Source organism: Rhinoraja longicauda, chromosome 12, assembly GCF_053455715.1.
Source record: "Rhinoraja longicauda isolate Sanriku21f chromosome 12, sRhiLon1.1, whole genome shotgun sequence".
In the NCBI taxonomy this organism is placed as follows: domain Eukaryota; kingdom Metazoa; phylum Chordata; class Chondrichthyes; order Rajiformes; family Arhynchobatidae; genus Rhinoraja; species Rhinoraja longicauda.
Genome location: NC_135964.1, coordinates 50,366,259 through 50,433,377, shown reverse-complemented (window position 1 = coordinate 50,433,377; position 67,119 = coordinate 50,366,259). Strand labels below are relative to the sequence as shown.

At 49.5% G+C, this 67,119-nt stretch overlaps 1 protein-coding gene across 1 annotated transcript; it reads left to right on the top strand.

Moving 5' to 3' along the window:
* The first annotated feature begins 7,913 nt into the window (after nt 1-7,913).
* On the top strand, nt 7,914-48,071 carry adamts5 (ADAM metallopeptidase with thrombospondin type 1 motif, 5 (aggrecanase-2)). The gene is made up of 7 exons (XM_078409731.1): nt 7,914-8,042; nt 10,124-10,291; nt 16,344-16,627; nt 17,520-17,703; nt 26,360-26,535; nt 35,597-35,772; nt 47,420-48,071. The coding sequence occupies exons 1-7, from the start codon at nt 7,946-7,948 to the stop codon at nt 47,979-47,981; spliced, it is 1,647 nt and encodes a 548-aa protein (XP_078265857.1). The 5' UTR covers nt 7,914-7,945; the 3' UTR covers nt 47,982-48,071.
* The last annotated feature ends 19,048 nt before the right edge of the window (nt 48,072-67,119 follow it).

Here is a 67,119-nt window from a genome sequence, read left to right as displayed (position 1 = left end):
ACACAAGGCTTGAGGGGTCTTTAATAAAGGCTGCAGGGAGAAATAGTCACTCACCCCCCCCCCCCCCCCCACATTAGAAACACACAATCACTGACTGGGTCAGGGAAGATGCAGGAGAGATCATACTCCATCCTTGAATAGAGAGAGAGAGAGAGAGAGAGAGAGAGAGAGAGAGAGAGAGAGAGAGAGAGAGAGAGAGAGAGAGAGAGAGAGAGGAGAGAGAGAGAGAGAGGAGAGGAGAGAGAGAGAGAGAGAGAGAGAGAGAGAGAGAGAGAGAGAGAGAGAGAGATTGAGAGAGAGATTGAGAGAGAGAGAGAGAGAGAGAGAGAGGAGAGAGAGAGAGAGAGAGAGAGAGAGAGAGAGAGAGAGAGAGAGAGAGAGAGAGAAGAGAGAGAGAGAGAGAGAGAGAGAGAGAGAGGAGAGAGAGAGAGAGAGAGAAGAGAGTGATAGGGGGTAGAGAGATAGGGGGGTAGGAGAGAGGGGAGGATCGGGGAGGGGGGAGGTAGAGAGAGAGAGAGAGGGGAGGGAGAGATAGACATGAACATCAGTCTGAAGAAGGGCCCCAACCTGAAACATCACCAATCCATATTCTTCGGAGATACTGCCTGACCCACTGAGTTACTCCAGCACTTTGTGTCTTTTTTTTTTACCCACAGATGCCCTCCACTATTTTGTATTTTTTGCAGGGGGGGTGTTGCCTTAGATTGGAGGGCGTTATTTATGTGGAGAGATTGGAAGATCATTGGTGCAAGTTCATAGGCTCAAAAGCGATCGGAGCAGAATTAGGCCATTCAGCCCATCGAGCCTACTCTCCATTCAATCGTGGCTGATCTATCTATCCCTCCCCCCAACCCCACTCTCCTGCCTTCTCCCCGTAACCCCTGCCACCCGCACTAATCAGGAATCTGCCAATCTCCCCTTTAAAAATGCCCAATGATCTGGTCTCTACCACAACGACCTTAATAACAATGCAGCAATCCCACCTGCTATACAGTAACTCCACCGACAACTCCGCTCGACTGACACGGGGTGAAAGAATGGGTCGACCGGGCTTGTATTCGCTGGAATTCAGAAGGATGCGAGGGGATCTTATAGAAACATAAAATTCTTAAGGCATTGGGCCAGGCTAGATGCAGGAAAAATGTTCCCGAAGTTGGGGGAGTCCAGAACCAGGGGTCAGAGTTTAAAGAATAAGGGGTAGCGCATTTAGGATTGGGGAAGAAGAGGAGAGGGGATGGAAGAGAGAGAGGGGAGGAGGAGAGAGAGGGGGAGGTAGAGAGAGAGGGTAGAGAGATGGGGAGGTAGAGAGGGGGAGGTAGAGAGTGGATGGGAGGTAGAGGGGAGGAGGGGGGAGGTAGAGAGAGAGGGTAGAGAGATGGGGAGGTAGAGAGGGGGGGAGGGAGAGAGATAGGGGGGTAGATAGAGAGGGGGGGATAGAGAGAGGGGAGGTAGAGGGGAAGAGGGAGGTAGAGGGGAGGGGGAGGGAGAGATAGACATGAACATCAGTCTGAAGAAGGGCCCCCACCTGAAACAATAGGATTTCACGCAGAGAGTTGTGAAACTGTGTAATCCTCTGCCACAGAAGGCAGTGGAGGCCAATCCACTGGATGTTTTCAAGGGAGAGTTCGATTTAGCTCTTGGGGCTAACGGAATCAAGGGATATGGGGAGAAAGCAGGAACGGGGTATTGTTTTTGGATGATCAGCCATGATCATATCACTTTTTCAGTCTGGGAGTTGTAAATCTGTGGAATTCTCTGCCTCGGAAAGGCAGTGGAGGCCAATTCTCTGGATACTTTCAAGAGAGAGCTGGATAGAGCTCTTAAAGATAGCGGAGTCAGGGGGTATGGGGAGAAGGCAGGAACGGGGTACTGATTGAGAATGATCAGCCATGATCACATTGAATGGCGGTGCTGGCTCGAAGGGCCGAATGGCCTACTCCTGCACCTATTGTCTATTGTCAATTGAATGGCAGTGCTGGCTCAAATGGCTGAATGGCCTACTCCTGCACCTATTGTCTATTGTCAATTGAATGGCAGTGCTGGCTCAAATGGCTGAATGGCCTACTCCTGCACCTATTTTCTATTTTTCTACGTTTCTGTTGCCAATGCTTGAACCGAAATTCTATGGCTTTTACACAGCTGGTTGTTTTTAGATGCGCTGGGCAAAGTTGCCTTGTGGTCAAGAGTTCTGTTTATAAACTCAAGCCTAAGTGTCTCGTTGGACCTTTCATCAGGCTTTAGTGTGCCTTTCATTGAAGCAACCTTCCCATGTTATTTAATATATATTACAGGGGGAAATGGCCATTAATTACTTATCTACAATATCTGCCCACCAAGTGATACTTTATTGCTGGTACTTTTTGTAAGAAAAGTCATTTTAAATGGCGATCCTGTTTTAGAGAGGCTGCGTGGATTCAGAGAACAGAGAGAACCTCTTTGGTTGAGTTAAAGGGTTAGGAAGTACAGAGTCCTATAACATGGAAACAGGCCCTTCAGCCCAACATGTCCGTGCTGAACTAGATGCCCCATCAACCACCTGCCTGCATTTGGCCCAGATCCCTCTAAGCATTTCCTCTCCATATGGGGTAGTTTCGAGATAGCATGGAAACAGGCCCTTCGGCCCACCCTGTCTGTCCATACTGACCATCTATCACCCGTTCCCAGTCATTGGTTCTATGTTTTCCCACCTTCTCATCCACTCCCAACTCACTAGACACAATTTACAGGGGGCCAATTAACCTATGAAACTCACAGCGCCTTTGAGGATGTGGGAGGAAACCGGAGCACCCGGAGGAAACCCACGCAGTCACAGGGCAGACGTGGAAACTCCACACAGACAGCAGCCGAGGTCAGGATCGAACCTGGTTCTCTGGTGCTGTGAGGCAGTGGCTCTACCAGCTGTGCCACCTGCCCAAATGTCCTTCAAAGGCTATAGTACCTACCTGAACTGCCTCCCGTGGTAGCTCAGCGGGTCAGGCAGCATCTCTGGAGAAAGGGAATAGCTGATGACTAGGCTTGTATACACTGGCATTTAGAAGGATGAGAGGAGATCTTAGCGAAACGTATAAGACTATTAAGGGGTTGGACACGTTAGAGGCAGGAAACATGTTCCCAATGTTGGGGGAGTCCAGAACAAGGGGCCACAGTTTAAAAATAAGGGGTAGGCCATTTAGAACTGAGACGAGGAAAAACTTTTTCAGTCAGAGAGTTGTGAATCTGTGGAAATCTCTGCCTCAGAAGGCAGTGGAGGCCAATTCTCTGAATGCATTCAAGAGAGAGCTAGATAGAGCTCTTAAAGATAGCGGAGTCAGGGGGTATGGGGAGAAGGCAGGAACGGGGTACTGATTGAGAATGATCAGCCATGATCACATTGAATGGCGGTGCTGGCTCGAAGGGCCGAATGGCCTCCTCCTGCACCTATTGTCTGTTGACCCTTTGAGGTCTGAAGAAGGGTCTCGAACCGAAACATCACCTGATTCCTTTTCTCCAGAGATGTTCCCTGCCCCACCGAGTTACTCCAGCACTTTGTGTCTAACTTCGATGTAAACCCAGCACCTGCAGTTCCTTGCGACACATCTCCTCCGGCAGCTTGTTTCTACCGCCCTCTATGAGGGGAAAAAAGTTTCACCTCGTGTTCCCATTAAATCTCTTCTCTCTCGCCTCAGGGTTCAGTTAAAGAGTGGTCAGAAGCTTGTGTGTGTGTGTGTGTGTGTGTGTGTGTGTGTGTGTGTGTGTGTGTGTGTGTGTGTGTGTGTGTGTGTGTGTGTGTGTGTGTGTGTGTGTGTGTGTGTGTGTGTGTGTGTGTGTGTGTGTCAATAACTGCACTATGAATAGATGGCCTTCCTCTGGGGAAGCTAACTGCTCGACAAACCTTGCCATCAAGTCCCACGTGATCGTGACCAACACTGTACGAGCGGTTTTGGGTCGTGACATTGTGTAAATATTAAACACCAAGGCTGTTTGTTTCCCGTGTGTTTGTCCACATATAATTGTGCACACGTTCCTCATGTGCTGCTGCACACTTTCACAAACATCTGTTTATTTTCCTAAAGATATTCTGTCAGCCAAAAAGAAAATGTCCTGTGAACTTTGTGGGATGTGCCAATGCAAGTATTGGTATTTGCCCAGCACCTGATTCATGGGTTTAGTTTAGTTTAGTGATACAGCATGGAAACATGCCCCTCGGCCCACTGAGTCCGTGCCGACCAGCGATCATCCTATACACTAACACTATCCTACACAAGCTAGGGACGATTTACAATCTGCAGAAGTCAATTAACCTACGCACCTGAGATGGGCACAAAGTGCTGGAGGAACCCAAATGGGCATCTCTGGAGAACGTGGATGGGTGACGTTTCAGGTCGGGACCCTCCCTAAGTCTACTTTCTGCACAACTTGCAAACACGCGCTAGAGTCAGTTTGCAATTTTAGAAGCCAATTGACCTACAAACTTGTGCGTCTTTGGAATATGGGCGGAAACCGGAGCACCTGGATGAAACCCACACGATCACGGGGAGAATGTACTACAAACTCCGTACAGACAACACCCGTGGTCAGGATTGAACCCGGGTCCCTGGTGCTGTAAGGCAGCAACACTCTACCGCAGTGCCGCCATATACTTCAGTGCTTATTTTGTTCTATGTCCATTTAATTGTGCGTTCAGCAGCAACTCTACCACTACGCCTCTGTGCTGACCCTCGTTTCCGGGTCTTGGAACGAATGCCAGCGACTCGCATGAAATCACCAGTCGTTGCTTCCTCGTTCTACCATGTTATTTTTATAATGATCGTTATTTGTTGTTCTCGACAGTGTTGTTTTTTCCCTTCCTCTCCCTTTCCATTGCGCCACTAATGGCCAGTTTGCACAGTCTTCCTCGGTTAGCAGGTAGCCACGGCTGTCATCCACGATGGGAGAATACTTCACAGAGCAACTTGGTTTAGTTCAGAGATACAGCGCGGCCCACCGAATCCGCGCCGACCAGCGATCCCCGCACATTAACACTATCCCACACGCACTGGGGACAATTTACATTCACACCAAGCCAACTAACCTACAAACCTGCACGCCTTTGGAGAGCGGGAGGAAAGGGAAGATCTCGGAGAAAACCCGGGCAGGTCACGGGGAGAACGTACAAACTCCGTACAGACAGCGCCCGTAGTCAGGATCGAACCTGGGACTCTGGCGCTGTTAGGCAGTAGCTCTACCACTGTGCCACTCTGTGACAATTATGATACTTTTGAAAACTAGCCAGTGAAGAACCCAGAAATGCAAACAATTATAAAGATAAAACCAGGAAGGAAACCGATTATCTGTTGCAGAGTTCTTCTGAGATTCAATCTAACATTAGCAAGCAGCTATGATTATCCAAACGTATTTATTTAGAGCACAGCCCAGGGGAGTAGTGACTGGAGCAGTGGATGCACAGACACTTCAGCTTAAAGAGCCAGACCTTAAAGCGATGCTGCAGATTATTAGGACGGCACGGTGGCGCAGCGGTAGAGTTGCTGTCTTGCAGCGCTAGAGACCCGGGTTCGATCCTGACTACGGGTGCTGTCTGCATGGAGTTTGTACCATGTGGGTATGTGTTATCCAGGTCCTCTGGTTTTCTCCCACACTCCAAAGATGTAGAGGTTTGATGGTAAAATGGCTTCGGTAAAATTGTAAATTGTCCCTAGTATGTTGGATAGCGTTAGCGGACGGGTAGATGGTTGGTCGACACGGACTCGTTGGGCCGAACGGCAGGTTTCCGCGCTGTATATACAAGGCCGAAAGACTCAACTTGATCTCGTTTCAGCGACAATCCATATCTGAAGATAGAATCACGTTGGTCTCCTGATGGCTTTACCCCATTCAGATATTGACTCGTGGCCAACATGACTCGTGGCCAACATGACTCGTGGCCAATAAAGGGGTAGGCCATTTAGAACGGAGATGAGGAAAAACTTTTTCAGTCAGAGAGTTGTGAATCTGTGGAATTCTCTGCCTCAGAAGGCAGTGGAGGCCAATTCTCTGAATGCATTCAAGAGACAGCTGGATAGAGCTCTTAAGGATGGCGGAGTCAGGGGGTACGGGGAGAAGGCAGGAACGGGATACTGATTGAGAATGATCAGCCATGATCACATTGAATGGCGGTGCTGGCTCGAAGGGCCGAATGGCCTCCTCCTACACCTATTGTCTATTGTCTATGACATTGGTACTGGTTTATTATTGTCAGGTGGAACGAAATATGGGAGGAAATCTTTGTTGTGTGTGCAGTCCAGGCAATTCTACCATTCCTGAGTGAGTCAGCCAGTGGGAAAACAGAAGGGAAACAGATTGCCGAATATAGCTGAAACAAGGAACCACAGATGTTGGTTAACACAGTAACCCAGCGGGTCAGGCAGCATCTATGGAGAACATGGATAGGTGATTCAAACAGCGGTAATTGCATACGGCACGGTGGTGCAGCGGTAGAGTTGCTGACTTGCAGCGCTTCCAGCGCCAGGGACCCTGGGATCTATCCTGACTACGGGCGCTGTCTGTGCGGAGTTTGTACGTTCTCCCCCGTGACCTGCGTGGGTTTTCTCCAGGATCTCCGGTTTCCTCCCACACTCCAAAGACGTAGAGGTTTGTAGGCTAATTGGCTTGGTGTCATTGTAAAAAATCTCCCGAGTGTGCGTAGGATCGTGTTAATGTGCGGGGATCGTTGGTCAGCGCAGACTCGGTGGGCCGAAGAGCCTGTTTCCGCGCCGTATCTCTAAACTAAAAAGGTGACGCTTCGGGTCTGGGCCCTTCTTCAGGCTGATGTTTCACGTTGGGAATCTACTTCAGTCAGATTTTCCAACACGAGGAATAAAGGTTCTGAATGTCTCGTTTGAATAGAAACATAGAAACATAGAAAATAGGTGCAGGAGGAGGCCATTTGGCCGTTTGAGCCAGCACCGCCATTCATTGCGATCATGGCTGATCATCTACAATCAGTAACCCGTGCCTGCCTTCTCCCCACATCCCTTGATCCCACTAGCCCCTGGAGCTCTATCTAACTCTCTTTTAAATTCATCCAGTGAATTGGCCTCCACTGCCCTCTGTGGCAGAGAATTCCACAAATTCACAACTCTCTGGGTGAAAAGGTTTCTTCTCACCTCATTTTTAAATGGCCTCCCCTTTATTCTTAGACTGTGTGTGGCCCCTGGTTCTGGACTTCCCCCAACATTGGGAACATTTTTTCCTGCATCTAGCTTGTCCAGTCCTTTTTATAATTTTGTACGTCTATAAGATCCCCTCTCATCCTTCGAAACTCCAGTGAATATAAGCCCCAGTCTTTCCAATCTATCCTCGTACGACAGTCCCGCCATCCCGTGGATTAACCCGGTGAACCTACGCAGCACTGCCTCAATAGCAAGGACGTCCTTCCTCAAATTAGGAGACCAAAACTGCACGCAGTACTCCAGATGCGGTCTCACCAGGGCCCTGTACAACTGCAGAAGGACCTCTTTGCTCCTATACTCAACTCCTCTTGTTATGAAGTATAAGAAAATAACTGCAGATGCTGGTACAAATCGATTTATTCACAAAATGCTGGAGTAACTCAGCAGGTCAGGCAGCATCTCGGGAGAGAAGGAATGGGTGACGTTTCGGGTCGAGACCCTTCTTCAGACTGATGTCGGGGGTGGGACAAAGGAAGGATATAGGTGGAGACAGGAAGATAGAGGGAGATCTGGGAATCCTCTTGTTATGAAGGCCAACGTGCCATTGGCTTTCTTCACTGCCTGCTGTACCTGCATGCTTCCTTTCAGTGACTGATGCACTAGGACACCCAGATCTCGTTGTACGTCCCCTGTTCCTAACTTGACACCATTCAGATAATACTCCTATATTAAAACTAATAGTTTTCCGCCTGTTTTTTCTTCTTCCTGCTTCTTCTTCACAGAACCTGTGTGGCCACCATTCCTGTGACACGCTGGGGATGGCAGATGTGGGAACCATCTGTTCCTCTCACCGTAGCTGTGCGATTATTGAAGACGACGGGCTGCACGCCGCTTTTACCGTCGCTCATGAGATCGGTGAGTCGAAGGGAGCAGAGCCGAGCCGCGCGCCCTTGCCCCACCTGAGGAGCCCCCCGGTGGACCACGACAAAAATTCAGCGCGTATCACAGCGGTAGAGATGCTGCCTCACAGCGCCGGAGACCCGGGTTCCGTCCCGACTAAGGGTGCTGCTTGCCTGTACGGAGTTTGTACGTTCTCCCCGTGACAATAGACAATCGGTGCAGGAGTAGGCCATTCGACTCTTCAAGCCAGCACCACCATTCAATGTGATCATGGCTGATCATTCTCAATCAGTAACCCGTTCCTGTCCTCATACCAATAGACAATAGACAATAGACAATAGGTGCAGGAATATGTACCCAATATGTAATTGAAATATAATGGAGCTCCTGAGTACAAAGCAGAATAAAGTGTCGTCAGGATATTTGTATAAAATTGTCTTCCTCCAGACTAGATAGACAATAGACAATAGGTGCAGGTGTAGGCCATTCGGCCCTTCGAGCCAGCACCACCATTCAATGTGATCATGGCTGATCATTCTCAATCAGTATCCCCTTCCTGCCTTCTCCCCATACCCCCTGACTCCGCTATCCTTAAGAGCTCTATCTAGCCCTCTCTTGAATGCATTCAGAGAATTGGCCTCCACTGCCTTCTGAGGCAGAGAATCCCACAGATTTACAACTCTCTGACTGAAAAACATTTTCCTCATCTCCGTTCTAAATGGCCTACCTCTTATTCTTAAACTGTGGCCCCTTGTTTTGGACTCCCCCAACATTGGGAACATGTTTCCTGCCTCTAACGTGTCCAATCCCTTAATAATCTTATATGTTTCGATAAGATCCCCTCTCATCCTTCTTAAATCCAATGTATACAAGCCTAGTCGCTCCAGTCTTTCAACATACGACAGTCACGCCATTCCGGGAATTAACCTAGTAAACCTACGCTGCACGTCCTCAATAGCAAGAATGTCCTTCCTCAAATTTGGAGACCAAAACTGCGCACAGTACTCCAGGTGCGGTCTCACTAGGGCCCTGTACAACTGCAGAAGGACCTCTTTGCTCCTGTACTCAACTCCTCTTGTTGAGTGGGTCCTGCGTCGGTTTTCTCCGGGCGATCCGGTTTCTTCCCACGCTCAGACTTGCTGTGGTCCCATTGCCAAGCGTTCCAAGCAGCTTTACATTTCAATGGAGTAAATACGTGGATACGATAAACCGAGAAGCAGTGTTTGGATAATTCCTGATTCAGCTTTGAAGAGAGATATCACGCTCGATTAGCTCTCACTTTAAACTTGGTTCCACTATTTTAAGGCACCACATCAGACAACTTTGTGTTTGAACGGGGCGGTAGAGTTGCTGCCTTTCAGCGCCAGAGACACAGGTTCGATACTGACCAGGGCTGCTGACTCTACGGAGTTTGCACGTTCTCCCCGTGACCTGAGTGGGTTTTTTCCGGGTGCTCCGGTTTCCTCCCACACTCCAAAGACGTACACGTCAGCAGGCTAATTGGCTTGGTATAATTGTAAATTGTCCCTCGTGTGTGTAGGGTAGTGCTAGTATATGGGATCGCTGCTCGGTGCGGACTTGATGGGCCGAAGGGCCTGTTTCCGCTGCTGTCTCTCTAAACTAAACTAAACTTCATAAGTTTAGGAGCAAGATTGGGCCCATCAAGTCTGCTTCACCATTCAATCGCGGCTGATCCATCTCCCCCTCCTAACCCCATTCTCCTGCCTTCACCTCATAACCCCTGACAGCCCGCACTAATCAAGAACCTATCTATCTCCACCTTAAAAATATCCACTGACTTGGCCTCCGCAGCCGTCTGTGGCAATGAGTTCCACAGATTCACCGCCCTCTGACTTAAGACTAAAAATAAATAACTTGTTGTTTATTCACAGAATGCTGGAGTAACTCAGCAGGTCAGGCAGCATCTCAGGAGAGAAGGAATGGGCGACGTTTCGGGTTGAGATTGGAACCCATTCCTTCTCTCCTGAGATGCTGCCTGACCCGCTGAGTTACTCCAGCATTTTGTGAAATAAATACCTTCGATTTGTACCAGCATCTGCAGTTCTTTTCTTACAATAACTTGTTATTGATCGCAGGGCACCTGCTGGGACTCTCGCACGATGATTCCAAGTTCTGTGAGGAGTCTTATGGCTTGATGGAGGACAAGAGGCTGATGTCCTCCATCCTGACCAGCATCGACTCCTCCAAACCCTGGTCCAAGTGTACCTCCGCCACGATGACAGAGTTCTTTGACGACGGCCATGGTATGTACATTGACAGACGTGGTCTCGATGCACTAAATGTCGTACCTTTTACCCTCTACACGTGCACCGTAGAGGGACAGATTGTATTCATGTAGAGCCTTTTCTTTGAACAAAAACTTTTCACTGTACCTCGATTTCGGTACACGGGACAATAGTAAACTAAACTAAACTTAGTGGCGCAGCGGTAGAGTTGCTGCCTTACAGCGAATGCAGCGTCAGAGACCCGGGTTCGATCCCGACTACGGGTGCTGCTGTCTGCACGGAGTTTGCACGTTCTCCCCGTGACCTGCGTAGGTTTTCTCCCGAGATCTTCAGTTACCTCCCCCACTCCAAAGACGTACAGGTTTGTAGGTTAGTTGGCATGGTAAATGTAAAAATTGTCCTGAGTGTGTTTAGATTTAGATTTAGAGATACAGTGCGGAAACAGGCCCTTCGGCCCACCGAGTCCGCGCCGCCCAGCGATCCCCGCACATTAACACTATCCGACACACACTAGGGACAATTATTACATATTACCCAGTCAATTACCCGGTCACGGGGAGAACGTACAAACTCCGTACAGACGGCGCCCGTAGTCAGGATCGAACCTGAGTCTCCGGTGCTGCATTCGCTGTAAGGCAGCAACTCTACCGCTGCGCCACCGTGCCGAGGTGTGTGTAGGATAGTGTTGGTGTGCGGGGATCGCTGGTCGGCGCGGACCCGGTGGGCCGAAAGGGCCTGTTTCCGTGCTGTATCTCTAAATCCAAACTAAAGTAGGCGTTCGCAGTGATACTAGCTTGGGAAAGAACATTTCTGTTTGGAGTTCTAAATGTATAGGTCAGAATTCTGCCGCACTTCCCCACTTCCCATTAGGAGAATCCTGGATATTTGATGGCTGCTCTTGATCTAGTGCTTAATGCTCCCGTCCTTCCATGCTGTGTTACTGATAGCTGGTAACCCCTACCAACCGAGCACATCCCAAAACCTGAGGAAGGGTCTCCACCCGAAAGGTCACCTATTCCTTTTCCTCCAGAGGCGCTGCCTGACCCGATGAGTTGCTCCAGCACTTTGTGTCTATCTTTGGTGTAAACCAGCCTCTGCAGTTCATATTTATTACAACTCAAATCCTGTTTTAGACAATAGACAATAAGTGCAGGATTAGGCCATTCGGCCCTTCGAGCCAACACCAACATTCAATGTGATCATGGCTGACCATTTTCAATCAGTAACCCGTTCCTGCCCTCTCCCCATACCCCCTGACTCCGCTATCCTTAAGAGCTCTATCTAGCTCTCTCTTGAATGCATTCTGAGAATTGGCCTCCACTGCCTTCTGAGGCAGTGAATTCCACAGATTTACAACTCTCTGACTGAAAGGGTTTTTCCTTATCTCCGTTCTAAATCGCCTACCGCTGTTTTCTTAAACTGTGGCCCCTTGTTCTGGACTTCCCCCAACATTGGGAACATGTTTCTGCCTCTAACGTGTCCAACCCCTTAATAATCTTATATGTTTCGATAAGATCCCCTCTCATCCTTTTAAATTCCAGTGTATACAAGCCTAGTCGCTCCAGTCTTTCAACATATGACAGTCCCGCCATTCCGGGAATTAACCTAGTAAACCTACGCTGCACGCCCTCAATAGCAAGAATATCCTTCCTCAAATTTGGAGACCAAAACTGCACACAGTACTCCAGGTGCGGTCTCACTAGGGCCCTGTACAACTGCAGAAGGACTTCTTTGCTCCTATACTCAACTCCTCTTGTTATGAAGGCCAACATTCCATTGGCTTTCTTCACTGCCTGCTGTACCTGCATGCTTCCTTTCAGTGACTGATGCACTAGGACACCCAGATCTCGTTGTACGTTCCCTTTTCCTAACTTGACACCATTCAGATAATACTCCGCCTTCCTATTCTTTCCACCAAAGTGGATAACCTCGCACTTATCCACATTACCACATTTTATGCGCAAGAGGACAATTTAGGTTTATTAGGTTTAGGTGTGTTATTGTCACATTTGCCGAGTTCAGCGATCTGCCACGCACGACCTCGCGCCAGTATGGATACGCAGATGACTTGGCCCTCCTGCACTCGGACACGAGCTGGTCAAATGTTGAGGATGTGCTCTCGGCGGATATGGAACCTGTCGCGGGCTACCTTAAGACCTGGAGACTAAAACTGAGTGTGGCAAAATCCGCCACAACGGCCTTTCACCTGAACAACAAGGAAGCTCAACGCCAGCTAACCGTCACCCTCAATGGGTCACCCCTACCCTACAACCCATTTCCTACATACCTCGGGGTGAAACTAGATCGGCAGCTGACCTACAAGCAACACCTTGAGGCTCTCCGTGCTAAAGTCTCGGCACAGAACAACCTCCTGCGTTGCTTGGCCTGATCACCATGGGGCGCCAGGACATCTACTCTCCGAACTAGTGCGCTTGCACTCGTGTACAGCGCCGCTGAGTACGCCGCCCCAGCATGGTGGCGCAGCGCTCATACCAGCAAGCTAGACGCCACCCTCAACGACACCATGCGGATCACCACTGGCTGCCTACGCCCTACTCCGACGGATCTCCTGCTGGTGCTCGCAGGTATCGCACCCGCCAAGCTCCGCAGAGAGTTCTTCACTCATAGGCTGGTGTGCAAGGCCCCATCGGACGCCAAACATCCTTTGCACCACCTCGCCCAGGATTCACAGCAACTGGGACCTCAACGCCTGTCATCCGGTCACCCTTTCTCCCGTCATGCAGCGACCCTCTGTGGCTCCGGTTTCAACATACTAGGAGCATGGAGAAAGCAGCTGTGAACAGACATCGCCACCTCCTCAATTCACTGTCGCACCGAACACCACAGCCCCACCCGGCTCGGACATGCCCCCCCGCAAAGAGCGGGTCGCCCTGAACCGGCTCCACTCAGGGGTCGGCCGGTTCGACGCCAACGTGCATCGCTGGGGGTTGCGTCCATCAGCAGCCTGCGTGTGTGGAGCAGACCAGCAAACAGCGCGGCACGGCATTCTCGACTGCACTATCCTCCATCCCCCTGGTGGAGGGGTAGACCTCACGGCCCTCGACAACAGCACATTGCACTGGCTACAGCGCCTGGAAGCCGTTACGTAACTACCGCTGCCTCAAATGCAAGAGGAAGAGGATGTGCCGAGTTACAGCAAAAAGCTTTGTTTTGCTTGCTCTCCAAACAGATCAGTTACGGACACAGCCGTATATCAGTTCAGGTAGAGCAAAGGGGGAAGAGACAGAGTGCAGAATATAGTTCTCAGCATTGTAGCGCACCAGTTCCATAGACAAAGTCCAATGTCCGCAATGGGGCAGAGGTGAATCGGACAGCACCCTAGCTTACGGTTGGAACTTTCAGATACCTTATTATCACATGTGACAAGGCACAGTGAACAGTTTTGTTGACAAGTTCACAAGTTATAGGATAGACAATAGAAAATAGACAATAGACAATAGGTGCAGGAGGAGGCCATTCGGCCCTTCGAGCCAGCACCGCCATTCAATGTGATCATGGCTGATCATTCTCAATCAGTACCCCGTTCCTGCCTTCTCCCCATACCCCCTGACTCCGCTATCCTTAAGAGCTCTATCTAGCTCTCTCTTGAATGCATCCAGAGAATTGGCCTCCACTGCCTTCTGAGGCAGAGAATTCCACAGATTCACAACTCTCTGACTGAAAACGTTTTTCCTCATCTCAGTTCTAAATGGCCTACCCCTTATTCTTAAACCGTGGCCCCTTGTTCTGGAATTCCCCCAACATTGGGAACATGTTTCCTGCCTCTAACGTGTCCAACCCCTTAATAATCTTATATGTTTCAATAAGATCCCCTCTCATCGTTTTAAATTCCAGTGTATTTACTAGTGTCAATGCGCGGGGATCGCTGGTCGGCGCGGACCCGGTGGGCCGAAGGGCCTGTTTCCGCGCTGTACCTCTAAACTAAATAAACTGAATGTGACTCTGAGGAATTCAGCGTGTAAATATCGTGATTCATCACAGGCCAGTACGTTTAAGAGCACTGCACAAGTAACTGAAAGGAAAATCCAAAGACAACATAAGGCGACATTAGTGTAAACAGATTCAGCTGAAATAGCTCGTTTGTTTATTTACTGCGTTTCCATGTGGAAAGCATGAATGACCAAATTTGCCTTTACGTGGTGAATTGGTGCATTTCTCGAGCTGCTGCAGAGCGATTCCCAACAGCGACTGACTTGGTGAAGTGCAGTTAGTTTCAGTTCGGTTTCAGTTTAGTTCATTGTCACGTGTACCGAGGTACAGCGAAAAGCTTTTGTTGCGTGCTAACCAGTCAGCGGAAAGACAATACATGATTGCAATCGAGCCGTTCACAGTGTACATGATAAGGGAACAACGTTTAGTGCAAGGTGAAGCCAGCAATGTCCGATCAAGGATAGCCCGAGGGTCAGAAATTAGGTAGATAGTAGTTCAGCACTGCTCTCTGTTTGTGGTAGGATGGTTCAGTTGCCTGATAACAGCTGGGAAGAAACTGTCCCTGAATCTGGAGGTGTGCGTTTTCACACTTCTGTACCTTTTGCCCGATGGGAGAGGGGAGAAGAGGGAGTGGCCGGGGTGAGACTGGTCCTTGATTATGGTGCTGGCCTTGCCGAGGCAGCGTGAGGAATAAATGGAGTCAGTAGAAGGGAGGTCGGTTTGTGAGATGGTCTGGGCTGGAGCTGTTCCCAAGCCCAAGCTGTGATGATTCCTGCTACTTTGTTACTGCTGTAGCATGGGTTAACATTGCAAGCAGTCTCAGACACATCACGTTCCACCAACAGGATGTAAAATGACTGAACAGTCACAGAGTTATAGAGTCGAGCTGCACGAAAACAGGTCCTTCAGCCCGACTTAGAGTCGTAGGGTCATGCAGCGTCGAAACAGGCCCTTCGGCCCAACTTGCCCATGCCCCATCTACACTAGTCACAGTGGCGGCACAATGGCGCGGTGGTAGAGTTGCTGCCTTACGGCGCCAGAGACCCGGGTTCGATCCCGACCTCGTTTGCTTTCTGTGTGTTTAGGTTAATTGGCTTTGGTAAGAATGGTAAATTGTCCCTTGAGTGTGTAGGACAGTCCTAGTGTATGTTGGCCAACGTGGACTCGGTGGGCTGAAGGGCCTGTTTCCGCGCTGTATCTGTAAGGTAATCTAAACCTAAAAGTCTTCTCTAAAGTTCTCTCTGGACCAAGAGAGGGTCCAGAGGAGGTTCACAAGAATGATCCCAGGAATGAGTGGGTTAACACATGATGAGCGTTTGTTGGCACTGGGCCTGTACTCGCTGGAGTTTAGAAGAATGAGGGGGGTCCTCAGTGAAACGTACCGAATAGTGAAAGGCCTGGATAGAGTGGATGTGGAGAGGATGTTTCCACTAGTGGGAGAGTCTAGGACCGGTGGTCACAGCCTCAGAATTAAAGGACGTTCTTTTAGGAAAGAGATGAGGAGGAATTTCTTTAGTCAGAGGGTGGTGAATCTGTGGAATTCTTTGCCACAGAAGTCTGAGGAGGCCAAGTCAGTGGATATATTAAAGGCAGAGATAGATAGATTCTTGATTAGTGCGGGTGTCAGAGGTTATGGGGAGAAGGGGGTTAGGAGGGAGAGATAGATCAGCCATCATGGAATGGTGGAGAAGACTTGATGGGCCGAATGGGTTAATTCTGCTCCTACCATTAATGATCTTATGACCGTTTGATCTTCTGACCTTATGATGTGGCATGATCTTATGACCTTGTGACCTTTTGAACTTATGTCCTTGTGACCTTAGCTTCTTCTTGCGTATGGCGTGCGCAGCCTAAAGTTGTAGGCCAAGGGTAGACATCCAGGCCAGGGCAGCATCAGTTGCTGGGTGGATGGCCTTGATGCCCGCAGGGAAAAGCCTCAGTGAGCAGCCGTTCACGATGTGTGGGATGGTCCGGTCTGGATATCTGCAGTCGCATAAATTCATAAGCTCATAAGGTTGTCCGTGTGTCCGTGTGTCCGTGTGTCAGCGTGCCTTGCTCCTGGGGCTTGTGCGCAGTGTGTGGGTGGTTCACAGAGTGTGGATTCTCTCCCCCATTCCAGGCGATTGTCTCCTCCGCCCTCCGAAGAAGCCGCTGAAGTCGCCGGAGGAGCTGCCGGGCCAGAGCTACGACGCCGTCCGTCAGTGCAAGCTGGCCTTCGGGCCGGAGTACACGGTGTGCCCCGGCATGGACGTCTGCTCCCGCCTGTGGTGCGCCGTCATCCGCCAGGGTCAGATGGTGTGCATGACCAAGAAGCTGCCCGCGGTGGAGGGCACGCCCTGCGGCAAGGGGAGGATCTGCCTGCACGGCAAATGTGTCGACAAGACCAAGCGGCGGTACTACCTGGTGAGCAGGCACGGTGGGAATACCTGTACTGGTGGCGCTGGGATCCATTGTACAGTAGGCCTGGGGCGCTGGGATCCATTGTAAAGTAGGCCTGGGGCGCTGGGATCCATTGTAAAGTAGGCCCGGGGCACTGGGATCCATTGTAAAGTAGGCCCGGGGCACTAGGATCCATTGTAAAGTAGGCCCGGGGTGCTGGGATCCATTGTAAAGTAGGCCCGGGGCACTGGGATCCATTGTAAAGTAGGCCCGGGGCACTGGGATCCATTGTAAAGTAGGCCCGGGGCACTGGGATCCATTGTAAAGTAGGCCCGGGGCACTGGGATCCATTCTAGAGTTGGCCTGGAGCGCTGGGATCCATTGTAAAGTAGGCCTGGAGCGCTGGGATCCATTGTAAAGTAGGCCCGGGGCACTGGGATCCATTGTAAAGTAGGCCCAAGGAACTGGGATCCATTGTAAAGTAGGCCCGGAGCGCTGGGATCCATTGTAAAGTAGGCCCGGGGCACTGGGATCCATTGTAAAGTAGGCCCGGGGCACTGGGATACACTCTAAACATAGACACAGCCACTGGGATACACTATAACATAGACACAAACATTGGGACCTACTCTAACATAGACACAGCCACAGGGACCCACTCTAATGTAGACATGGGGCACTCTGAAGTAGACAGGTTCTCTGGGATCCACTCTAACAGATACTGGGCACTGGGATCCACTGTAACAGGCACAGCCAGTGGGATCCATTCTAACATAGACATGGGGCTCTGGGATCCACTCTAACGTGGTTCTCTGGGATCCATTGTAATGTGGAACCGGATCTACTCTAATGTCGGCACTTTGAGCTTCCAGTCTTTCCTTTCCTCTGACGATGTGTTTCTCCTCGTGTGTCGCAGGCTTCGGCGAACGGCAATTGGGGTTCATGGGGGTCGTGGGGCCCGTGCTCGCGGACCTGCGGGGGGGGCGTTCAGTTTGCCCGCCGCCACTGCAACAACCCCGCTCCCCGGAACAACGGCAAATACTGCGTGGGCAAGCGTGCAGTCCACCGATCGTGCAACGTGACGCCCTGCCCGCTAACTGGTAGGTGCCTCCAAAAAATATCCCACCCCACCCCCATCCCGTGCAGTTCAGGTCAGTTTAGGAAAGAACTGCAGATGCTGGTTTACATCGAAGGTGGAGACATCGAAAATGCTGGAGTAACTCAGTGGGCCGAGCAGCATTCTTCAGACGGGTCTCGACCCGAAGAAAGCCAATGGAATGTTGGCCTTCATAAGAGGAGTTGAGTATAGGAGCAAAGAGGTCCTTCTGCAGTTGTACAGGGCCCGAGTGAGACCGCACCTGGATTACTGTGTGCAGTTTTGGTCTCCAAATTTGAGGAAGGATGTTCTTGCTATTGAGGGCGTGCAGCGTAGGTTTACTATGTTAATTCCCAGAATTGCGGGACTGTTATATGTTGAAAGACTGGAGCGACTAGGCTTGTATACACTGGAATTTAGAAGGATGAGAGGAGATCTTATCGAAACGTATAAGATTATTAAGGGGTTGGACACGTTAGAGGCAGGAAACATGTTCCCAATGTTGGGGGAGTCCAGAACCAGGGGCCACAGTTTGAGAATAAGGGGTAGGCCATTTAGAACGGAGATGAGGAAAAACTTTTTCAGTCAGAGAGTTGTGAATCTGTGGAATTCTCTGTCTCAGAAGGCAGTGGAGTCCAATTCTCTGAATGCATTCAAGAGAGAGCTGGATAGAGCTCTTAAGGATAGCGGAGTCAGGGGGTATGGGGAGAGGGCAGGAACGGGGTACTGATTGAGAATGATCAGCCATGATCACATTGAATGGCGATGCTGGCTCGAAGGGCCGAATGGCCTCCTCCTGCACCTATTGTCTATTGAAACATCACCCATTCCTTCTCTCCAGAGATGCTGCCTGTCCTGCTGAGTTACTCCGACACTTTGTGTCTACCTTCAGTTCAGTTTAGTTTATTGCCACCTGTACCGAAGTACAGTCAAAAGCTTTTTGCTGTACCTTAGAAACATAGGGCTAGGCCATTCGGCCCTCTGAGCCAGCACCGACATTCAATATGGTCATGGCTGATCATCCAGAATCAGTACCCCATTCCTGCTTTCCTCCCATATCCCTTGATTCTGTTAGCTCTAAGAGCTAAATCTAACTCAGTCTTGGAAATATCCAGTGAATTGGCCTCCACTGCCTTCTGAGGTAGAGAATTCCACAGATTCACAACTCTCTGGGTGAAAAAGTTTTTCCTCATCTCAGTCCTAAATGGCCTACCCCTTATTCTTAAACTGTGACCACTGGTTCTGGACTCCCCCAACGACGGGAACATTTTTTCCTGCATCTAGCCCGTCCAATCCCTTAATAATTTTACATGTTGCTATAAGATCCCCTCTCATCCTTCTAAATTCCAGTGAATTGGTAAACGTGACAATAATCAATGAACTAAAAACTAATGCACAAAAGGACACAAAGTGCTGGAGTAACTCAGCACATCGGGCTGCACCCCTGGAGAACATGGACAGGAGATGTTTCAGGTCGAGGCCCTTCATCGGGCAGTCTGAAGAAGGATCTCGACCTGAAACATCGCCCATCCGTGATCTCGACCTGAAACATCGCCCATCCGTGATCTCCAGAGATGTGGCCTGACCACGCTGAGTTACTCCAGCACTTTGCGCCCTTTTGTGTATTAACCAGGGCGGCACGGTGGCGCAGCGGTAGAGTTGCCGCCTTACAGCGAATGCAGCGCCGGAGACTCGGGTTTGATCCTGACTCTGGGCACCGTCTGTACGGAGTTTGTACGTTCTCCCCGTGACCTGCGTGGCTTTTCTCCGAGATCTTCGGTTTCCTCCCACACTCCAAAGACGTGCAGGTATGTAGGTTAATTGACTGGGTAAATGTCCAAATTTTAAAAAAAAAATTTAAATTGTCCCTAGTGTGTGTAGGATAGTGTTAATGTGCGGGGATCGCTGGGCGGCACGGACTCGGTGGGCCGAAGGGCCTGTTTCCGCGCTGTATCTCTAAATTTAAAAAAAAATTAAACCAGCTTCTACAGTTCCAAGTCAGGCAGGAGGATTTATCATTAGCACAGAATTACATTTTTCATTGTACACTTCATATTTACTGAATGCCTGTTACATTAGCTAATAGTCAATTTTTTTTTATGGCTGATATTGGATGTGGAAAATATATCCTCAGGATCCTGGGCAAGATCTTGTCTGCCTTGGAAGAATCCAAGAATTCTTACTGTTTGCTAGAACACATTGTCTTGCCCTAACCTTGAAGGGAACGACTTTTAACAATGTCAAAGCACCTTCATATTAAATAGTCCCCGTGCCCTGAATCTGTGACCTTCCAGATTCTTCGGCAAACGAGCTAGCATCAGATATTTGCTTCATTGATCAGTTGGGATAAGACACAGAACTGTGTTGTATAACTGTAGCTGTGTTAACGTTCCAACAAACTATTCCAAAAAAACGTTGCCAGAAGTTTTAATGAAAGCAGAGACACAAACGAACCACAGGTGCCGGGATCTGGAGCAAAAATCTAAAGGATCTGTGCTGTTGCAGGGGGGGTCTCGACCCAAAACATCCACCGTTACTTTGCCTCCACAGATGCTGCTTGACCCGCTGAGTTCCCAGATCAGTTTGCTTTTTTGCTCAATGGCGGCACGGTGGCGCAGTGGTGGAGTTGCGCAGTGCCAGAGACCCGGGCTCGACCCTAACTATGGGGTGCTGTCTGTGCGGAGTTTGTATGTTCCACCCGCCAACCGCGTGGGTTTTCACCGGGTGCTCCGGTTTCCTCCCGCACTCCAAAGACGTGAGGGTTTTGCAGGTTAATTGGCCTCGGTAAAAATTGTAAACGGCCCCCTAGTGTGTGTGTAGGGTAATGCTAGTGTGCTACGAGGGATTGCTGGTCGGCGCGGACTCAATAGACAATAGACAATAGGTGCAGGAGGAGGCCATTCAGCCCTTCGAGCCAGCACCACCATTCAATGCGATCATGGCTGATCATTCTCAATCAGTACCCCGTTCCTGCCTTCTCCCCATACCCCCTGACTCCGCTATCCTTAAGAGCTCTATCCAGCTCTCTCTTGAAAGCATCCAACGAACTGGCCTCCACTGCCTTCTGAGGCACAGAATTCCACACCTTCACCACTCTCTGACTGAAAAAGTTCTTCCTCATCTCCGTTCTAAATGGACTCGGTGGGCCGATGGCCGTGTCTCCTCACCGTATCACTAAAACGAAAACTAAACCCAAACGTTTGCGTGCAAGGGAATTCTCTTCTGACATTTTCTGCAATTCTCACCAAAGGGCAGAAAGACCTTTGCTGCAAGTGTCTAGAGGAAACGCAAGGGAAAACAATTGGACTGAAATAAATTTGAATGATTTACCCAACAAGTTTTATGGTCAATCTGCTTGAAACGTCGTCAACCTGTCCAAGCGGTATTTGAGAAGTGTGTCTCTAGATGGAATGCACGGACGCATGCCAGGAAAATCCTCTGGATTCTCCCAGTTGTCGCAGGAAGCCAAATTCTTCACATCACCGTGGCTCTGCAACCGAATCTAAGGAGACAGCGGGAGATTTCATAACACCCCACCTGCAAGTTCGAAACCATGGACACAAAATGCCAGAGTAACTCCGCGGGTCAGGCAAGCATCCCTGGCACCCCCCCCCCCCCCCCCCCCCACCCCCCCACCCCCCCACCCCTCTCCCATCGGGCAAAAGGTAGACAAGTGTGAAAACACACACTTCCAGATTCAGGGACAGTTTCTTCCCAGCTGTTATCAGGCAACTGGATCATCGGTGCTGGGACCGCAGCTATTTACAATACACATTAATGACTTGGATGAAGGGATTAAAAGTGACATTAGCAAATTTGCGGATGACACAAAGCTGGGTGGCAGTGTGAACTGTGAGGAGGATGCTATGAGGATGCAGGGTGACTTGGACAGGTTGTGTGAGTAGGCAGATGCAGTTTAATGTGGATAAATGTGAGGTTATCCACTTTGGCGGAAAGAACAGGAAGGCAGATTATTATCTGAAAGGTGTCAAGTTAGGAAAAGGGGATGTACAAAGAGATCTGAGTGTCCTTGTTCATCGGTCACTTAAAGTTAGCATGCAGGTACAGCAGGCAGTGAAGAAAGCTAATGGCATGTTGGCCTTTATGACAAGAGGAGTTGAGTACAGGAGCAAAGAGGTACTTCTGCAGTTGTACAGGGCCCTGGTGAGACCACACCTGGAGTACTGTGTGTAGTTTTGGTCTCCAAATTTGAGGAAGGATATTCTTGCGATTGAGGGCGTGCAGCGTAGGTTTACTAGGTTGATTCCCAGAATGGCGGGACTGTCGTATATTGAAAGACTGGAGCGATTAGGCTTGTATACACTGGAATTTAGAAGGATGAGAGGGGATCTTATTGAAACATATAAGATTATTAAGGGGTTGGACACGTTAGAGGCGGGAAACATGTTCCCAATGTTGGGGGAGTCCAGAACCAGGGGCCACAGTTTGAGAATAAAGGGTAGGCCATTTAGAACTGAGATGAAGAAAAACTTTTTCAGTCAGAGAGTTGTGAATCTGTGGAATTCTCTACCTCAGAAGGCAGTGGAGGCCAATTCTCTGAACGCATTGAAGAGAGAGCTAGATAGAGCTCTTAAGGATAGCGGAGTCAGGGGGTATGGGGAGAAGGCAGGAACGGGGTACTGATTGAGAATGATCAGCCATGATCACATTGAATGGCGGTGTTGGCTCGAAGGGCTGAATGTTAGAGGCAGGAAACATGTTCCCAATGTTTGGGGAGTCCGGAATCAGGAGTAGACCATTCGGCTCCTCAAATCTCAGTGTTTCAGCGCAGTGTCGCAACTGGTAAAGCTGCTGCCTCACGACGCCAGGGATCCGAGTTCGATCCTGACCTCGGTAGCTGTCTATGTGGAGTTTGCACGTTCTTCCTGTGACTGCGTTGGTTCCCTCCGGTTTCCTCCCACATCCCAAAGATGTGCAGGTTTGTCGGCTGATTGGCGTCCAGATGTAAAATGCATCTCGTGTGTAGGGCGGATGAGAAAGTGGGATAACGTAGAACTAGTGTGGACGGATGATCGATGGTCGGCGTGGACCCGATGGGCCGAAGGGCCTGTTTCCCTGCGGTGTCTTTTTGGTGCTGCTGTTCCAGCTTTCTCCTTGAACTCACAAGCCTTTAGGAAAACATCTAACTCCTTCACAAATATGTTTAATGATTTGGCTTTATGCTTCTGTGGCAGAGAACGCCAAAGGTTCACTGTGAGGATAAATAGAAATACTGTGGAAAAGCAAATTTCTGCTCCAGACACAAAATAACATTCCAATAAAGTTGAAAGTCTTGGGAAATAACATCATATCATATCATATAACATATACCATATAACAACTACAGCATGGAAACGGGCCTGTCCGGCCCTACCAGTCCACGCCGACCATTCTCCCTGACCTAGTCTCATCTACCTGCACTCAGACCATAACCCTCCAATCCCCTCCTATCCATATACCTATCCAATTTACTCTTAAATAATAAAATCGAGCCAGCCTCCACCACTTCCACCGGAAGCCCATTCCATACAGCCACAACCCTCTGAGTAAAGAAGTTCCCCCTCATGTTACCCCTAAACCTTTGTCCCTCAATTCTGAAGCTATGTCCCCTTGTTGGAATCTTCCCCACTCTCAAAGGGAAAAGCCTACCCACGTCAACTCTGTCCGTCCCTCTCAAAATTTTAAAAACCTCTATCAAGTCCCCCCTCAACCTTCTACGCTCCAAAGAATAAAGACCCAACCTGTTCAACCTCTCTCTGTAGCCTAAGTGCTGAAACCCAGGCAACATTCTAGTATATCTCCTCTGTACCCTCTCCATTTTGTCGACATCCTTCCTATAATTTGGCGACCAGAACTGCACACCATACTCCAGATTCGGCCTCACCAATGCCCTGTACAATTTCAACATTACATCCCAACTTCTATACTCGATGCTCTGATTTATAAAGGCAAGCATATCGTATCATAATGCATTTTTCAACCCTGTACGATTGGCCTGTGTCAGCGTGAGAGAGTCTGGGACCAGAGGTCACAGCCTCGGAATTAAAGGACGTCCTTTTAGGAAAGAGACGGGGATAAATTTCTTCAGTCAGAGGGTGGTGAATCTGTGGAACTGCTTGCCACCGAAGGCTGTGGAGGCCAAGTCAGTGGATATTTTTAAGGCAGAGATAGATTCTTGATTAGTACGGGTGTCAGAAGTTATGGGGAGAAGGCAGGAGAATGGGGTTAGGAGGGAGAGATAGATCAGCCATGTTTGAATGGCAGAGTAGACTTGGTTCTTCTCCCATACCTTACGACATGTATTTTTTGTGCACGATGCAATGGAAAATAGTTTGTGTCAAGCCATCGACTTTGTGTTTGGGATTTTTGCCCGGTCTGCCCTGCCTCAAAAGATGAATTTCACATCTGGTTACCTCAACCTCTTCAAAAGAAACCTGACCATTCGATCCTGTTGGGGGCAGCACGATGGCGCAGCGGGTAGAGCTGCTGCCTTACAGCGCCAGAGACCCGGGTTCAATCCCGACTACGGGCGCTGCCTGTACGGAGTTTGCGCCTTCTCCCCGGGACCTGTGTGGGTTTTCTCCGGGTGCTCTGTGTTCCTCCCACACTCCAAAAGGCGTGCAGGTTTGTAAGGTTAATTGGCTTCTGCACGTTGTCTCTAGCGTGTGTAGGACAGTGCTAGTGTTCAGGGATCGCCGGTCGGCGCTGGCTCGGCGGACCGAAGGGGCCCGTTTCCACGCTGTATCTCGAAAGCTAAAGTCGAAAACTAAAATTAAAAGCAATAGCTTTCTCAACACTGCCGCGAAATAATGAATTAAGTAGTGATTAAGCTTGACTTTCCTGAGGGAACGCTCAGTTAGTCTGGACGTTCAGCCTGTGTGTTCTGCAGCGCTAAGTTCAGAGGGGTTGTGAGAGGCGGTCACTTGAAAGACCCAGGGCTTATTTGTACTTTCAAGCATTAGTGGTGGCAAGTGTTTTTCAGTCTGCTGTCAGATCCTGTTGTTCTTGGCTTCCGATGGCTCAGTATCTTGTTGCACCCTGCCAGAAGTGTGAATATTTTCCAGACTACCGCTCGCCCCGGCCGTGCTTTATATTCTGATCATTTGAGTCCAAATTGTGGCTGGATTTCCAAAGCAGAGGAAAGCACTGCAGGATGTTCAGCGCTCCACAGAGCAGTAAGCTAAAGGAATGCTGCACAGAAACTATTTATCAGTGCCACTGAGTTTTCAGTCGGAGAGTTGTGAATCTGTGGAATTCTCTGCCTCAGGAGTGGAGGCCAATTCTCTGAATGCATTCAAGAGAGAGCTGGATAGAGCTCTTAAGGATAGCGGAGTCAGGGGGTGTGGGGAGAAGGCAGGAACGGGGTACTGATTGAGAATGATCAGCCATGATCACATTGAATGGCGGTGCTGGCTCGAAGGGCCGAATGGCCTCCTCCTGCACCTATTGTCTATGTGTGGAATAAGGAATAAGGTTGGTCAGGAGAGGAAGGAAGGGTCCAATAAAATCCGGGAGAAAAGCATTTGTTTTGGTTGGGACTGTGCGGCATTTTTATAGAATTGGAAAATAAATTTACTCGAGAACAGTTACTTGGCGCGGTGGCGCAGCGGTAGAGTTGATGCCTCACAGCCCCAGAGACCCTGGCTCGATCCTGACTACCGGTGCTGTCTGTACGGAGTTTGCACGTTCTCCCCGTGACCTGCGTGGGTTTTCTCCCGGTGCTCCGGGCTTCCTCCCACGCTCCATAGACGTGCAGGTTTGTAGGTTAATTGGCTTCTGTAATTTGTCCCGAGTGTGTAGAATAGAACTAGCCTTAGGGCGATCACTTGTTCATTTGGGCTGAAGGGCCTGTTTCCGCGCTGTATCTCTAAACTAGACCAAACTAAACTACTCACGCCTCTTTTAACCTGATCACCTAGGCAGAGTCATACCGTGCGGAAACAGACCATTCGGCCCAGCTTTCCCATGCCGACCAAGATACTGCATCTACACTAGGCCCACTTTGCCCGCGTTTGGCTCATGTCCGTAGAGCAGGTATATGTTTAAGAGACATTTAGACAGATACATGGTTGGGACAGGTTTAGAGGGATATAATATGGGCCAAACGCAGGCAGGTGGGACGAGTGTAGATGGGGCATATTGGCTGGTGTGGGCAAGTTTGGCCGAAGGGGCTGTTTGACTCTATGACCTTATCCCTGTAAACCTTTCCTTTTTTTAATGACACAGCACGGAAATAGGCCCTTTCGGCCCACCGGGTCCGCGCCGACCAGCACATTAACACTACCCTACACACACACACGCACACACTTGGGACAATTTTTACATTTACCAAGCCAATTCACCTACAAACCTGTACGTCTTTGGAGTGCGTGAGGAAACCGAAGATCTCGGAGAAAGCCCACGCGGGTCACGGGGAGAACGTACAAACTCCGTACAGACAAGCACCGGTGGTCGGGATCGAACCCGGGTCTCCGGCGCTGCATTCGTCGTAAGGCAGCAACTCTACCGCAGCGCCGCCGTGACCGCCCATGTTCCTGTCCAGACGTCTTTTAAATGCCGCTACAGTACCTGCCTGACCGACCCCCTGTGCACAGACCACCGTCGGGCTGAAGCACAGTTCCATGCTGGGTTCCTTAATAAGATGTCTTTTATCCAAATAGGTAAATCATTCCGAGACGAACAATGTGGAGCGAGAAACGGCTATCAGACCGATGCCAAAGGAGTGAAGGCCTTTGTAGAGTGGGTGCCAAAGTACGCTGGAGTCATCCCTGCTGACGTGTGCAAGCTAACCTGTCGGGCCAAGGGAACGGGCTACTATGTGGTCTTTTCCCAGAAGGTAAAAAAAATGAAGCACTCACATCAAAAATCGCACAAAGTTACAATTGAAACACCAAGCATGTTTAGTTTAGAAATACAGCACGGAACCAGGCCTTTCGGCCCACCGGGTCCGCGCCGACCAGCGATCCCCGCACATTAACACTATCCTACACCCACTAGGGACAATTTTTACATTTACCAAGTCAATTAACCTGCAAACCTGCACGTCCTTAGAGTGTGGGAGGAAACCGAACATCTCGGAGAAAACCCACGCAGGTCACGGGGAGAACGTACAAACTCCGTACAGACGGCACCCGTAGTCGGGATCGAACCCGGGTCTCCGGTGCTGCAAGTGCTGTAAAGCAGCAACTCTATTATTGCGCCCCTGCAGATGCTGGTTTAAATCGAAGATAGGCACATAATGCTGGAGTAACTCAGCGGGACAGGCAGCATCTTTGGAGAGAAGGAATGGGTGACGTTTAGGATCGAGACCCTTCCTCAGACTGATACCAAGTACTCGTGCTATAACACCAGGATAAGCGCTCAATCAAGAAAACCAAGCCCAAAGCCAATCTAAACTGATTATACCAACTTATGCTCAGGACAATAGCTAAGCATCGAAATGCTCAGAGCGTGCATGTTAATGTTCATGACGTAAAGGTAGAAACATGGAAAATAGGTGCAGGAGTAGGCCCTTCAAGCCAGCACCACCATTCAATATGATCATGGCTGATCATCCAGATTCAGTACTCCCGTTCCTGCTTTCTCCCCATATCCCTTGATTCCATTAGCCTTCAGAGCTACATCCAACTCTCTCTTGAATACATCCAGTGAATTGGCCTCCACTGCCTTCTGTGGCAGAGATTTCCACAAATTCACAACTCTCTGGGTGAAAATGTGTGAATGAAACTGATATCTTGAGACAACAGGGCAGGTACGGTTGGTGCGGCACGGTGGCGCAGCGGTAGAGTTGCTGCCTCACAGCGCCAGAGACCCGGGTTCGAACCCGACTAAGGGTGCTTTCCGTACGGGGTTTGTACGTTCTCCCCGTGACCTGTGTGGGCTTTAACACAGTGCACCAGTTTCCTCCCACACTCCAACGATGTACAAATGTGTAGGTCAACGATTTGTAATGATTAATGCACAAAATGGTGGAGTAACTCAGCAGGTCAGGCAACATCTCAGGAGAGAAGAAATGGGCGACGTTTCGGGTCGAGACCCTTCTTCAGACTGAAGAAGGGTCGCGACCTAAAACGTCACCCATTCCTTCTCTCCTGAGACGCTGCCTGACCTGCTGAGTTACTCCAGCATTTTGTGAAATAAATACCTTCGATTTGTACCAGCATCTGCAGTTATTTTCGTGTACAACTATCTTACAATCCTCATCATAGAAAACATAGAAAATAGGTGCAGGAGGAGGCCATTCGGCCCTTCAAACCTTCGAGCATCAAGGATGCATTCCTCCCCCGCGGTGCCCAGCGGTCCCGGAAATCCCCCAGGGTGCCCGTGGACAGCGCGCGGTCCCTCTCCAACCCCACCCGGGCACGGACGTAACCCCGGAAAAGGAGCAGGCAGCCGGCTTGGGCAGAGCCCTCTTCCGCCTGGCGCCGTGACTCGCGGATGGCCAGCTTGGCCAGGCCCAGGAGCAACCCCCGACCAGGACATCTTCGGCCCCTCTACCCCCCCCCCCCCCCCCCCCCACGCGCAAGGTGTCCAAAGATGAGATCTTATCGAAACGTATAAGATTATTAAGGGGTTGGACACGTTAGAGAGAGGAAACATGTTCCCATTGTTGGGGGAGTCCAGAACAAGGGGACACAGTTTAAGAATAAGGGGTAGGCCATTTAGAACGGAGATGAGGAAAAAACTTTTTCAGTCAGAGTTGTGAATCTGTGGAATTCTCTGCCTCAGAAAGCAGTGGAGGCCAATTCTCTGAATGCATTCAAGAGAGAGCTAGATAGAGCTCTTAAGGATAGCGGAGTCAGGGGGTATGGGGAGAAGGCAGGAACGGGGTACTGATTGAGAATGATCAGCCATGATCACATTGAATGGCGGTGCTGGCTCGAAGGGCCGAATGGCCTCCTCCTGAATCTATTGTCTATTGTCTATGGGGGATGGTGGGTGAGAAGTGCAGCCGGAAGGCAAGGAGCGGCCCCTTTAGATGTTGGAACAGAGGCCTGCAACCTCACACGTGGTCCGTATACACGTGGTACACAGACTCTTCCAGCCCGTGAAGCGGTTTTGTTGGGGAGGAGCTGGTTTGGTTTACGAGGCCCAACATGGGATTAGGTGGTGCCTTGGGCTGGGATGCACTGCGATGGACAGAGCCTTGCTTGCTGCCAGCTGTCACGGTCCCAAGCTAAAAAAGACTGGGATGGGCTCAGCCCAAGCTCGAACGATAGCACAGCATGACATTCGTTTGTACGGGGGCTGGCACACCCAAATGTTCCAGCCACAAGGCTGAGCGAAGGGGAAGGCCAGGATGCTGTGCTGTGCTGTGGTGTGCTGCACTGTCCCTGAGTTTAAATACATGGGCAAAGCTGCAATCAGCAAAGCAGCAAAGATGCTCTCAGCTTGTGATTTAAAAATTGCGAGCCTATATAAAGAAAGCATGTAAATCCCCCTTCCGTTTCTAGACTTTATTTTAGACTTTACCCAACTCTCTCTTGAATCGGCCTCCACTGCCTTCTGTGGCAGAGAGGGAGTATTCTTGCCATAGAGGGAGTACAGAGAAGGTTCACCAGATTGATTCCTGGGATGGCAGGACTTTCAGGATGAAGAAAGACTGGATAGACTCGGCTTGTACTCGCTGGAATTTAGAAGTTTGAGGGGGGATCTTATAGAAACGTACAAAATTCTTAAGGGGTTGGACAGGCTAGATGCAGGAAGATTGTTCCCGATGTTGGGGAAGTCCAGAACAAAGGGTCACAGTTTAAGGATAAGGGGGAAGTCTTTTAGGACCTAGATGAGAAAGTTTTTTATCACACAGAGAGTGGTGAGTCTGTGGAATTCTCTGCCACAGAAGGTAGTTGAGGCCAATTTATTAGCTATATTTAAGAGGGAGTTAGATGTGGCCCTTGTGGCTAAAGGGATCAGGGGGTATGGAGAGAAGGCAGGTACAGAATACTGAGTTGGATGATCAGCCATGATCATATTGAATGGCGGTGAAGGGCCGAATGGCCTACTCCTGCACCTATTTTTTATGTTTCTATGTTTCGAGAGTTCCACAGATTCACAAGTCTCTGGGTGAAAATGGGTGAATGAAACTGATACCTTGAGACAACAGGGCAGGTACTGTTGGGGTGCAGCGGTAGAGTTGCTGCCTCACAGCGCCGGAGACCCGGGTTGGATCAGCAAAGCAGCAAAGATGCTCTCAGCTTGTGATTTAAAAATTGCAAGCCTTAATAAGGGAAGCATGTAAATCCACTTCCGTTCCTGGACTTTTCTTTAGACTTTAGATTTTTAGATTTAGATTTAGAAATACAGCGTGGAAACATGCCCTTCGGCCCACCGAGCCCACGCCGCCCAGCGATCCCCGCACATTAACACTATCCTACACACATTAGGGACAATTTTTACATTTATCCAGTCAATTAACCTACAAACCTGTACGTCTTTGGAGTGTGGGAGGAAACCGAAGATCTCGGAGAAAACCCACGCAGGTCACGGGGAGAACGTACAAACTCCGTACAGACGGCGTCAGTAGTCAGGATCGAACCTGAGTCTCCGGCGCTGCGTGGGAACAGGCCCTTCGGCCCATCCAGTCCATGCCGACCAGCGATCACCCCGTACACTAACACTATCCTCTTCTTTCGGCTCTGAAGTATGTTTAGTTTTAGTGATCCAGTGGAAACAGGCCCTTCGGCCCACCGAGTCCACGCAAATCAGCGATCTAGAACTAGCACTATCCTGCACACACTAGGGACAATTTACAATTTTTACCGAAGCCAATTAACCTACAAACCTGGTTGTCTTTGGAGTGTGGGAGGAAACCGGAGCACCCGGAGAAAACCCACGCAGGTCTCGGGGAGAGCGTACAAACTCCTCACAGACAGCACCCGTATCTTTCGATCAATCCTCCGATCAATCAATTTGGTTTTGGGAAGGAGATTTGCTTCCTTTACCTGCACTGGTTGATCTGTTGCTTGTTATGTTAGTTAAGATTGGTCCTGAAGTGGCCTCAAAATCACAGTGATGAGCAGTTAGGAATGAATGGCCAATGTCAACTATCTGTACGGAGTTTGTATGGTCTCCCCGTGACCTGCGTGGGTTTTCTCCCACACTCCAAAGACTTACAGGTTTGTAGGTTAATTGGCTTTGGTACAATTGTAAATTGTCCCTAGTGCGTGTAGGGTAGCGTTAGTGTGTGGGGATCGCTGGTCGGCGCGGACCCGGTGGGCCGAAGGGCCCGTTTCCTTGCCTTATCTCTAAACTAAACGAAGCACAGTGACCAAAACGTCTCGACCTTTTGGCTCTTTTCAACAGTAATTGAAGAAAGATTTTGCTTTCCTGAACATCCTTGCCAACACCAATCTAAAGTGTCATCGAGAGACACAGCTTGTACTTTGTTAACATTGGGTTCGACACATTCCTTCCCCGCCCACCACTAACTAGTAATCTATAACCACATCCCAATTGAGTAACGTAAAACCAATACTTAGTGCCCTTGCCTTCAAGCATCTGCCTTTCTTGATCGGCGGCCATTTCACATAAACATGAGAGGTGGGGCGTGTGTCCTGTGAGGGTGTGACTCACAACTATGTCACGGTTGAGTTGCGCGCTGGTGGAAGAGTTAGAAAGTAGTTCAATAAGGAAGGAAATATTCTTGGATAGTCACAGCACACTGCATTTCTGTCCTAGAAAGCAACTGGCTGTTCAACAGCTCTCCAATTTACCGTAGCCAGACACTAGAAAATGCAGGGAAGAGAGGGATAGGGATTATGTGCAGGCAGATAAGAGCGGGGTTTGGTATCATGTTCGTCACAGATAGGGTTGCCAACTTTCTCACTCCCAAATAAGGGACATAAGGTGACGTGACCTCACCCTGCCAGTGGCCACGTGCTCCCGCTCCACCAACGGCGGCTGCCTGGGCCGGGAGGCGGGTTGCTACGTAACCTCCGTTTGGCGGCGCTCGGGCCTCTGGGCCTACAGTGTCCGGGCCTACAGTCTCCGGGCCTACAGTGTCCGGGCCTACACTGTCCGGGCCTACACTGTCCGGGCCTACAGTGTCCGGGCCTACAGTGTCCGGGCCTACAGTGTCCGGGCCTACAGTGTCCGGGCCTACAGTGTCCGGGCCTACAGTGTCCGGGCCTACAGTGTCCGGGCCTACAGTGTCCGGGCCTACAGTGTCCTGGCCTACAGTGGCCCCCAGGCCTACAGTGTCCGGGCCTACAGCACCCCCCCCCCCCTCCCTCCGGGCCTAATAGAATCAAGGGACAAACCAATTGAACCCAATATATGGAATGTCCCGGCTAATACGGGACAGTTGGCAACCATAGTCACAGATGTTGTGGAATGAAGGGCCTGTTCTTGTATTGCACAGTTCTAAGTTCTGCAATCGGCAGCACGGTGGTGCAGCGGTAGAGTTGCTGCCTCACAGCGCCAGATTCGATCCTGACCTTGACTGCTGTCCGTTCGGAGTTTCTACGTTCTCACCGTGACCCGCGGGGGTTTTCATATATCATATCATCATATCATATATATACAGCCAGAAACAGGCCTTTTCGGCCCACCAAGTCCGTGCCGCCCAGCGATCCCCGTACATTAACACTATCCTACACCCACTAGGGACAATTTTTACATTTACCCAGCCAATTAACCTACATACCTGTACGTCTTTGGAGTGTGGGAGGAAACCGAAGATCTCGGAGAAAACCCACGCAGGTCACGGGGAGAACGTACAAACTCCTTACAGTGCAGCACCCGTAGTCAGGATCGAACCTGAGTCTCCGGCGCTGCATTCGCTGTAAAGCAGCAACTCTACCGCTGCGCTACCGTGCTCTGGTTTCCTCCTGCGCCCCACTGAGCTGTGCAGGTTTGTAGATTGTGCAAGAAGGAACTGCAGATGCTGCTTTACACCGAAGGTGGACACAAAGTGCTGGAGTAACTCAGCGGGTCAGGCAGCATCTTTGGAGAAAAGGAATGGGTGATGTTTCTGAAGGGTCCCTACTGCTACTTCTCCAGAGATGCTGCCTGACCCGCTGAGTTACTCCAGCATTTTGTGTCGGTCTTCAAGTTTGTAAGTTAATTGCCTTCTGCAAATTGTAAATTGTCGCAAGTGTGTAGGATAGTGTTAGTGTGCAAGGTGATCACTGGTCGGCGCGGACTCGGTAGGCCGAAGGGTCTCTATCCGTGTGGTGTCTCTAAAGTCTAAAGTCGGGCTTGCTGTATATCTTTGTTATAAACCAGCATCTTCAGTTCGTTGTTTCTACATCTTCTCGAACCATCAGCCGGATTGTGATGTATCTCTGCCTCACACCCATTCCTTGAATATCCCCTCTAAACCTTGTGTCGGAAGGAACTGCAGATGCTGGTTTACACTGAAGATAAGCACAAAATGCTGGAGTAACTCAGTGGGACAGGCAGCATCTCTGGTGAGAAGGAATGGGTGACGATGCAGCGAGACCGGGGTGTCGTGGTGCACCAGTCATTGAAAGTAGGCATGCAGGTGCAGCAGGCAGTGAAGAAAGCCAATGGTATGTTGGCATTTATAACGAGGGGATTTGAGTATAGGAGCAGGGAGGTTCTGCTGCAGTTGTACAGGGCATTGGTGAGACCACACCTGGAGTATTGCATACAGTTTTGGTCTCCTAATCTGAGGAAAGACATTCTTGCCATAGAGGGAGTACAGAGAAGGTTCACCAGATTGATTCCTGGGATGGCAGGACTTTCATATGAAGTAAGATTGGATAGACTCGGCTTGTACTCGCTGGAATTTAGAAGATTGAGGGAGGATCTTATAGAAACTTACAAAATTCTTAAGGGGTTGGACAGGCTAGATGCAGGAAGATTGTTCCCGATGTTGGGGAAGTCCAGAACAAGGGGTCACAGTTTAAGGATAAGGGGGAAGTCTTTTAGGACCGAGATGAGAACGTTTTTTTGTCACACAGAGAGTGGTGAATCTGTGGAATTCTCTGCCACTGAAAGTAGTTGCGGCCAGTTCATTGGCTATATTTAAGAGGGAGTTAGACGTGGCCCTTGTGGCTAAAAGGATCAGGGGGTATGGAGAGAAGGCAGGTACAGGTTACTGAGTTGGATGATCAGCCATGATCATATTGAATGGCGGTGCAGGCTCGAAGGGCCGAATGGCCTCCTCCTGCACCTATTTTCTATGTTTCTATGTTTAGAGTCTCGACCCGAAACGCCACCCATTCTTTCTCTCCAGAGAAGCTGCCTGTCCCGCTGAGTTACTCCGGCATTTGGTGTCTATCTTTGTTTTAAACCGGCATCTGCAATTCCTTCCAATGCACTTCACACCCATTCTCCTGAGTTAGGGAGGTGTTCTACGGATAAAGGACCCTGACTCTTCTGAAAAGCATCTGGAAGCATTTACAGCATGGAGGTCTTTACCAAGTTACTAAAAAACAAAATTAATTCTGGCAATTGGCTCCTACACTACAGAGACTTTCTTGTTTAACTGTAGTATTAATTAATTGGACTTCACAGGAGAGATGATGGCAGGTCTGGATAATATTACCTAACAAACAGTTATGGCTCAGAATGTGGAATATTACATAGAAACTTAGAAAATAGGCGCAGGAGGAGGCCATTTGGCCCTTCGAACCAGCACCGCCATTCATTGTGATCATGACTGATCATCCACAATCAGTAACCCGTGCCTGCCTTCTCCCTATATCCCTTGATTCCGCTAGCCCCTAGAGCTCTATCTCACTCTCTTTTAAATTCATCCAGTGAATTTGCCTCCACTGCCTTCTGTGGCAGAGAATTCCACAAATTCACAACTCTCTGGGTGAAAAAGTGTTTTCTCACCTCAGTTTTAAATGGCCTCCCCTTTATTCTTGGACTGTGTGGCCCCTGGTTCTGGACTCCCCCAACATTGGGAACATTTTTCCTGCATCTAGCTTCTCCAGACCTATCATAATTTTATACGTCTCTATAAGATCCCCTCTCATCCTTCTAAACTGCAGTGAATACAATATTGACTGAGTTAACACACTAACAGAGTTAGATATCTAAAGTTATAAGATTATATTGTGCAGCATGGTGGCACAGCGGTAGAGTTGCTGCCTCACAGCGCCAGAGACACGGGTACAGAGTTTGTACGTTCTCCCTGTGACCTGCGTGGGTTTTCTCCAGGTGCTCCGGTTTCCTCCCACACTCCAAAGACATATAGATTTGTAGGTTAATTGATTTTGGTAAAATTGGAGGAAAGTGGAGGAGGAGGGGGGGGGGGAGGGAGGTGTGGGGGGGGGGAGGGAGGTGTGGGGGGGGGGAGGGAGGGGGGGAGGGAGGGAGGGGAGGGCGGGAGGGGAGAGAGGAGAGAGAGGAGGGAGGTGTATGTAGAAGTTGCCTAAAATTTGAGAATTCAATGTTGTAATCTACCCAAGTGGAAGATGAAGTGTTGTTCCTCCAGTTTGCGAATGGCCTCACTCTGGCAATGGAGGAAGATTAGAGGTTTCGTGTAGTTTAGTTTAGAGACGCAGGCCCTTCGGCCCACCGAGACCACGCCGACCAGCGATCCCTGCACACTAACACTACCCTACACACACTCGGGACAACTTACATTTATACCAAGCCAATTAACTGACAAACCTGTGCGTCTTTGGAGCGTGGGAGGGAACAGAAGATCTCTGAGAAAAACCCACGCAGGTCACGGGGGGAACACACAAACTCCGTGCAGACGGCGCCCGTAGTCGGGATCGAACCTGGTTCTGCGGCGCTGCGAGGCAGCAACTCTACCGCTGCGCCACCGTGCCGGCCCTGTGTCTTTCCAGAGCGTGTTAAAAATGGTTCGTGTTAAAATTGGATGCTTGTAACTTTGTCGGCGCCCTTTACGTGGCGGCCCTTTGCATACCTCGTTCGTTCGTTCGTTCATTCGTTCACTTTGTTGTCATCCCCAGGTGACAGACGGTACGGAGTGCCAGCCCTACAGCAACTCGGTGTGTGTGCGCGGTCGTTGCGTTCGGACGGGATGCGATGGGATCATCGGCTCCAAGCAGCAGCACGACAAGTGCGGAGTGTGCGGCGGTGATAGCAGCACGTGTGTGAAAGTCTCGCGGAGTTTCACCAAGAGGAGGTAACCTGATCCAATCTAATCTCTTCGCCTCCTTCCCCTCGGCCAACAATGAACCATTCTTACATCTCCTTACCATCGTCTGTATTTGTTGTGCTTGCTAATCGCTAAAGTTGCTGCACCATGTATTGCGATTATCAAGCATCAGTCTGAAGACGGGTCCCGACCCGGAACGTCGCCGATTCCTTCTCTCCCGAGATGCTGCCTGTCCCGCTGAGTTACTCCGGCATTTTGTGTCTACCCTTGCAATTATGAAGCATCTCTTCAAGTAATGGAGCAAACTATGTATACACTGGAATTTAGAAGGATGAGAGGGGATCTTATCGAAACGTATAAGATTATTAAGGGGTTGGACACGTTAGAGGCAGGAAACATGTTCCCAATGTTGGGGGAGTCCAGAACAAGGGGCCACAGTTTAAGAATAAGGGGAAGGCCATTTAGAACTGAGGTGTGGAAAAACTTCTTCAGTCAGAGAGTTGTGAATCTGTGGAATTCTCTGCCTCAGAAGGCAGTGGAGGCCAATTCTCTGAATGCATTCAAGAGAGAGCTGGATAGAGCTCTTAAGGATAGCGGAGTCAGGGGGTATGGGGAGAAGGCAGGAACGGGGTACTGATTGAGAATGATCAGCCATGATCACATTGAATGGTGGTGCGTACAGGCTCGAAGGGCAGAATGGCCTCCTCCTGCACCTATTGTCTTGTCTGCTTTGATCTGTCGTCCTCACACCTTGCCCTCCCATATCTCTAGAATTCCCTTGTCGAATCCCTTCCAACTTACCGAGCAGCGAAAGGCCTGGATAGAGTCGATTCGGAGAGGATGTTTCCACTAGTGGGAGAGTCTAGGAGCGGAGGTCACAGCCTCAGAATTAGAGGACGTTCCTTGAGGAAGGAGATGAGGAGGATTTAGTCAGAGGGTGGTGAATCTGTGGAATTCTTTGCTGTGGAGGCCAAGTCAGTGGATATTTTTAAAGCAGAGATAGATAGATTCTTGATTGAGAGATAGATCAGCCATGATTGTATGGCGGAGTAGACTTGATGGGCCGAATTCTTCCCCTATCACTTCTGATCTTATGAACTCCCTCTCCCCGACTCTCAGTCTGAAGAAGGGTCTCGACCTGAAACGTCACCCATCCCTTTTCACCAGAGATGCCGCCTGTCCTTCTGAGTTACTCCAGCATTTTGTGTCCATCTAATCTACACAGCTACAATAACACTGGGGGGGGGGGGGGGGGGGGGTAGTGTAGGTGACAGGGAATATGAGTGACAATAGACAATAGGTGCAGGAGGAGGCCATTCAGCCCTTCGAGCCAGCACCACCATTCAATGTGATCATGGCTGATCATTCTCAATCAGTACCCCGTCCCTGCCTTCTCCCCATACCTCCTGACTCCGCTATCCTTAAGAGCTCTATCTAACTCTCTCTTGAATGCATTCAGAGAATTGGCCTCCACAGATTCAACTCTCTGACTGAAAACGTTTTTCCTCATCTCCGTTCTAAATGGCCTACCCCTTATTCTTAAACTGTGGCCCCTGGTTCTGGACTCCCCCAACATTGGGAACATGTTTCCTGCCTCTAACGTGTCCAACCCCTTAATAATCTTATACGTTTCGATAAGATCCCCTCTCATCCTTCTAAATTCCAGTGTATACAAGCCTCCCGAGTGGGAGATGGAATTGCTCTGTGAATTAGTATAAACTCAACATGCTGAATGGTTCCTTTCTGAGCCATGAAGCAATAAATGTAGATATGTGGCGCGTGGTATTTATTAAGGCATCTATCGGATAAACAGCAAATACCTGCAATTCTCCAACACAACGTTCTCAAATAGTGAGCGGCCTGGATAGAGTGGATGTGGAGAGGATGGTTCCACTAGTGGGAGAGTCCAGGACCCGAGGTCACAGCCTCGGAATTAAAGGGCGGTCCTTTAGGAAGGAGATGAGGAGGAATTTCTTTAGTCAGAGGGTGGTGAATCTGTGGAGTTCATTGCCGCAGACCGCTGTGGAGCCCAAGTCAGTGGGTATTTCTAAGGTGGAGATAGAAAGGTTCTTTATTAGTACGGGTGTCAGGGGTTACAGGGAGAAGGCAGGAGAATGGGGCTGAGACATGGCAAGAGAGAGCTAGATAGAGAGATCTTAAGGGTAGCAGAGTCAGGGGGTACGGGGAGAAGGCAGGAACGGGGTACTGATTGAGAATGATCGGCCATGATCACATTGAATGGCGGTGCTGGCTCGAAGGGCCGAATGGCCTCCTCCTGCACCTATTGTCTATTGAGATAGATCAGCCATGATTGAAAGGCAGAGTAGACTTGATGGGTCGAATGGCCTAATTCTGCTCCTCCCACGTCTGAATTTGAGCCACTGCTCACACCCAAAGCCCTCAAAGTATTAACATCATCTCCATTGACTGTATGAGCTCACTGTTGACAGTTCATATTTTGTGGGGGCAGGAATGGCAATGCAGGGAATTGTAATATTATTCCCGTTTATTTGCAATAATCGTTCTGACTATCATTTTGTACCAAACACCTGGGGATTTCAGCTGCCTAATCTTAGCTGCCATTTAGGATATAGATTTTACTTTCATTTAGAGATAATAGACAATAGACAATAGGTGCAGGAGTAGGCCATTCGGCCCTTCGAGCCAGCACCGCCATTCAATGTGATCATGGCTGATCATTCTCAATCAGTACCCCGTTCCTGCCTTCTCCCCATACCCCCTGACTCCACTATCCTTAAGAGCTCTATCTAGCTCTCTCTTGAATGCATTCAGAGAATTGGCTTCCACTGCCTTCTGAGGCAGAGAATTCCACAGATTTACAACTCTCTGACTGAAAAAGGCTTTCGCCATCTCCGTTCTAAATGGCCTACCCCTTATTCTTAAACTGTGGCCCCTGGTTCTGGACTCCCCTGATTCTCACCAAGTAAGAACTGAAGCAGGGCTCAGATATCCCCAGAAGTGCAGGGAGGTGGGTACTTAGCAGGCAGGCAGTTCAGAAATGCACGTTAATGACCGATAATTTGTCGGGAAGAGAGGAAAGGCCGTTTGCCACAACAGTCTCCAACTATTTACAGCCCTGTCTCCCTGCGGTTTCCCATTGCCTCGGCCTTTTGATGGTTTACACAAGAGGCTTTTCGTTCACTTAGTTGAAGGTGCGGCCGAGGTGTGACGCTGGCTCACACGGGTCGTAACGACGCAGGTCCACGTTATCAGTTGTGTTGTGGAGCTGCTCCATAAACTACATTAATCCCCAGCCGGCCACCATCGACAGATCTACCCAGGTGTCACTGCGGTAGGCCATAAAGTCATTAGTGATAGGAGTAGAATTAGGCTATTCGGCCCATCGGTGTCAAGTTAGGAAAAGGGGACGTACAACGAGATCTGGGTGTCCTAGTGCATCAGTCACTGAAAGGAAGCATGCAGGTACAGCAGGCAGTGAAGAAAGCCAATGGAATGTTGGCCTTCATAACAAGGGGAGTTGAGTATAGGAGCAAAGAGGTCCTTCTGCAGTTGTACAGGGCCCTAGTGAGACCGCACCTGGAGTACTGTGTGCAGTTTTGGTCTCCAAATTTGAGGGAGGATATTCTTGCTATTGAGGGCGTGCAGCGTAGGTTTACTAGGTCAATTCCCGGAATGGCGGGACTGTCATATGTTGAAAGACTGGAGCGACTAGGCTTGTATACACTGGAATTTAGAAGGATGAGAGGGGATCTTATCGAAACATATAAGATTATTAAGTGGTTGGACACGTTAAAGGCAGGAAACATGTTCCCAATGTTGGGGGAATCCAGAACAAGGGGCCACAGTTTAAGAATAAGGGGTAGGCCATTTAGAACTGAGGTGAGGAAAAACTTCTTCAGTCAGAGAGTTGTGAATCTGTGGAATTCTCTGCCTCAGAAGGTAGTGGAGGCCAATTCTCTGAATGCATTCAAGAGAGAGCTAGATAGAGCTCTTAAAGATAGCGGAGTCAGGGGATATGGGGATAAGGCAGGAACGGGGTACTGATTGAGAATGATCAGCCATGATCACATTGAATGGCGGTGCTGGCTCGAAGGGCCGAATGGCCTCCTCCTGAATCTATTGTCTATTGTCTATTGTCTATCGAGTCTACTCTGCCATTCAATCATGGCTGATCTATCTCTCCCTCCTAACCCCATTCTCCGGCCTTCTCCCCATAACTTCTGACACCCGTACTAATCAAGAATCTATCTATCTCTGCCTTAAAAATATCCACTGACCTGGCCTCCACAGCATTCCGTGGCAAATAATTCCACAGATTCAACACCCTCTGACTAAAGAGTTGCTGCCTTACAGCGTTCCCAGCTCCAGAGACCCGGGTTCGATCCCAACTACGGGCGCTGTCTGTAACGGAGTTTGTACGTTCTCCCCGTGACCTGCATGGGTTTTCTCCGAGATCTTCGGTTTCCTCCCACACTCCAAAGACGTGCCGGTTTGTAGGTTAATTGGCTTGGTGTCAAAAAATGTAAAAATTGTCCCTAGTGCAGAATAGTGTTAATGTGCGTGGATCGCCGGTCGGTGCGGACTCAGTGGGCTGAAGGGCCTGTTTTCACGCTGTATCGCTCAACTAAACTAAATTAAACTAAACCCTACCCCTGGTGCAGAACCCTGTCTGAAACAGACAAAAGTTTGTTTTTTCTAAACTTTCATTTCAACATTGGAATTTCCTTCAGTTTCGCTCATGGGAACTAACTTATCCCTGATTATAGTTGTGGAAAGATAGAGATTTTAGTTTAGTTTAGAGAAACAGGTCCACCGAATCCACTCCGACCGGCGATGATCGCACACTAACACTATCCTACACACACACTGGGGACAATTTACAATGTTTGCCAAAGCCAATTAGCCTACGAATCTGTACGTATTCAGTGTGGGAGGAAACCAGAGCACCTCATGCGGAGAAAACCCATGCGGTCACAGGGACAAAATACAAACTCTGTACACACAGCACCCATAGTCAGGATGGAACCCGGGTCTCTGGCGCTGCAAGGCAGCAACTCTACCGCTGTGCCACCCAATGCATCGTTGATCATGGAATGAACGTGTAATGGATGCAAAAAGAATGTGCTGTCTGTACGGAGTTTGCACGTTCTCCCCGTGACCTGCGTGGGTTTTCTCCGAGGTCTTCGGTTTCCTCCCACGCTCCAAGGACGCACAGGTTTGTAGGTTAATTGGCTTGGTATGAATGTAAAATTGTCCCAAATGTGTGCAGGGTAGTGTTCGTGTGCGGGGATTGCTGGTCTGTGCGGTCTCGATGGGCCGAAGGTCCTGTTTCCGCGCTGTATCTCTACACTAAACTAAACTCTCTTCACCCAGAGAGTTGTGGCTTTCTCTGCCACAGAAGGCAGTGGAGGCCAATTCGCTGGATGTATTCAAGAGAGAGATAGATTTGGCTCTTAGGAATCAAGGGATATGGGGGAATGCAGGAAAGGGGTACTGATTTTAGATGATCAGCCGTGATCACATTGAATGGCGGTGCTGGCTCGAAGGGCTGAATTGCCTACCCCTGCACCTATTTTTCTATGCTTCTAAACTAAACAAAACTAAAAGCCTACACGCTAGTGCGGATGGGGCATGTTGGTCAGTGTGGGCAACTTGGGCCGAAGGGCCTGTTTCCACGCTGGTATCACTCTATGGCTCCACAGTGCAGGTTTGCAGGGTATTTGGAAAAGAACGACTGGTCATCAAATGGTTAAGCCCTTAAGGGCCTGGGCAAGTTTGCTTTGATGTATCTTGGCCAGTGCAGAGGTTTATACAACCTACGGTTCCTGCAAGTTACAGTGAAGGAAATTCCAGCACGCCACAGAATGCGATGAAAAAATAAATGGCACTGGGTTGCATACTGGCCTCCGATCAGCGACAGCCAAGCTGCCTGAAGCTACTCCATGGGATTTCCAGTGACAGGACACACAAATACCGGGGCCACCAAGTCCTCAAAGGCGGTCCGGCGCTGCTCCAGAGAGGTCATTGTGAGATCCACCCGCTCGACAATTAAGGGGCTTCGAAAACATAAGCACAGAGATGATAATCTCCCGCTGTTGAATGGAGGTCTTTCTAACGCTGCTGGAAATACCGTGCACAAGCACGCGATCCAGATGCGCAAACTGGCATGGGCATCGCGCACAGACGTGTGTTGGGCCAGTGAAACGTTCAAACATCAAGTGTTTCCAGCTGTTTAATAAACAGAGCGTGTGTGCGTGCAGTGCAGTCAGCCAAGCAACCTCCCGGTCGGTATAAGACTTGAGTTTAAGGTCTTGACACCCAGCTCTGGGACAGTGCATATGGATGTCGGTTTAGCTTTAAGGGTTAGCTTTAGCTTTAAGGGTTAGCTTTAAGGTTTAGCTTTAGCTTTAAGGGTTAGCTTTAAGGTTTAGCTTTGGCTTTAAGGGTTGGCTTTAAGGGTTGGCTTTAAGGGTTGGCTTTAAGGGTTAGCTTTAGGGGTTAGCTTTAAGGGTCAGCTTTAAGGTTCAGCTTTAAGGGTCAGCTTTAAGGGTCAGCTTTAAGGGTCAGCTTTAAGGTTCAGCTTTAAGGTTCAGCTTTAAGGGTCAGCTTTAAGGGTCAGCTTTAAGGTTCAGCTTTAAGGTTCAGCTTTAAGGGTCAGCTTTAAGGTTCAGCTTTAAGGTTCAGCTTTAAGGTTCAGCTTTAAGGTTCAGCTTTAAGGGTCAGCTTTAAGGGTCAGCTTTAAGGTTTGTTTTGTTTATTATCGTGCAAGGTTTAGATGACGTTTCGGATTGAGACCCTTCTTCAGACCATGTGAAGAAGAGTCTCGACCCGAAACATCACACATTCCTTCTCTCCAGAGATGCTGCCTGTCCCCCTGAGTTACTCCGGCATCTTTGGTTTAAACCAGCATCTGCAGTTCCTTCCTCAACGTACCAACATCTAGTTTAGTTTAGTATTGTCACGTGTACCGAGCGAGGTACAATGAAAAGCTTTGGTCATGTGCTAACCAGTCAGCGAAAGGTCTATGCAAGATTACAATCAAGCCATCCAGAGTGTACAGATACGTGATGAAGGGAATAACGTTTAGTGCAAGGTTATGTCTGAGTAAAGATAGTCTGAGGGTCTCCAGTGAGGTTGTGTCTCCATGAACAGAGGGGCCTGGCTGTTCTTGGGCACAAACCGATGAAAGCTAACTTGTAAATGCAGAAGACAGTGTGGAAGTTACGCGATGTGTTAGATTTTATTGAAGACCAAAGGAACTGCAGATGCTGGTTTTACAAAAAGGTTCACAGGACTCGAGGGCCTGAGCATTCGGGAGAATTTGAGCAGGCTAGGACGTTTTCAGTCAGAGAGTTGTGAATCTGTGGAATTCTCTGCCTCAGAAGGCAGTGGAGGCCAATTCTCTGATTGCATTCAAGAGAGAGCTAGATAGGGCCCTGAAGGATAGCGGAGTCAGGGGGTATGGGGAGAAGGCAGGAACGGGGGTACTGATTGAGAATGATCAGCCATGATCACATTGAATGGCGGTGCTGGCTCGAAGGGCCGAATGGCCTACTCCTGCACCTATTGTCTATTGTCTATAAGTTCCCAGCATCTGCAGTTCCTCGTGTTTAGTTTCGTTCAGTTTGGAGATACATCGCGGAAACAGGCCCACCGAGTCCGCACCGACCAGCGATCCCCGCATACTATTACTCACTGGGAACAATTTACATTTACACCAAGCCAATTAACCAACAGACCTGTACGTCTTTGGAGTGCGGGAGGAAACTGAAGATCTCGGAGTAAACCCACGCAGGTCACGGGGAGAACGTACAAACTCCGTACAGACAGCACCCGTAGTCGGGATCGAACCCAGGTCTCTGGCGCCGTAAGGCACCAACTCTACCGCTGTGCCACCTTGCCACCCAGCCTCTAGAGAAAGCAATCTATAAACTGTACCTTTGATGTGACCGCGGCATGGTGGCTCGGCGGTAGAGTTGCTGCCTTACAGCGAATGCAGCGTCGGAGACTCAGGTTCGATCCTGACTACGGGCGCCGTCTGTACGGAGTTTGTACGTTGTCCCCGTGACCTGCGTGGGTTTTCTCCGAGATCTTCGGTTTCCTCCCACACTCCAAAGACGTACAGGTTTGTGTTGTACTTCGTGGTCCGGTACCTGTTGTACCTTTAGTGACTCTGGACGGACCACAAGTACACGTGTATAAAAGGTTACAATGCTGGAGCTCAACTCCAGGCTGTTTATTCCGTGGTCATCTGGATCCAGAGTGACCACCCAATCACACCAACCTCTTATATGCGCATTCCTGCACATGCAAACAAAGTAGTCCTTGGGATACACAAAGTAGTCCCAGCAATATCACAACAGTTTGTAGGTTAATTGGCTGGGTAAATGTAAAAATTGTCCCTAGTGGGTGTAGGATAGTGTTAATGTGCGGGGATCGCTGGGCGGCGCGGACCCGGTGGGCCGAAGGGCCTGTTTCTGTGCTGTATCTCTAAATCTAAAAAAAAATCATGGCTGTGAATTAAATGTGAAACTGCTTTATGTTGGGGGAGTTCAGAACCAGGGGCCACACAGTCTAAGAATAAAGGGGAGGCCATTTAAAACTGAGGTGAGAATAAACGTTTTCACCCAGAGAGTTGTGAATTTGTGGAATTCTCTGCCACAGAAGGCAGTGGAGGCCAAATCACTGGGTGAATTTAAAAGAGAGTTAGTTAGAGCTCCAGGGGCTAGTGGAATCAAGGGGTATGGGGAGAAGGCAGGCACGGGTCACTGATTGTGGACAATCAGCCATGATCACAATGAGTGGCGGTGCTGGCTCGAAGCGCCAAATGGCCTCCTCCTGCACCTATTTTCTATGTTTCTGTGAAACTGCTTATTCAATATTCCAGCAGCGGTATTAATACATTCTTTTTAAATGAGTGAACATATCTCTTGCTTGAAGCTTGAAGGATTTTGCACAGTTGGATTGCCGGGCTTATTTTCCAGCTCGTGGCCTGATGTTGCCATGGGTACCAGTATTTGTTCAAGGCAATGCATGTAAAATCATCGTAAACAGATTATGATATGAATTACTGCAATATTATAGTTTGTTTCCACATATTGCAAATAGCAAGATCTGTACATCACCAAATCTTCGAAAAGCTGGCTGTTCTTCCACATTGATTGAATTTTGATTGCTTGAAAGATACAGGCCGGGATCATGCCTTTCGGCCCGTCACAGGGCCTTGGTGAGACCGCACCTGGAGTATTGTGTACAGTTTTGGTCTCCTAAACTGAGGAAAGACATTCTAGCCTTAGAGGGAGTACAGAGAAGGTTCACCAGATTGATCCCTGGGATGGCAGGACTTTCATATGAAGAAAGACTGGATAGACTAGGCTTATACTCGCTGGAATTTACAAGACTGAGGGGGGATCTTATAGAAACATATAAAATTCTTAAGGGGTTGGAGAGGCTAGATGCGGGAAGATTGTTCCCGATGTTGGGAAAGTCCAGAACCAGGGGTCACAGCTTAAGGATAAGGGGGATGCCTTTTAGGACCGAGATGAGAAAACATTTCTTCACACAGAGAGTGGTGAGTCTGTGGAATTCTCTACCACAGAAGGTAGTTGAGGCCAGTTCATTGGCTATATTTAAGAGGGAGTTAGATGTGGCCCTTGTGGCTAAAGGGATCAGGAGGTATGGAGAGAAGGCAGGTACAGGTTACTGAGCTGGATGATCAGCCATGATCATATTGAATGGCGGTGCAGGCTCGAAGGGCCGAATGGCCTACTCCTGCACCTATTGTCTATGTTTCTATGTTTCTATGAGTCCGTGCCGACCATCCATCCATCATCCGTTCACACTAGGTCTTTGCTGTTCCCAATCTCTCATCCACTCCCTCCCTACACACACCAGGGGCAATTTACAGAGGGCCCAATTGTCCTACAAACCCGACGTGGGAGGAAACCAGAGGACCCAGAGGAGACCCACGCTGTCACAGGGAGAACGTGCAAACTCCACACGCAGACAGAGACAACGCCCGAGGTCAGGATCGAACCCGGGTCTCCGGAGCTAATAAGGCGAAATGGATATGGCTGACTACCTGACCATGGGTGCTGTCTGTACAGAGTTTGTATGTCCTCCCTGGGACCACGTGGGTTTTCTCCGGGTGCTCCAGTTTCCTCCCACGCTCCATAGACCTACAGGTTTGTAGGTTGTGCAGAAAGCAGTCTGAAGAAGGGCTTTACCCACCCGAAACGTCACCCATCCCTTTTCTCCAGAGATGCAGCCTGATCCACTGAGTTACTCCAGCACTCTGTGTTTCTCTCAGGTTTGTAGGGTTAATTGGCTTCCGCTAATTGTAAATTGTCCCTCGTGTGTGGGATGGCACTAGTGTACGGGGTGGTCGGGGCTGGTCGGAACGGACTCGGTGGGCCGAAGGGCCTGCATCTACGCTGTAACTGTAAAGTCTACAGTTTAGGGTGTACACCAGAATAGACGGTGGAGAGCGATTTTCAGGGATTTTTCGACTAACATGGATATTTGGGCAAAACACAACCCATTCATTATCTGTGCATGGCCTATTGTTGATGGTTTTGCTACCTAATGGTTTAGTTTAGTTCAGAGGTAAACAGGCCCTTCAACCCACCAAGTCCGCGCCGACCAGCGATCCCCGCACACGAACATCATCCGACACAAACTAGGGACAATTTACAATTTAACCGAAGCCAATTAACCTACAATCCTGTTCGTCTTTGGAGGGTGGGAGGAAACCAGAGCTCCAGGAGAAAACCCACGCCGTCACAGGGAGAACGTACAAACTCCGTACAGACAGCACCCGTGGCCAGGATCGAACCGGGGTCTCTGGCGCTGTGAGGCTGCATAGTTCGTTAGTTACGTTTATTGTCACGTGTACCGAGGTACAGTGAAAAGCTTTTGTTACGTGGAAGACAATGTGTGATTACAATTGAGCCATTTATAATGCACAGATACATGATGGGAGAATAATGTTTAGTGTAAGGTAAAGCTAGCCAGCATTGGTCTTCGCATTCCATACGGTGGCACAGCGGTAGAGTTGCTGCCAGTTGGGAGGAAGGCAGGAACGGGGTACTGATTGTGAATGATCAGCCATGATCACATTGAATGGCGGTGCCGGCTCGAAGGGCCGAATGGCCTCCTCCTGCACCTATTGTCTATTGTCTATTGCTGCCTTACACCGCTTGCAGAGACCCTGGTCCGATCCCAACTAAGGGTGCTGTCTGCACGGAGTTTGTACGTTCTCCCCATGACCGCGTGGGTTTTCTCCGGGTGCCCCGGTTTCATCCCACACTGCAAAGACGTACGGGTTTGTAGGTTAATTGGCTTGGCATAAGTGTAAATTGTCGTGTGTGTGAGAGTGAGAGTGTGAGATAGTGTGTGTTAGTGTGTGAGAGTGTGTGTGAGTGTGTGTTAGTGTGTGTTAGTGTGTGTTAGTGTGTGTTAGTGTGTGTTAGTGTGTGTTAGTGTGTGTTAGTGTGTGTTAGTGTGTGTTAGTGTGTGTTAGTGTGTGATAGTGTGTGTTAGTGTGTGTTAGTGTGTGTTAGTGTGTGCTAGTGTGTGTTAGTGTGTTAGGATCGCTTGTCGGTTCCGGACTCGGTGGGCCGAAGTGCCCGTTTCCGCCGCTGTGTCTCTGAAGCGAGCATTGCTGATGTCGTTTGTCTCTGTCTCCCCGCAGTGTCGGCTACAGAGAGGTGACGAGGATCCCGGCCGGGGCGGTGCACATCAAGGTGAGGCAGCACAAGCCCAAGGGCCAGCAGCGGTTCACCGCCTACCTGGCGGCCAAGAGGAAGAACGGCGACTACCTGTTCAACGGCAAGTACATGATCTCCACCTCGGAGACGGTCATCGAGATGAACGGCACGGTGTTCAACTACAGCGGCTGGAGCCAGCGGGGCGACGAGGTGCACTCCATGGGCCACGGGCCGCTGGCGGAGCCCCTGGTCATTCTGATCCTGGCCACCGACCCGGGCAAGCCCCTGGACGTCCGCTACAGCTACTTCGTGCCGAAGAAGCCGGAGCCGCCGGCCAGCGACAACGCCATCGGCGCCCTGGCCACGGCCAAATCCCACTTCCCCAAGTGGATGACGGGACCTTGGTTGACCTGCTCCAGAACCTGTGACATTGGCTGGCAGACCAGAACCGTCCAGTGCAAGAATGGAGAAGGCAAACTCGCTCGAGGGTGTCCCCTCTCCCAGAGACCATCAGCGTTCAAACAGTGCCTGCAGACCAAATGCTAATGCACGGTTTATCCCCCAAGTCAGAGTCTTGTGTTTCAGGGGGGTTTTTGTTTTGCTTGGTTTTGTCATTCCATTTTCTGTTCTAGCTTCTCGGTGGAGTGGTGGGGGGGGGGGGGGGGGGCAGGAGGGGGGCAGCACTGGACACGGGAAAGCCAGGAGGCTAGAGACTCAGTCAAAATGAGAACAAGAAGGTAGCTGATGGCTGCTGGCTGGTCACCTACCTTCGATGCCTCCCCTGTCCCAGGTGGAAATGAAAACCACGCAACTACCCTTTCCGTGGCTGTTGACTCATGGATCCTGGATGGTGTCCTGGATCTGACCAACCATCTCCTAGATCCTATCCTGAACTCCTGGATGGTGTCCTGGATCTGACCAACCATCTCCTAGATCCTATCCTGAACTCCTGGATGGTGTCCTGGATCTGATCAACCATCTCCTAGATCCTATCCTGAACTCCTGGATGGTATCCTGGATCTGACCAACCATCTCCTAGATCCTATCCTGAACTCCTGGATGGTCTCCTAGATCTGACCAACCATCTCCTAGATCCTATCCTGAACTCCTGGATGGTGTCCTGGGTCTGATCAACCATCTCCTAGATCCTATCCTGAACTCCTGGATGGTGTCCTGGATCTGACCGACCATCTCCTAGATCATATCCTGGACTCTTGGTTCCTGGACTGTATTCTGCATCTGATTAACCATCTCTTGGGTCCTCGCCTGAAATGTTGGTCCCTGGACCCTATCCAGGATCTGAGGAACCATCTCCGAGATCCTATGCTGAACTCCTAGTTCCTGGACTGTCGTCGTCATGGTGGCGATCCCTCGAGGTCAAGGACGATGGTCTATGTTCTGAAGAACGCCTGTGCATGTGTTTGTTTAACGTGTACTTGATGTTGCACTCCAAGAAGCACGCGGTCCTTCACAAATCAATCAACTCATTCCAATGGCAAGGGAACCGACGATTGCAGCTGATAGACCTGTTGCAGCCTTCATCCGTTGAGTTCAAGATAACTTCGTCCGCCTGGTCTGCCGTTGAGGTTCTGTAGGTTCCTGGACTGTAACCTGGATGTGTTGTACCATCTCCGAGATCCATGGATCCCAGATGGTATCCCGGGTCTGAAGAACCATCTCCGAGATCCTATCCTGAATTCTCGATTCCTGGACTGCATCCAGGGTCAGAGGAACCATCTCCTAGATCGTCTCCTGAACTCCTAGTCCCTGGAATTGTATCCTGCTTCTGAGTAACCATCTCTTGGATCATCTCCTGAAGTCTTGGTCCATGGACTGTAGCTTGGATCTGATGAACCATCTCCTTGATCCTGTCCCTGAACTCGTGGCTCCTGGATCCTTTCATCTCCCTCTCAGAGAAGCAGATGTCCACGGGTTTTGGCTCCGCCTCAGCCTTGCCCCCTCGATTGGAGCCGGTGACTGACTCCCAGGACTTTGACCGGCGGAGCGCATCCTTGCAAGGTCTCCAGCGAAGGTGAATGCGGCCAAATAGGCAAATGGTTGAACCTGGATGGAATGTGTGTGACGATGAGACCACCGCACTTCGTGGTCTCCCAAGTGGAACGTGCGCCACAGCGTTCGCGCAACAGTCCGGACGCCCCCAATGTTATTCCCCTTCACCACAGTATCCGACCATCAACCATCCCCTACGGACTCTCTCAAACGAAGCACTGTGTGATCCCATTTTGCAGTGACAACCAAGCCTGGTGCAAGGATGAAGGGCAGCCTTTGGACTCAACGGCAGAAGGCAAGTGGACGTAGAAAGCCCAGCGCTGTGTCGGTGACGGGTCATGAACGAGACTGAGCGGCTTCCCACGCCTGCCTCCAGACGGCAAATGCAAACTTGAGACCCCCACCAAAGATCTCACGCCTCTCCCAGAAAATAGACGGTTTGGCACCACGTCTGAATCGATGGTCAACTCAACTCGCTGCTCTGGAGTGAGTAGCTGTCCCCAACTCTACTCCTCATGATGAACTACGGCCTTCAGCATCAGTGTGACCAACCCAACTGCAATGGACAGTTTGCCGTTCATCCCTGACAGAAGGAATATTTCTCCTTCGACACGGACTCTATCTGCGGTGCAGTGCAAGACACGTTGTGTGTGATCGGAGCGAGGGATTGATTGTCAGTACGGTACTCTGATCTGATGAAACAGCACTTCTTTGCGAAATCCCATCAAGCTCTGTGTAGGCCAAGTCAATGGGTGGAGATCGATAGGTATCTTGATCGGTACGGGTGTTGAGGAGAAGGCAGGAGAATGGGGTTAGGAGGGAGAGGTGGATCAGCCATGATGGAATGGTGGGGTAGACTTGATGGGCCGAATGGCCTAATTCTGCTCCTATCACTTGTGAGCTTGTGAACAAGGGAGATGAGGGAGGATGGAAGGGAGGAAACCTCGGGTCAGCTTCTGATGTTTGTTTTGAACGTTAAATAAGTTGGACATTGTTCGCAGCAAACATTTCAGCATCACGAGAGATGCCAGCAACAGTGGGGCAGCGCGGTGGCGCGGTGGTAGAGCCACTGCCTTACAGCGTCGCAGCCCCGGGTTCCATCCTAACCACAGGTGCTCTAGGGAGTTCTCCCCGTGACCACATGGGTATTATCTGGGTGAGGTACTCCCACATTATGATGACGTGCAGGTTTATACATCAATTGGCTTTGGTAAAATTGTAAATCGTCCATGGGATAGTGATAGGTGATCGCTGGTCGGCACGGACTCGGTGGGCCGAAGGGCCTGTTTCCATGCTGTATCTCCAAAGTCTAACTGGACAGAGCAGGTTCATTTCCAAAGGGACTGACCTTTTCCACTCCAGTCACTTATTAGAATAGTTGCATCAAAAACCAGGACTGTATTACAAGACGACACTAGGGATGCAACCCTAGTCCATTAGAAGCCTCTGGTGTACAGCTATGAGCTTGCCGGGGGTCAGGTTAAAGAGGGCAATCGGCCATTCAAGTCATGGGCTTCACAAACTGTCCATTGCCAATTCCATGATTTAAAAAAAGGGACCTTGTGATTAACTTTTAAATGTGGATGGTTCTGCTTACAATCCTGCATGGGGCCCCGACGGAGTTATTTTGGGGTTTTTCTGATCAGCTGGCTGAGATTTCCATGCGCCAGGATCTCATCTAATCGGAAGTCGTGTGCAGGTGGGGAAATGTGCAATTTTTGTATAGTTGATGTTTTGGTTTCCGCGTTTAATCCATCGCCTTGTGAAGCGTTCAGTGGCCACTCTAAGGGGCATCAGATCCAGGTGAGAGTCGGCTCGTGGTCGCTTTCCAGACGGCTTTGCAGTAATTTTGACATTCTTCAGGGGTCGTTGTACTTGCAAAGCCAAATCTCTTCCCATCCCAATTAATCAGGAGAAGCTGTGGTTGACAGAAAGTTCCATTGGTACATCGGTACTTAGCGTTGCGCTTGCCAACTCTGTTAAGAGTCGGCCACGTGGGCCTCGGGCTGGGAGTCACGTATAGGCAGGCCAGATTAAGACAGCCGTTTACCTTCCATGCGGTACATTAAGGGATCACCCCTGCACTTATGATGTCCAAAACTCTTGTGGTCATCTCTACTCGCGAGTTCCTGACTCTTTCTAAAGTGAATCTGAAGCCACCTTCTTGCAAGCAAGAAGAGATTTGGCTTTGAATGACTTTGTCCAGACTCTGGGCCCAGCCAGGGTCAATGTATACGTGACTTCAGTCCTGGGATCCCAGTGACGTAACCACTATGGTAAATGCATGGTCTTGGTACTGAACGACAGCTGAAGTCCCTTCCTTCTGTCCGACCACAATGGAACAAGATAAGGGTGGTCACTAACGAGATAAGGTGTTTCAACTCATTGAACTTGCTCCTCCTTGCTCAACCAGCCGATTTGGAGTCACAGAGTCTTACAGCGTGGAAACAGGCCCTTCAGCCCAATATGCCCCCAGCTTCACTGGTCCCACCTGCCTGCTTTTGGCCCATATCCCTCCAAAAACCTACCCTATCCACGTACCTGTCCAAACGTTTCTTAAACGTCGCTGTGGCTTCTGCCTCAACTATCTCCTCCAGCAGCTCGTTCCATACACCCACCACCCTTTGTGTAAAATAAAACGTTACCCCTCAGGTTCCTATTAAATCATTGCCTCTCCCCCTCCTCACCTTAAACGTATATCTTATGGTCCTTGATTCTCGTACTCTGGGCAAAAAGCTCAGATCATGTTCCTCTCATGATTTTGTACACCTCTAAAAGACCAACCCTCATCCTCCAGTGCTCCAAGGAATAAAGTCCTAGCCTGCTCAACATCTCCCTATCCAAGTCCCTGGAATCCTGGCAAGCTCCTTAAAAATCTTCTCTGCACCCTTTTGAGCTTAACAACATCTTTCTTCTAACATGGTGACCAAAACTGAACACGTTTCTCTAAATGTGACCTCACCAATGTCTTATAAACATGGAAACATAGAAAATAGGTGCAGGAGGAGGCCATTTGGCCCTTCGAGCCAGCATCACCATTCATCATGATCATGGCTGATCATCCACAATCAGTAACCCGTGCCTGCCTTCTCCCCACATCCCTTGATTCCACTAGCCCCAAGAGCTCTATCTAACTCTCTTTTAAATTCATCCAGTGAATTGGCCTCCACTGCCCTCTGTGGCAGAGGATTCCACAAATTCACAACTCTCTGGGTGATTGCAACATGTCCTCCCAACATCTATATTCAATACTTCGACTCATGAAGGCCAAGGTTTTTTGACCACCCCTTCTACCTGTGATGCCACTTTCAAAGAACTATGTACCTGTGACACCAATTTCAAGGAAGAATGTACTTGTCTTGAGTGTGACCATGCATAGGATTCATCACATCAGTAAGGGAAAGGATTAGAACGAGCTTCATATCCAGAGCCTGCCAGACTGTTCACTCAGTCTGGAAACTTAGTTTAGACAATAGACAATAGGTGCAGGAGGAGGCCATTCGGCCCTTCGAGCCAGCACCGCCATTCAATGCGATCATGGCTGATCATTCTCAATCAGTACCCCGTTCCTGCCTTCTCCCCATACCCCCTGACTCCGCTATCCTTAAGAGCTCTATCTAGCTCTCTCTTGAATGCATTCAGAGAATTGGCACTCCACTGCCTTCTGAGGCAGAGAATTCCACAGATTCACAACTCTCTGACTGTAAAAGTTTTTCCTCATCTCCGTTCTAAATGGCCTACCCCTTATTCTTAAACTGTGGCCCCTGGTTCTGGACTCCCCCAACATTGGGAACATGTTTCCTGCCTCTAACGTGTCCAACCCCTTAATAATAATCTTATACGTTTCGATAAGATCCCCCTCAGTCTCCAAAGGAAACTTGGCAAATACCAACGAGAGCAACTCCGTGGCGCAGCGCCGGAGACCCGGGTTCGATTCCGATCTCGGGCGCTGTCTGTGTGTGGAGTTTGCACCGTTCTCCCTGTGACCGTGTGGGTTTGCTCCAGACACTCCAACTTCCTCCCACATCTCAAAGACGTGCAGTTGAATTGGCTTCTGTGAAATTGCTCCAAGTGTGCAAGGGAGCGCTCGAGAAAGTGGGATAAACGAGAACTAGTGTGTCCTGGTGATCGATGGTCGGCAGGGACTCAGGAGGCTGAAGGACATGTTTCCATGCTGTATCTCTACACTAAACATCCAGGGTACCTACTGCTTATCTTCCAGGAGGGGGGTGGGGAAATCCTAGCAGATGAAAACAATTGAGGTTAGTTTGAATGGGCATAAGTGGGATATAAACTTGACTCTTTGGCCTTTATTCGGATGAAGGCCAATATCTACTATATGTTGTTACCTGTGGATAGTATCTCATGACATAGATGGCACATCGCACAATAGAGAAACTCCAGTTCCAGCAGCCCACGTTTGTTTTTGGGTGGAATAAAGGACAGCTTCAGATCCCAGGGAACAAGATAATCGGTCAATTGAAAACTGGTTTCTGGGCCTGAAAGGTTCCAGATGGGGGGGGGGACAGAATGGGTAGGAAAGTCTTTCTCGTTTGGGCTTGTCAGAGGGTGGTGAATCTGTGGAATTCTTTGCCTCAGGAGCCTGTGGAGACCAAGTCAGCAGATATTTTTAAGGCAGAAATAGGTTATTGATTAGTACGGGTGTTGGAGGCTACGGGGAGAAAACGTGAGAATGGGGTTAGGAGGGAGGGATGGATCAGCCATGATTGAATGGTGGAGTTGAGTTTGATGGGCCGAACGGCCCAATTCTACTCCACATGACTTATGACCTTGTACCAAGAATTCTAGCATTCATCCATTGCTCTTTTGAAGAGCACACTCTGGGATGGCAGGTGGACCCTTTGGCCTCAATGCCTTATTATTTCCAAACCTGGACTGGAGAAGGTTTCCCAAAGTTTCTCTGCAGTGGTTTAACAGCCCCCGTTTTCGATATTTTGCAGCCTTAGAAAGAAAACAAAGCATTTCGTGCTGTGAAAAGATTTAAACTGGGTGTCTACAGAGATGGGAAAGAGAAACATTCAATTTAAAATGGAGGTGGTTGGGGGGGCTGGGGGGGGGGGGGGGGAATTCTGAGGCTCAGCACTGAAATAATTTATTTGTCTTTGGACAACTGGTGTGTGAAATTTTAATGTAATAGTTTTATTTATTGTTATTTAATAGTGGAGGACACAAGTCGTGCAAGTTTTTTTGAGAAAGAAATTTGTGCGTGCGATCCATTTTTACAATTGTGGTTAATTTATGCTTCACTTTTTTTTGGTGAAATTTTCACTTTCTTGAAGAAAATATGTATGTTTACATAAATGTACAGCACTGGTTGCTTTGAGTATTATGGTGATTTGTTCCTTCCCTCACGCAGTTATCCTGCTATGGTTTTGTTTTGCATTCCCTGGTGAGGTCGGGTGCGTTTATCCTTAAAAAATTTTTTTTAATTAATTGACCGAGACGGGATATCAAGATATCAAGTCTAAAATACTTGTTTTCAAAAAAATGTAGCCGTTGTATAACACATATTAATCAAGTCAAAGACATTTTTATGAATTATTTTAAGCGCAGCGGTATATATACTGTAATATATATATATATATATATATATACTGTAACATTAATCATTGTATGTGAACCTAATGCCAAAATTCATCTTTTTTTTAATTGTGTGCAAATTATATATTCCCAATTGCAATCCCGCAGTCTCACGGTTTAATGGTGTCTTTTTTTGTTTCGCGGTTGAATTTAAGAGATTATTGCACCGGCATTTTCAACCCTCAGGTTGTACTCGTACTTTCAATGCTCACCCTGATCACGAAGTGTATAAGAAGCAGTGGCCTTGTGAAAGATAATTTAATTGAGTTCAAGGGAAGCATGCAATAACAAAGCTTGCAAACTGCCTCTTGCTTTTGTGTGTTTGTGTCTCTCTGTGCTGTGTCTATCTCTGTGTCTGTGTGTGTCTCTCTCTCTCTGTCTCTCTCTCTCTCTCTGTGTCTCTCTCTGTCTGTCTCTCTGTCTCTCTCTGTCTCTCTCTGTCTCTCTCTGTCTCTCTCTGTCTCTCTCTCTGTCTCTCTCTCTCTCTCTCTCTGTCTCTCTCTCTCTGTCTCTCTCTCTGTCTCTCTCTCTGTCTCTCTCTCTGTCTCTCTCTCTGTCTCTCTCTCTGTCTGTCTGTCTCTCTGTCCCTCTCTCTGTCCTTCTCTCTCTCTGTCCCTCTCTCTATATCCCTCTCTCTCTCTGTCCCTCTCTCTATATCCCTCTCTCTCTCTGTCCCTCTCTCTCTGTCCCTCTCTCTCTGTCCCTCTCTCTGTCCCTCTCTCTGTCCCTCTCTGTCTCTTTCTCTCTGTCTCTCTCTGTCTCTGTCTCTCTCTCTCTCTCTCTCTCTGTCTCTCTCTCTCTCTCTCTGTCTCTCTCTCTCTCTCTCTCTCTCTCTCTCTCTCTCTCTCTCTCTCTCTCTCTCTGTCTCTCTCTCTCTCTGTCTCTCTCTCTCTGTCTCTGTCTCTCCCTCTCTGTCTCTTTCTCTCTGTCTCTCTCTGTCTCTGTCTCTCTCTCTCTCTGTCTCTCTCTCTCTCTGTGTCTCTCTCTCTCTCTCTCTCTCTCTCTGTGTCTCTCTCTCTCTCTCTGTCTCTCTCTCTCTGTCTCTCTCTCTCTGTCTCTCTCTCTCTCTGTCTCTCTCTCTCTGTCTCTCTGTGCATACAAGCGTTCAACATCACGAATAGCATTTCTAGTTTCTCCTAAATAAAATTTAATTTTAAATTACCACCATTTCCCTGTACGGATAATAAAGATGGGAAGATAATTGCGGTTTCTCTGGGATATTGTTCCTCGTGGCTGCATGCAGTGGTAGTGATGATATTTTATTATCACTTGTTCCTGGCTAGATTAAGTGAAATTCTTTGCGGCACTGTGGCGCAGCGGTAGAGTTGCTGCCTTACAGCGTTACAGCGCCAGAGACCTGGGTTCGATCCCGGCTACGGGTGCCGTCTGTACGGAGTTTGTACGTTCACCCGGCGACCTGAGTGAGTTTTCTCCGGGTGCTCCGGGTTCCTCCCACACTCCAAGGACGTTCGGGTTTGTAGGTTAATTGGCTACAGTAAAAAATTGTAAATTGTCCCTGGTGTGTTGGGTGGTGCTAGTGTGTGGGGATCGCTGGTCGGCGCGGACTCGGTGGGCCGAAGGGCCTGTTTCCGCGCTGTATCTCTAAAGTCAAAAGAGAGTGAACTCGAGAGACACACTACAATCCTCAAAATTGTCCTCCATAATGCCCCTGTTTCAAACGGCCTGCAACCTAATCTTGTAACTCTGAAGAAGGTTCCCGACCCGAAATGTTGTTTGACCATTCCGTCCTCTACTGCTGACTGACCCCCTGAGCCTTTATCACAGGATCAGTGCAATTGAGGATGATGGGGTTTAGAAATTGGGAAGTATTGCTGCAATTGTATAGGGGGCAGGGGAGATCACAATGGGACTGGTGTAGATGGGGCATCTTGGTTGGCATGGGCAAGTTGGGCCGAAGGACCTGTGGTTTGGCCACCTTATTTACAGTCACAGAGTCATACAGCACGGAAACTGGCCCTTCGGCCCAGCTTGCCCATGCTGACCAAGATGCCCCATCTACACCAGTCCCATTTGTCCCTGTTTGGCCCATATCCCTCTAAACCTTTCCTATCTATGTAACTGCCCATGACTTTTAAATGTTACTGTAGTCCCTGCCTCAACTGCCTCCTCTGGCAGCTCTTTCCATATACCCACCAATAATAGTCAATCAATAGTCAAGTTTATTTGACACGTACACATAAATGCGCAGTGAAATGAAAGATTACCCACAGTCCAACAATGAGAGCAATAAAAATAAGCAATAACACACACACAATCACAAACCAACACCAAACAAAAAGAAACATCCATCACAGTGAGTCTCCTCCAGTCACCTCCTCACTGTGATGGAAGGCCAGAATGTTGCACCTCGGGTTCACAATAAATCCTTCCCCTCTTACCTTAAAACTATGTCCCCTGGTTTTTGATTCCCCTACCCTGTGTATAATCATCATTATCATCATCATAATCTTAATCATAATCATACTTTGTTAGCCAAGTATGTTTTGCAACATACGAGGAATTTCAATTGTATAAGTCTGTTCATTCATCTTATCTATTCCTCTCATAATTTTATAAGATCACCCCTTGGCCTCCTGCTCTTCCAAGAAGTAAAGTCCTAAACCCATATCTCTCCCGATAGCTCATGCCCACAAATCGTGGCAACATCCATGTTAATCTTCCTTGCACTCTTTCAAACTTAATGAGATCCTTCCTTTTGCAAGGTGACCATAATTGAACACGTTATTCCAAATACGGTCTTATCAATGTCTTGTCCAACTGTAATGTACTGTAACACCCAACTTCTATATTCAGTACCCTGACAAAGGGTAGCCAACGATCTCACTCCCAAATAAGGAGCAAGGTGATGTCACCTCCCCGCGCCACCAATGGCAGCCGCCCGGGCCAGGAGGCGGGTTGCTACGCAACCTCCGTTAGGTGGCGCCCGGTCCTCCGGGCCTACAGTGTCCGGGCCTACACCATCCGGACCTACACCGTCCGGGCCTACACCGTCCGGGCCTACAGTGTCTGGCCCTACACCATCCGGGCCTATACCATCTGGACCTACACTGTCCGGGCCCTACACTGTCCAGGCCTACACTGTCCGGGCCTACGCAGTCCAGGCCTACAGTGTCCGTCCCTACACCGTCCGGCCCTACACCATCCGGGCCTACACCATCTGGACCTACACCGTCCGGGGCCTACACTGTCCGGGCCTACGCAGTCCGGGCCTACACAGTCCGGGCCTACAGTGTCCGGCCCTACACCGTCCGGGCCTACACCGTCCGGCCCGACACCATCCGGGGCAATAGTGTCCGGGCCTACACCGTCAGGCCCTACACCGTCCGGGCCTACACTGTCAGGCCCTACACCGTCCGGCCCTACAGCGTCCGGGGCAATAGTGTCCGGGCCTACAGTGCCCCCCCGGGCCTAATACAGGACAAGGGCGGTCCCTTACGGGACAAACCAATTTAGCGCAAAATACGGGATGTCCCGGCTAATACGAGACAGTTGGCAACCCTAACCCTGACTGATGAAGGCCAATGTACAAAAAGCCGCCTTTACCACCCTGTCTACCTGCGACGCCATTTTCAAGGAGCTATGTATCATGATCCTAGATCCCTCTGCTCTACAACACTTCCTGGGGCCCCACCATTCACTGCAAAGGTCCTGCCCTGGTTTGACTTCCCAAAATGAAAAACACCTTGCACTTGGCTGCATTATATTCCACTTTTCAGCCATTCTTCAGCCCACTTGCCCAGTTGATCAAGATCCTGCTGTAACCACCTTCACTGTCTACAACGAAGATAGACCACAAAATGCTGGAGTAACTCAGCGGGACAGGCAGCATCTCTGGAGAGAAGGAATGGGTGACGTTTCTGGTCGAAACCCTTCACCAAACTGTCTACAATACCACCTACTTTAATTGCATCTACAAATTTACTAATGCCCTGTAGATTTTAATCTGGATCTATGTTATAAACCACAAACAGCAATGAGCCCAGCACCAATCCCTGAGGCACACCACTAGTCACGGGACTCTAGGGCTGCCCTTGTCCCGTATTAGTAAGGTTGCCAACTTCCTCAGTCCACAATAAGGGACAAAGGGTGACATCACCGCCCCACGTCCCACGTGACCTCACCCTGCCAGCGGCCTCGTGCTCCCGCTCTATTGAAAGTAACTGCAGATGCTGGTTCAAATTGAAGGTAGACACAAAATGCCAGAGTAGCTTAGTGGGTCAGGCAGCATCTCAGGTAGGGAAGGAATGGGTGACGTTTCGGGTCGAGACCCTTCTTCAGACTGATCTAAAGTCTGCACGTGTACCAAGGTGCATTGAGAAGTTTTTCCTTTGTTGCGCGCTTCCCAGTCAGTGGAAACGTCTGAAGAAGGGCGGCACGGTAGCGCAGCGGTAGAGTTGCTGCTTTACAGCGAATGCAGCGCCGGAGACTCAGGTTCGATCCTGACTACGGGTGCTGCACTGTAAGGAGTTTGTACGTTCTCCCCGTGACCTGCGTGGGTTTTCTCCGAGATCTTCGGTTTCCTCCCACACTCCAAAGACGTACAGGTATGTAGGTTGATTGGCTGGGCAAATGTAAAAATTGTCCCTAGTGGGTGTAGGATAGTGTTAATGTACGGGGATCGCTGGGCGGCACGGACTTGGTGGGCCGAAAAGGCCTGTTTCCGGCTGTATATATATGATATGATGATGATAAGGGTCTCGACCCGAAACGTCACCCATTTCCTTCTCTCCCGGGATGCTGCCTGTCCCTCTGAGTCACTCCGGCATTTTGTGTCTGCCTTTCCACTGAAGGTAGACGCAAAATGCAGAAGGAAACAAAAGATGGCGCTGAGTGTCGGCTGTTGCCCTTGGACAATAGACACAAATAGACAATAGGCAATAGACAATAGGTGCAGGAGGAGGCCATTCGGCCCTTCGAGCCAGCACCACCATTCAATGTGATCATGGCTGATCATTCTCAATCAGTACCCCGTTCCTGCCATACCCACTGACTCCGCTATCCTTAAGAGCTCTATCTAGCTCTCTCTTGAATGCATTCAGAGAATTGGCCTCCACTGCCTTCTGAGGCAGAGAATTCCACAGATTCACAACTCTCTGACTGAAATTTTTTTTCCTCATCTCAGTTCTAAATGAGTATGAAGGTATGTAGGTTAATTGGCTGGGTAAATGTAAAAATTGTCCCTAGTGGGTGTAGGATAGTGTTAATGTACGGGGATCACTGGGCGGCACGGACTTGGAGGGCCGAAAAGGCCTGTTTCCGGCTGTAGATATATGATATGATATGATGATATGATAAATGGCCTACCCCTTATTCTTAAACTGTGGCCCCTGGTTCTGGACTCCCCCAACATTGGGAACATGTTTCCTGCCTCTAACGTGTCCAACCCCTTAATAATCTTATACGTTTCGATAAGATCTCCTCTCATCCTTCTAAATTCCAGTGTATACAAGCCTAGTCGCTCCAGTCTTTCAACATATGACAGTCCCGCCATTCCGGGAATTAACCTAGTAATGCAAAATGCTGGAGTAACTCAAGGCAGCACCAATGGAGGGAAGAAATGGGTGACTTTCGGGTCGAGACCCTTCTTCAGACTTTTCACCAAAGATACTAGAGGAACAAGATAGACCACTCGACCCTAAAAACCATAGTACGTCACGGCGCCATTTTAGTAGGCAGAAACTTGCAGGAACATTTTAAAAGAAAAATAACAAAAATCTGTGAATTGATAGATGAGATATATTCTGCATTTTAATGGCATCATCACACATACTGTTCCCCCAAAACACTGATTACACTGCGAGAGGCAGAGCGAACGGCGGGCTTTGCTTACTAAAATGGCGGACGTTACGCTCCTTTGCGCACTACAGTTCAGTATAGGCGATTTCAACGGAGTGATCCATCTTGTTACTCTAGTATCTTTGCTTTTCACTGGCTGAATAGCGGGCAACAAAAAAAACTTTTCAATGTACCTCGGTACGCGTGACAATAATAACAATAGACAATAAACAATAGACAATAGGTGCAGGAGGAGGCCATTCGGCCCTTCAAGCCAGCACCACCATTCAATGTGATCGTGACTGATCATTCTCAATCAGTACCCCGTTCCTGCCTTCTCCCCATACCCCCTGACTCCGCTATCCTTAAGAGCTCTATCTAGCTCTCTCTTGAATGTATTCAGAGAATTGGCCTCCACTGCCTTCTGAGGCAGAGAATTCCACAGATTCACAACTCTCTGACTGAAAATGTTTTTCCTCATCTCAGTTCTAAATGGCCTACCCCTTATTCTTAAACTGTGTCCCCTTGTTCTGGACTCCCCCAACATTGGGGACATGTTTCCTGCCTCTAACGTGACCAACCCCTTAATAATCTTATACGTTTCGATAAGATCCCCTCTCATCCTTCTAAATTCCAGTGTATACAAGCCTAGTCGCTCCAGTCTTTCAACATATGACAATTCCGGGAATTAACCTAGTAAACCTTCCTCAAATTTGGAGTAACCTTAAGTGAACTGCCCTAAGAATTCACCAGGAAAGGGGACAGTGCTGGAGGTGGCCTTCCTTGTCAGTCACGCCTTTGCAAAGGCTTGTGGGTGGCCTTTCCAGCTCTGGCACTGATATTGTTTTCTCCAGGTGGTCCAATCCCCAAGCAGGTCGGAAGAAGGGTCTCGACCTGATCCATCACCCATTCCTTCTCTCCAGACAAGCTGCTGCCTGCCCCGCTGAGTTACTCCAGCATTTTGTGTCTTGTGTTCCAAGGGCAACTGCTCGCACTTAGCGCCATCTTTTGGTTCCTTCTGCACGCACAGAGTCTCTGAGAACAAGCTCTGATAGCACGTGTAGGAAGGATGTGCTTACACCGAGGATGTGTACCGAACACACACAAGATGCTGGAGTAACTCCAGAGGACATTCTGTAGGTTTCAGCTGAAGGGGAGAAAGATTTAATAGGAAACTGAGGGGTATCGTTTTCACACACAGTGCGGTGGGTGTATGGAACAAGCTGCCATCAGTCTGAAGAAGGGTCTCGACCCATCTGTCTGAAGAAGCGTCTCGACCCGAAACGTCGCCCATTCCTTCTCCCCTGAGATGCTGCCTGACCTGCTGAGTTACTCCAGCATTTTGTGAATAAATACCTTCGATTTGTACCAGCATCTGCAGTTATTTTCTTACACAAGCTGTCAGAGGAGGTAGTCGAGGCAGGGACTACCCCACTGTTTATGAAACAATTAGACAGGTACATGGATAGGGCAGGTTTGGAGGGATATGGACCAAGCGCAGGCAGGTGGGATGAGTGTAGATGGGACATGTTAGTCAGGCACCTGCCCCAAAGGGCCTGTTTCTATGCTGTATGACTCGATGACTCTGCAGCAGAGCGGTGTAAGGTCGGGGTGGTGAGAGATGGGAGGCAAGGGCAAGGTTCCCAGCCACAGGGAGGTGAGAGAGTTGAAGATCACGGAAGGTGTGGACTCTCGATGGGGTCTTCCTGGTGACAAAACTAGAACCCAAACTGACCCCATGGCCCGATTTCCCCCCCCTCCCCCCCCCCCCCCCACACCTTGTCCAATCACAAGTCAAGTCAAGTCAAGTTTATTTGTCACACACACATAAATGCGCAGTGAAATGAAAGATTACCCACAGTCCAACAACAAGAGCAATAAAAATAAGCAATAATACACACACAATCACAAACAAAACGAAACATCCATCACAGTGAGTCTCCTCCAGTCACCTCCTCACTGTGATGGAAGGCCACAATGTCTTTTCTCTTCCCCTGCCGTCTTCTCCCGCGGTCAGGCTGTTGTAGTTGCTACGTTCCAGGCCGCGCCGGAAGGGGAAAGGTGCGCAGCGGGCCGACCCAAGCCCCGCGACTCGGGGCGGGCGAAGACGCTGCCGCTGCACGTCGGGGAGGTCGGGGCTCCCGACATTGAAGCCCCCGCCGGGCAGAGAAAAATCCCGTGGCCTATTCCAGGCCCCGCCGGATGGTGAAAAGTCCGCGGCGGGCCGACCCAAGCCCCGCGACACATAGGAGTAGAATTAGGCCATTTGGCCCATCGAGTCTACTCCGCCATTCAATCATGGCTGATCTATCACCCCCTCCTAACCCTATTTTCCTGCCTTCTCCCCATAGCCCCTGACACCCGTACTAATCAAGAACCTATCAATCTCTGCCTTAAATATATTCACTGACTTGGCCTCCACAGCCTTCTGTGGCAAGGAATTCCACAGATTCACCACCCTCTGACTAAAGAAATTTCTCCTCACCTCCTTTCTAAAACAGCGCCCTTTAATTCTGAGGCTACGACCTCTGGCCCAAGACGCTCCCACCAGTGGAAACATCCTCTCCACGTCCACTCTATCTACGACTTTCATTATTCTGTAGGTTTCAATGAGGTCCTCCCTCAACCTTCTAAACTCCAGCAAGTACAGGCCCAGTGCCGTCAAACGCTCATTCAGTGCTTACCCACTCATTTGCTGGGATCATTCTTGTAAACCTCCTCTGGAGCCAGCACATCCTTCAATCCAAACCCAATCCAAACCCGAGCCCACAGCCAACCCGGGTCCTGTCCAATCACAGCTCATCCACACCCCACCTCTTCCTGCGGCCAATCCCAGCTTGGTACAGCCATAGCCAATCAGAACCCTGCCCAACCGCACAGCCAATCAACTTTGGCCAAACCAGAGCCAATGTAATCCCGCTCCAACAACGGCCAATTAGACATGGCCAAACCGCAGCCAATCAACTCTGGCCAAACCAGAGCCAATATAATCCCAGTCCAACAACGGCCAATCAGACATGGCCAAACCGCACAGCCAATCAACTTTGGCCAAACCATAGCCAATGCAATCCCGCTCCAGCGGCCAATCAGACATAGCCAAACCGCAGCCAATCAAACTTGGCCAATCCATAGCCAATGCAATCCCGCTCCAACGGCCAATCAGACATGGCCAAACCGCAGTCAATCAAACTTGGCCAATCCATAGCCAATGCAATCCCGCTCCAACAATGGCCAATCAGACATGGCCAAACCGCAGCCGATCAAACTTGGCAAAATGACAGTCGATCCAAGCCCGGCCCACACACAGCCAATCAGAATCCAGTCCAATCTCACGGCCAATCCAAACCCAGCCCAACTTCAGCCAATCAGAATTTGGTCCAACCACAGCCAATCAAACCTCGCCAAACCACTGCCAATCCAAGCCCACCCCAAGCTCAGCCAATCAGTATCCAGCCCAATGACATAGCCAATCCAAGCCCTATTTGAGCACCAGCATCTCGATCATTACTTCCTGACCCAACCCAGAGGCATTTTGGAAGCTTCTTTCTGTGCCATTCGGCCCATCAAGTCAACTCCGCCATTCAATCATTGCTGATCTATCTCTCTCCCTCCTAACCCCATTCTCCTGCCTTCTCCCCATAACCCCTGACACCCGTAATAATCAAGAACCTATCAATCTCTGCCTTAAATATATCCACTGATTTGGCCTCCACAGCCTTCTGTGACAAAGAATTCCACAGATTCACCACCGTCTGACTAAAGAAATTTCTCCTCGTCTCCTTCCTAAAGGAACATCCATTAATTCTGAGGCTATGACTTCTAGTCCTAGACTCTCCCACTAGTGGAAACATCCTCCCCACATCCATTCTATCCAGGCCTTTCACTATTCTGTAGGTTTCAATGAGGTTCCCCTCAACCTTCTAAACTCCAGCGAGTACAGGCCCAGTGCTGTCAAACGCTCATTCAGTGTTTACCCACTCATTTGCTGGGATCATTCTTGTAAACCTCCTCTAGACCCTCTCCAGAGCCAGCACATCCTTCAATCCAAACCCAATCCAAACCCGAGCCCACAGCCAACCCGAGTCCTGTCCAATCACAGCTCATCCACACCCCACCTCTTCCTGCGGCCAATCCCAGCTTGGTACAGCCATAGCCAATCAGAAACCCTGCCCAACCGCACAGCCAATCAACTTTGGCCAAACCAGAGCCAATGCAATCCCGCTCCAACAACAGCTAATCAGACATGGCCAAACCGCAGCCAATCAACTTTGGCCAAACCATAGCCAATGCAATCCCAGTCCAACAACGGCCAATCTGACATGTCCAAACTGCAGCCAATCAACTTTGGCCAAACCATAGCCAATGCAATCCCGCTCCAACAACGGCCAATCAGACATGGCCAAACCGCAGCCAATCAAACTTGGCAAGACGACAGTCGATCCAAGCCCTGCCCAACCTCAGCCAATCAGAATCTAGTCCAATCTGACGGCCAATCCAAACCCAGCCCAACTTCAGCCAATCAGAATTTGGTCCAACCACAGCCAATCAAACCTCGCCGATCAGAATTTGGTCCAACCACAGTCAATCAAACCTTGCCGAACCACTGCCAATCCAAGCCAAGCCCAAGCTCAGCCAATCAGTATCCTGCCCAATGACATAGCCAATCCAAGCCCTACTTGAGCACCAGCATCTAGATCATTACTTCCTGACCCAACCCAGAGGCATTTTGGAAGCTTCTTTCTGTGCCATTCGGCCCATCAAGTCAACTCCGCCATTCAATCATGGCTGATCTATCTCTCTCCCTCCCAACCCCATTCTCCTGCCTTCTCCCCATAATCCCTGACACCCGTAATAATCAACAATCTATCAATCTCTGCCTTAAATATATCCCCTGACTTGGTCTCCACAGCCTTCTGTGACAAAGAATTCCACAAATTCACCACCCTCTGACTAAAGAAATTTCTCCTCGTCTCCTTCCTAAAAAGAACGTCCATTCATTCTGAGGCTGTGACCTCTAGTCCTAGACTCTCCCACTAATGGAAACATCCTCCCCACATCCATTCTATCCAGGCCTTTCACTATTCTGTAAGTTTCAATGTCGTTCCCCCCAGGGCTGTTTTTACAGCATTATGGGCCCCCGGGCAAAGCAGTGTACTGGGGCCCCTACCGTTACTCTCCCCCACCCCCCTTTCCCTACCAGCCCCCCCCCCCCTGTCGTGCCGGCGAAAAGCACTTACCGAAAAGCACTTAGCGATGGACTTAGGGTGCTACATTGTTGCGAAAATCACTTACAGATCGCTGTGAGAAGCACTTAGGGATGGAAAATGTTGCGAAAAAAGCACTTATTGAACCTACATTTTTAAAGTAGTATTTATTTATTGCAAGTCACTTAACATACACAGATCAGCATGGGGCCCCTATGCTCGTGGGCCCCCGGGCAAGTGCCCATCAGGCCCATGCGTTAAGACGGCCCTGGTTCCTCCCCCCCCCTCATCCTTCTAAACTCCAGCGAGTACAGGCCCAGTGCTGACAAACGCTCATCATACGTTAACCCACTCATTCCTGGGATCATTCTTGTAACCCTCCTCTAGACCCTCTCCAGAGCCAGCACATCCTTCCTCAGATATGGGGCCCAAAATTGCTCACAATACTCTGGGTGGCCTGACCAGCGCCTTGTAGTGCCTTACCATTACGTCCCTGGTTTTGTATTCTACCCTGCTTGAAATAAGTAGGCACTTCCATGCTGCATTTCTAAACTAAATACTGGAGTAGATTGTCTTCATTGGGACACAGAGTGGTTACAACTCACTGGTTTTTCGTTGGGGGCAACCAGAGTTTAGTTTAGTTTGGAGATACAGCGCAGAAACAGGCCATTCGGCCCACCGAGTCTGCGCCGACCACAGATCCCCACACACTCACACAACCCTTCACGCACTAGGGCCAATTTACAATTATACCAAGCCAATTACCCTACAATCCTCGTACGTCTTCGGAGTGTGGGAGGAAACCGGAACACCCTGAGAATACCCATACGGTAGAACGTACAAACTCCGTACAGACAGCAGCCGTGGTCAGGATCAAACCCGGGTCTCCGGCGCTGTAAGGCAGCAACTCTACCGCTGCGCCACCGTGCCGCACACTGTTTGGTGACGGTGGGGATTTGAGAATAGACAAGGGTCAGGCAGCACATCTGGAGAAAATGGATGGGTGACGTTTCCGGTCGGGACCCTTCCTCAGACTGATTGTGGAAGATAGCTTGTCGCCTTGTCGCGGTGGA

Coding starts and splice junctions, on each gene's coding strand:
- adamts5 (XM_078409731.1), top strand. CDS start 7,946: ATGGCAGATGTGGGAACCATCTGTTCCTCTCACCGTAGCTGTGCGATT. Junction 10,292..16,343: donor GTTCTTTGACGACGGCCATG/GTATGTACATTG, acceptor CCCCCATTCCAG/GCGATTGTCTCCTCCGCCCT. Junction 17,704..26,359: donor GACGCCCTGCCCGCTAACTG/GTAGGTGCCTCC, acceptor TTATCCAAATAG/GTAAATCATTCCGAGACGAA.